The following is a 57,246-nucleotide window of genomic DNA, read 5'->3' as shown; positions in this document are numbered from 1 at the left end:
ATGAGCATTTGCATACAACAAGAGACTCTGTTTGTGGCGTGAGTGCAGAAAGGGCTTCTTTCTCATCACCCTGCCATACAGATGTTCTTTGTGCAAATTGCGCTGAATTGTAGAACGATGTACAGATACACCATCTGCAGCGAGATGTTCTTGCAGGTCTTTGGAGGTGATCTGTGGATTGTCGGTAACCACTCTCACAATCCTGCCTCTGCATATGCTGCTCCTGTATTTTTCTTGGCCTGCCAGACCTGCTGGGTTTAACAGCAACTGTGCCTGTGGCCTTCCATTTCCTGATTCAATTCCTTACAGTTGAAACTGACAGTTTAAACCTCTGAGATGACTTTTTGTAGCCTTCCCCTAAACCATGAGACTCCATAATCTTTGTTTTCAGATCTTTGGAGAGTTGCTTTGAGGATCCCATGCTGTCTATCACTCTTCAGAGGAGAGTCAAAGGGAAGCACAACTTGCTAATGACCACCTTAAATACCTTTTACCATTCGTGATTGGACACACCTGTCTATGAAGTTCAAGGCTTAGTGAGCTCATCCAACCAAGTAATCAGTATTGAGCAGTGACAGCCATTCAAATCAGCAAAATGACAAGGGGACCCACATTTGTGCACAACCAGTTTTTCACATTTGATTTAATTTCATACAACTAAATACTGCTTCACTAAAAAATCTTTGTTCAGAAAACACCCCAGTGCTCCTAGGAAATGAAAGACATACCATTGTTATCTTTTTTGTTGAAAGTAGAGTTTATTATTATGCAGGCTGAGAGGGGTTCCCAAACTTTTTCATACGACTGTAGATACTTTTAGTTCAGTAGATGCCCACTGTTATTTATAAAATTAGTTTTTCAACACGAACTTCCTGCTTTATCTGAGTAAAGTGATGCACAGATAACAAAGTTTGAATCTGCACATCTCTAAGGCTTTCACAGCCCTAACATTTGTGCTTAAAATTTCTTTTTGTTTTTGTGAGAGCAGAATTAGTTATTTCTGAGGAACAGTGCAAACATTTAATCATTACAAAAGCAAAAATGAAATGTGGATGCTGAATATCAAGATATTTACTGAAATGATACATAAAATTATATATATTAACATGTAAAATCGAAATATACACTGGATAGAATTAACCTTATGTTATGTAAATATGGTACTTTAATCATAACTTTCTGTTTTGTCTTCTGACAGAGCCAAAAATGACCTTTTCACATACCACTCTGCAGAAGGGCATAAAGGAAAATGTCACCTGTAAGGTGGAAGGCTGTAACTTCAGCAACGTTAGTGTGAGCTGGAAGAAAAACGAAAGAACAATAAGTACAAACAACTGCGAGGCCGTGAGAGAGTGTGTGTGCGAAGTGTCCCTCATGGTGAATAGCACAGAGTCGGGAGAGGCGAACTTCTCATGTGAGGCCGTGCAGGGGACTGACTTTGTACGCACTCGAAACACCACATTTCAGCCTGAAGGTAAGAAACGGTTCTTTACTAAACAAGAAAATAAAGATCAGGAAGAGTTATGTGCTTGAGAGAAATATAATCATTTTCCTCAAATGTAGGCCTGTACAATTTTATTTTTAAGTAGTTTTATGGATACATTTGTGCAGTTTAGAAATCCAGACTTTAACAGTTTAGGAAGAATTGAAATTACAGCTAAGGAGCAAAATGGATTTGGAATGCTTGTGATGAGAGCTCAGTGACAAACCAACTCTGCACCTTTCTGTGACGTAATGTTAGATGCAATTTCTAAATAATAAATCAAGCAAATGAATTTAATTCAGAGCCTAAACTGGCCATTTTGGATACGAAGCAGGAACATTCCCCAGTGTCCTGTACTATCACAAGCCATACTTAATCACACAGTCAATTGAGAGTTACCAGTTTACCTAACCCTTAATACAATTCTTTAATTTTGGACCATAACAATCATTCCTCTTTGTTCACCTTTTAATCTCGGTATTCTACTACTAGATGAATGATGCAGAAAAAAATATGTCTAGAGAAAATGAACTCTAATATTATCTGGCTTAACCATGTATTGAGCTGTGCTGTACAGTGTAATCGGCAATCTTTTGGAGCGGAGAGAATTGTCGGGGTGCCACCCCAGTATCCCCGTTTAATTGGAAAACAAAAGCAAAAGCAGCTAGCATGGGCACAACAAAAGAGATGCTGAATAAACAGTTCAACCACTACAATCATTTTGTTCGTCACCTTCCATGGTTCCTTTAGGCCTCAGGCCCAGATAAGAATGAAATGCGATCCTACCGAGGCCACCGCTTTTTATGGCTGATTGACCGGAAGGGGCACGCCTTGTTTCTGGCCGTCATGACTGGGTTTGAATGCCCTTACTGGGCATCATCTCTGGGCTGTGGAAACAGGAGAGGAAACTGCTATCATACAGTGCCCCCTCTCGCCCCAAGATGGCAGTGTTTAGCTCAGCTGAACTTGCTAGGGAACCCCTGAATGCACATGCATGACAAAAGTCTGTGTAATATGCAGGGAAAATGAAACCCTCATACAAATTATTATTAGTTCAAGTTTGGGTCAAACTGTCACAGACACTAGGAAAGTGAAATTCAATCAAAATTGTAAACACTAGGGGGAGACCTTAAGCCATACCAAACACTCTCAAAAAATAGAAGACAAATTATACAAAAAAAAATGCTTTATTAACAATAACAAGAAACATAAGGAAAGAAAAGATAATGAGTAACAAAGTAATAAATTAAAAATATGGAAAGCAAAAGCCTGGCCATCCCACCTGTAAATTACACAAGCCGTGATTATTAGTTCACATACCCACCTGACTCTGGTCTTTCTTTCTCTCATCCGCCAGAACTTTGTTATGTTCTCCACCCAACTACAAGTCCACTGATCAAGTGGCCAGAAAAGGGCTTTTGAGCCCTGACTTGGAACAACCTTCAAAAATGCCCAGGAATCATTTTCAGGGTCCTAGATGCTGGGTAGAAGACCTGTGGCTGTATACATAGGCCCACATCTCCCACAGAGGTGTCCAGATGACCTCCAGATTGGTTGTCTTCACAGGATATTTTTTGAGGAGCCCAAGACTAATGCACTGGACCTTCACTCTGCATTAAGTTGACTTGGGGACTCCAAGAATACTTATGGATGTTTCTTACTGTTGTTCTTCAAACAGTTGATGTATGATTGAGTTTCTATGTGGTAGAACCCCATTGGCTAAATCTGGCATTATTAAATTGATTACAATTACAATGTACTTTGAATAGCTGATTTAGTATAAGAGTATTGGTTCATTAAATGCTGGAAAGCATGGAAATAAGAAGATTCACTGCACTCTGTACATGTGACAGTACTGTTAATCTTTTTGACAGCAAGGTCTCTTTCTAGTTGATCATTTCCATCATGGCTACACATTGTGCCTCTGGCTTAGTGGTAAGCTTACAGGTAAATGAGTAGCTGGCTTCCTACAGAGCTGATGTCTGTTTTGCACCTTGTGCTGTAAGGATAGCTGCTGGAGGTCTGTGATCCTGCAGTGGGCTAAATTATGAAAATGGATGAGTGGTAATTGTGTATGTATAACTTAAGAAAAAGAAATAATAATGATAATAAAAACCTGAAATATAGGATGTTAATGAGCTGAAATGAAACAAAAAGGAAAATACTAAATTGCCATCTTGGTCTGGCAAAAGCCATTATCTAGGAAATTTATTCAACACCAATGGTCAGAAAGAAAATCTGAAGGACCAGAATTGCCCAATCCTATTCTAAGCTAACTTGCTTACTGTGTTAAAGTTCTGCTCAGCCCTTGAATGCTCACTCAGCTCTGTTGAACACCCTCCATAGGTCTGTCTGTGAGTTCCAGTTGATCATAAAGTTAAAACTGTGCTGGAAGTCATCTAAGGGATAATGGGGAGAACATGTAACCTCTAAATAGATAATGACCAATCCCAGAATCAAATCTACAGTCAGTGGAAATAAGGGACAGCTAACCATTGTGCTACAATACCATGCTTGTTTTTATAACTTGTCATTGTGATTCAAGTGTAGTGATTTAATATAAAGGATATGATGCCTGCTAAAGACTCTACAAGTTAGGCTAGCCCTACCCAGCTTGTCTAGAATTGGCCTCACCAGAAGCAGCCTGACCACCCAACTCCACAGGAAGGTTTGGTCTCTTTAGCCCAAATGGGACACTAGCTTTCACAGTCCAAAATATGTCATTAATTGGCTCAAAATATACCCTAACCCCAACACTACCCCTAACCGTAAATACCAAAAATGCATATAAATTTCCTTCTAGGCAACCTTCAAAACCTTTGGCTATGAAGGACAAAGCCACAAAGTAATCTTTGCAAATGTATAAAGGTATTTAGAAATGAAAAAGGGCAAAAAGAGCAAAAATGAGTCCAAAACTGTTTGCCTTAAAGGTCAAATATGCACTATGCAATCAAAATGACCCCAAACCCCAAGCAAATATATGAATACTTACAAATGCACTCCAAGAAATGATATTGACAACTGAAGCATCAGCTCTCAGCCTTTGAAAGATAAAGTATGAGGGTGGTCTATCAACAGTGACATCAGGGTGGCCCTGCTTCCTGCGGTTACCCTCACAAAGTACAAAGAACATACTGCAGGAGAACAAGTAATTAGACATAAATAATACGTAATAAACCACTCCAAAGGGACCATGCAGAATTATTGAAAGAAATATGGAAAATAATTTTCCATGTTACCAAAAATCAACAGAAATACACAAATAAATAGAAGCCAGGGAATAAACCATGGCTTTAATATGACCATCTATAGGTGTGCTTAGCACATCCACCCTATAATTCCTGAAACCTAGATTTGGATCTCAGTCTGGGTTCAGTCAAATGAGTTTTGCACATTCTCTGTTTGCCTTGGTTTCCTCTCAAAACTCTAAGATACGAAGTTTAGGTTAAATAATGATTAAATTGGCATGAAAGAGAGAGAGTCAGTGAATATGTCCAGTGATGAACTGAGTTGGTTTCTGCATTGTAGCCAGTGTTTCAGGAATGACTGATCCTCTAATACATTTAAGTGGGTTTAGAAAACTGATATACAGATTATGTACTTGCGATACTGAATATAAACACTTCTGTTATCCTTATTTTTACTATCAATTGACTTTTATATCCATTTATTCTGTTTATTTCTGAAGTTGCTCTGATTGCATTGGTAGAATCTATCAAGAACAAAAATCTTGATAAAGTGGTGAATCATAACAACATGACTCAGCAAAGAGTTTGGATCAAGGGGTACACATGTCATTGTCTAGGACCTCATGAACATCTAGACAACAATGTCTTCTCAAAATGTATATTAGTTTGCTTCTCAGCCTTTGGTCACATGTCTTAAAGACTCAAGTGTGTAAAATTGACTTTTTCTTCTGTGTTTTTCCAACAGATCCACCTCAGGGGCACTTGATACTGCTGCTGCTACCCGTTTTGGTAGTGTTTGTGATGTATAAAGCATGTAAGCCACATTATCTTAATTTCATAAGTCATTTTTGTTATCTGGGAACAATGTTTATTCTCCAAGGAAATGTTTAATATTGTAAATTTATTTAAGTCTTAATAATGTCAAACTACCTTGGCAAAGGTAAATATTTTTATTTGTTATTACATTTTTTGAAAGGATTCTGGGATCCATATTTATCTTTTACTAAATTTGTAACTCTGCTGCAGTGGTAATTGTCATTTTGATGTTTAAAGTAGCAAACAGTTTGAGTCAGGGGTGTCTTGAAACCAGGATCAGCTTAAATGGAGGGTACTTAAAAAAGAAAGAGGCAATTCTACAAAGAAAAGATCAAATATGCTGGTAAATAACCCTAATTGCTTATATCTTCTTTTTGTTCTTCCAACCAACTGTAATCAGCAGAGGGTGCGGTTACAATGTGTTGTTATAATGCAATTCATCATTTTCATCATCATCATCATCATCATCATCTGCTAGCTGCGCATTTTCACCGTCCATCAAGTGGTAGACTTTGTACAGTTGAGAATAAGTTTCCACCATTTCTCCCAGTCTTCAACATCTTATTCAATTAAGCTTGGGGACAATCAGTCTGTTTTGCTAACTGTGTCGGCGATGTATTGCCAATACCGTTTTATCTGGAATCATTGTTTAGGTATTTTGATTATTTCTGATGGATGGTAGAGGGTGTATTTTTCTGATGAGTTCTTTTGAGTCTTGGCATAGCATACGTCTAACCCATGTGAGATGTCTTTTAATGATGATTTTCTAGACTGCTTCTTAATTGCTTGTAGATTACATCATTTGAGTTATTCCAAGCATGATAGTACTTTGTCGAAATGCTGCTTAGCATTCTCTTAACTTGAACATTAAGTGTCTGTGTTTTGCTGCCGTATAGAAGGATGCACAGGCTCGAGGCTTTGAATATTTGGATCTTTTGATGTATGTATTTATTTTGTCAGATACTTCTGAGCTTCCAGAAGACTATCCAAGTTTGGGGTTTTCAAGTTCTAATATTACAGTATAAAGACTAATGGCAACCACTGATCCCAGTTATTTGAAGTTTTTTATAATCTCAATTTGTTCTCCTTTAATTGTTTAAGGGAGCAGTGATTGGGCTGAGTGGGCTGATTTTCATCAGCTTTGTACTGTTTGTGTTTATTTTGTACCCAACCTGTCCTGCTATTTGGCAAGTTTCCTCTAAGTGTTACTGCTCTCTCATTTGATCTTTTCCCAGAAGAGCTATGTCGCTTTGCTTGAACTTTCAGCTATTTCTTGGGTGAAATCTGAATTTGTCTGCTGAGTTGTGAATGATATAGTTGATTGTGGTGATGAATAGAAATCGAGCCAGTACATCATCTTGGAGAACTCCTGCTCTAGTGATGAACTCGTACTGCCCTTGAATGAGGATTTCACTTTTTGAATTCTGATATAGGGCTATTGTTGTTGGCATTAGTTTTCGTGGAATTCCATGGTGGTGTAGAGTTGCCAACATGATGTTGCACTTGACGAGCAGAATGACAAATAGAAGTCTATGAATGTGGCATAAAGACTTTTATGTTCTCTTAATGCTCCTTTGAATACTCATTGTAAAATGTGAATTAGTTAGATGAAAATGTGTCCTTTTCGAAAGCTTTCTTTATTCAGTCTACGTAGTTTGTCAACAACTGGATAGATTAGTTTGTCACTAATTAGTGTTCTTGGACACAGGAACAATGCAATTACAATTTATTATTCAAAATTTACATCCTGGATATATGAAACGTTTCCATTTTTTACAAGATCTAGTATTCATTTTGGAGGTTTCTTGAATTCCAGAATGTGAATCCAGCATTATTATTATTTTAATTAAACTTTATTTTCACTTTTTGTTATTTTTTAAGGGCCATTTTACCACCATTTGTGTATACTCATGACATTCCATCATTATAGCAGCCTCTTGTGTTAGGGGTGAGTCCTCAGTGTTTGTAACCTTCGGTTAACAAGGTGACATTTTAAATGGCTGTATTTGAAAGCCCTTCATTATCCATGTTTGTGGATTCAAAACAACTGTTTTTGTAGTTTTCAATGCTATTGCCTTATCTTCTCTGGTTTTTAACTCAAGACTTGGTCTTGGTTACAGTGTGGTTGATCTCTCGGTTTTTGACAATTTTTTTGGGATTTGATCTTGCCTTTTTCTCCTGGTTACTACTCAAATATTCTTGTTAGCTTGCTAGGCATAATCAGAGATTCTTATGGGTCATGACTGTAGTAGTCAATAATTTTGTGGCTAATTTTTCGGACCTCCCTATCTTTCCTCAGGGCCTTTACCAAGAAAACTGGAAATCACCAGATGGATGACGAGAAATACCACTGAGCCAAGTAAGTGGCATCTCAAGAGCTAAATTTTTGGCCTTCAAAATTTTTAAGGGGTTGGTGTTTATTTCACGCTCTCAAATGTAACCCTTTAAAAGAAAATAAACACACAGCTCCATATTATCCTGGCCACAATTTCCTTATAAAAAACTTTTTATTTGTACTAATTTTACATTCAATGGTTATCCACTTTTATATTGTGGCTTATTAGTTTGTGAAATACTCTCTGGTAATCAGGGTCTTGATATTGTTACGGAGTTTTCTGACCACTGAAACCTTACTCTGGTAAAGACAGTACCACACATTACGGAATAAATGAGATACGCAGAATGCTATCAGTTAAGATGTGCACAGTCAGGCAGTAATGGCAATGAATGGCTTCTATTTATACTTGTCTCTTAAAGTCTACTTCTCAAAGTTTTTTGAGGCTTATTAAGGATGTGTTCAATTCTCCTTCTATGCCAGAATAGTCAATGCTACACAAACATCAAACCCCAGGTAGTTGCCTGCCCACCCCACCAGTGAATTAAGTCCACCTTCCTGTTGCATCAAAACTTTCCGTCAATTCCAGTACTGGACAATGAGTTGTGTGTAACACCGTAGCATATGTTTACAATTTAATTCAAATTTTATTTAATCCCCATTTTAATTTTCAGGCATGCATAGGGTCCAAAAGATTAATTAGGGGGGTCCCAAACTTTCTGTGACTCCCCATATTTTGCACATTGCTTAAGAAATCACATAATCACTAACCTTGCAGTAAGTAGTGTGCTGAAATTATTCCATAGGTAGAAATCCATTAGTTGTAGTTGTAGTTCTTATGATTTGAGGTTCCTTTTGATTTTTCTTCAGGTTCCCTGAAGCCGGAAAATCTATCTTGGTGTCATTTTGGTGGTTTTCATACCCAAGGAATAGGAATTTTGTTTAGAGCCTCGGTTTAGAATTTTAATGTTTTTTACTTTCTTTTCCAGCACCATTTTGTTTTGGTGATGGCGCCACTATTTTATTTTTGCCTCATCCTTTTCCGTAAAGGCTTCCCATGATGCACCAGGGTCACACCGATTGTGACATCCTCAGCATGGCAATATAAAGATCACCTAAAACACTAGCAAGTATTTGAGATTGGATCAAACGTAGCCTACTACTTATTTTAAATTTCGATTACTGGCATTTTGACTTACAGGAGAGTTCCCAGAGTTTTTACTTTCCTGTGTAAACCTATCCTATCCTATCCTATCCTATCCTATCCTATCCTATCCACCTATCCTGTGTTTTCTAGATACTTCCTCATTCCCATAAAGTCTACCTTCCTCAAATTACAAGTCTTCATTTAGTATACATTGTGTGTTTTCAAAGATGATCTCAGATGATCACCTGCTTGTGATTTCTGTTGCTTGGAGCGTCAGTAACGTCTGTCTTTATTACAGTCCACCAGTCTACTGCACAATTACCAAATATAAGGCTGTAATGGACCACAGCAATTTAATTGTTTATTTAATTTTTAAATAAATGTCTTACTCTAGTTTGTTCTAAACAAATAGTATAGCTATAATTAAAGCTGAACACGTTAAACCCTACACAAAGAAAGTTAAAACATGTAAATAAAATGGCATTACAGATGTCAGTTTAATTGGCATAAAGTTAATTGTGCTGCTGTCCCATTTTTTCTGAATTAATGCTGTAATATTTTTCTACAAATACCTACACAGCAAAATGAAGTTGTACCTGCCTGGGAATACTAACACCCATCTTTATTTTCTCTCCATCAGGCCAAATAGATGTAAAACACAACTTCACCATGTCAGACATCGAAGTTCCCTCTGAAATCCGTGTGGGGCAAGAAGTCACCCTAAGCTGCCACATTACTGTCGACCAACAGGAAATTAAAGAGGTGACCTGGCAGATCAAAAAGAAAGGAGAAGAATGGCAAGAAATGGAATCTAACAAAGAATATGTGAATCAGAGTGGCATGCCCACCATGACCAAAAAAGGTTTTGATTCCACACAAGATTATGTGCCTTGTGTGTTAAGTGAGCAGATGATTAGCAGCGTAGCATTTGTGCCTGAGAAGGAGGAGGAAGCAGTGATCGTTCAATGCCAAGTTACCCTTGCGTTGATTCACTTGAGCAGAACCCTCCTTAAAAAGAAATCGGTTGAATTCAGTGTGCTGCTCAAGTGAAGTCTCCCGTAATTTTGCACTGGGGCTTCAGGCACTTCTGATGATTTTCTGCTCCTCATGATGGTTTGTGCTTCCTCAGTTAAGCCAATTATGTATTTTAAAGGGAGCTGGCCACCCTATCACATAAAGCATAAACTTATAGACAACTCGCCAGCTCACTGTTATGATTTGCCACTTATGGAGAGGGAAAGCAATGAAAAACCCTGGCCACCACAACACTTGATAATGAAAAAAAGTATTTTAATAAATCCAGGGAAAAAAAACTAAAATAATAGAGAATACAAAAGCAGAAATGAAATTCAAAATGCTAAGAAACATTAAGATGCAAAGCCTAAATTAAATATTATTAATTTTTTAATTTTATTTATTTAAATAAAAATTGCAAAGCTTCCCAAATCCAAAAACTGAAACTACAAAACAGCCGAGGTTGTGAAAGAGAGCAGCACAAAGTTCATGCCACCGCACTGTGGAAGTGACTCCAGGTGACATGAACGCTGTCCTGAAAATATTATCTTTATTATAGTATTTGCGTTCTTAATTACTTTTATTATTTTTCACAATACTGTTTTGTTTAGTTTTGGTTGTAGATTTTTTCGTAGCAGGATTTCATGGTCAGCGTGATGTTTTTTTTTTTAACAGTCGCTATGTCGAGTGCAGGTCATGTGACATAATGTTTATGCGATGACACCTGTTATTGTGCAGCCAGGGTTTAATTTCTGGCTTAAGTGTGTGTTTCTTTTTGTTTAATATTCTTGTTATTTTCTATGTTGTAGCAATTGACTTTTATTTATGATTTATGTAATGGAGAATATTTTGTTTATTAATTATTTTGTGTTTATATGCAGTGTTAGTTTTCTTGTGCCTAGTCCTTTACAATATTTTCCCTATTGTCTTTATGCTGAGCTAAAGAAGGTGGTGTCCACCCTATGACGCTGCAGCTAAGTGACTACCACCATGACTTCAAAAGCTTGCAAACAGAGCAGTGCGTCACTTTGACAATGAAGTTTGTTCCCGTCCTTTTCAGTTATGCTTTGTTTTTTTTTTTGGATTGTCTGGTTTTATTCCCCTGCTCTCGTAAGGTACGATTTCTGTTTTTTGTTTATAGGATTTGTTTGCTTTTATTTTTGTTACTTTCATTTGTTAAAGGAACTTTGTTTTGTTTTGGGGCCAGAGGCTTTTCAGTTTTCCACTCCCTGCCTTTGATATTTGCGACTTTTAAAGTGTTTGTTTGCCTTCCAAGTTTAGGCCTTGGCTATCTAGGGTGACAAGTCTGACATTTTTGATACAGAACAGCGGTTATTGCAGAGCTGGTTTTTCTGCTATCTTTTGGGACTTACATCTGTTTTGAAACTTTCTGGAGGATCATGACACTGCTTATAAAATCCTCACAGGTGGTGCAGTGGTTGTGCTGCTGCTTTGCAGTAAGGAGATTGTGGGTTCATTTCCCGGGTCCTCCCTGTGTGGAGAGCGCTTTGAGTAGTGAGAAAAACGCTATGTAAAGAATTATTATTAATATATTATATTAAAAGCTGACAGTGTACTCTCTAAAATAAAATCCACTAAACAAATCTTCACCATTCTGGCATAGTTATGGTACGGGTATTTAAGTGGCAGTTAGTGCTTTTGGCTCATTTGATATTTGGCTTTGATTTCTGTCTAGTGATTCTGGTTTGACGAATGATTCTTGTTCTTTCTGACTCTGACTATCAATACGTATTTCCCGACTATTCTTCGCTCTTCATTTTTGGATTGATTTCAAGCTCCTATTCTCTATTCCATTTTCATTTTATTCGGTACGAATCTCTTTACTCACAATTATTGAAATAGCCCACAGGTACCGCCATAAAGCCTAAAGACAGCATCTGAGGACAGATAACCAATTAAGGGTCTCGCCTCACACCTAAACAGAAAAAAGACACAATTAATTATAAACACACTAGAATTGACAAAACAGACAAAAGAATCTAGAATCTGAAAAAGCACGACTATGGAATAATTAGCAATAAAGTATACACAAAAAAGTGCAAACCTTCAGGGTGAAACTCTGAACAGAACATGACATTCACCCATTAAACGTCTGAAGTTCTCCTTCTTCTAGTATGTTACTTGGCTCTCACCATGGTGAATAGTTTTCTATCCATTTACCAAATCCATTATATCCTGAGTAAGGTTGCAAGGAAGCTGGAGCCTATCCCAGTAAGAGTAGGGCACAAGGCAGGAATAGATTTGGTATATTTCGTAATATCTGAGTGATTCTTATACAAGAAACAGATGCTGCATCTCAGGACATTTATCCAGTTACTGCAGCGGTGTGACAAGTAGTGCGTATTATTCAGGACCTATTAAGTGAATGAGTATGAGTTATGATTAGTGTATTAGTGAACCTAAACCTATGTCTCATTGGTGTAATAGTTAAACGGTAATGTCGTACCATAACAAATCTAACACATGTTTGTAGTCTGAGTACATTTTAAGGCTGTTAAATTATTTTTGTTGTCTTTCTGATACCAGTTTGTATTTTATGGACACTTTTTGTCATTTTGTGGATTCGTTGCTATGATGCGATGGCCTGCTGTTGAATGGCGTGGCCTCGGAAGTCGTGACCTGTGACTCACTAGTTCACTGTTATAAGGGTCATCCAAAATTGCAGGTAAAACCTAAGATTTATCGACTGCCTGTCTTTATTTGACTTTTAGTGTACTGATTTTGTTTTTCGATTGTTGACTATGATTTTTAGTTTCTGTTTTCGATTTAGGTGATAGATATAATAGGACGGATCTCAGATTTCGAATTTCAGCATAATTTTTTGAGTATGTATCGACTTCTGGTTCCACACGTTCCCACCTGCCACCTAGTGTTTTCTAGGCAGGGCAGTATTGACCTCTCTTTACGTGAAGTGTAAGCATGGATGTAGGGGTCTGCTTGCCCTTTACGGGATCTCGCTTTCAATTTAACATCAACAAGCACAAGCAAATCTATTCAAGGTCATTTTTACTGCCTGCTGTTCTGCAGTAATTTGTTAAACTGTGGAGGGCGGCACAGTCAGATGGTCTTTCGTTTTTTGGGTAACGCCTGACTAAAAAAGGCAAAGTAAAGAGATTTTAAATGTTTAGAGTTATGAGTTTAGGCATGAGAAGTTATCATTGCTGCAAAATGCAATTAACAAAAATTGAGAAAGATGGATAGGCGGAGAGAAAGATGCTTAAATCTAACTTCTAGTTTGCTCCAGTAGTCACAGCTTTTCCTGTTTCATAGAGTGGAACATCTCTACCCACTAGACCCACTTCATTCATTCCTGGGTTACAGGAGGCCTGAGCTTATTTCAGCAGCTTTGGGTACAAGACAGGAACCCACCCATGTCTATCACAGGGTACACACCTCTACAATCACTCACACCAGGCCAGTTTTTGAATTTGTGATGTGTACGTATGTACGAATGTAATTGTAGAGTCTAGGAGCTGTGGCACCATGAAATTAATATGAATTTTTAATTTGGAACCCACCGCTTCTCTGGTTTGGCCTACTGTTCATAAGTTTATATATGGAATTGTTAATCACGTAACTGGTGATGGTGCTATGTACAGAAAATAACAGTCGGTTAATTGATTAATTACTGATAGGATTTTACACACGTGACTTTGTCCGTTTCTCTGCAAATCTCACCGACCTGTGTACATCTTAAGACAAACTGCAGTTTATTTAGACATTCAATTTTTGCAGGTATAATACATAAGTAAAGTAGATAATAAAGGAAGTTGACATTCTGACTAAATACCTGAGAGATTATTGAGCAGTTTAATCTCTGCAGGGTCTTATCATTCCCTGAATTTCCATTTAACTGTTCACTGTGTTAGTATCATATGAGATGAATTGGTATCCACATTCTGATGTCAGGGTCCACTTTGCAATGCTGTACCAACCGGGATAGGTGCTGGTTCCTTACCAGGACGGGACACCTGCTCGGGAGAACAGAATGCGTGTGTAGACCGAGATTATATGTACACATGGTGGTATCCACCCACTGGGGGAACTACCATACGATTACCTGCAAGGCAGGTTTAGAATTGTAGTCACATGGGAGAGCCCTGTCATGGTTCCTGGGGGCCTCCAGGGGGAGCTGCTGGAGAGAGTTACCCCTTCTTTAAGGAACTTCTGTATGACTCAGAAGTGCATCCAAGGTTCATCTTTGTGGCACTGGAAGTACTCCTGGGTCCATAATTACAGAGAGCATCTTCTCCTATAAGGTACTAAGAGTCGGGATGAGGAAGATTAGGCTTTGAGGAACTGCAGAGCTTGTTATTTATTATATTTTATTACCTGGGAAGAGGATTCAGAAGTTTGTAGCGGTATTGTGTGCGATAAAACATTGTGTATTTGAACCTTAGGATTGTGCCGTCTAGTTGTGTCTCAGGGTTTGGGGGTTCAGTTACACCCCCTGGTGGTCACATCCAAATATTAATATCAGTATTTACACACTTTTAAGCAGTCAATCAGCTGACCTTCATGAATTGCCAGGTCTGACTGGACAGCTTCTTCTTTTGGATGTTTTCCATTATAAAAAGCAACTTGGACGAACACGAGGTCCTTTTTTATTCATCGGGTGCACATTTCAGAAACATCAGCGTCCACACAACTCTGTTATTCAGACATTCTTGCACTTACCTCCGCCATGACCTGATTTAAATGTGATTCAGAGGGACTTGTTTACAAAGTCTCCTGAATGTGACTGTATATTAGAAATAATAAATTATAGTTTTGATTTTAGTAAACATTTGGCTGAGCCATTTGTTTCACTTTTTTACACTAAACTGGAAACATGCCTGGGTTTACTGTCCGCTAAATGTCACGGGGCCTGTTTCTTCACACGTTTAAACATGATTTCTTCATTTTGTGTATTGATAATGGTCACGAATGACAAAATCAATGGGAGGAGATCAAAAGTATTTAGTAAAAGGTTTAAAAAAAGGTATCAATTGAATGTATGTTTTGTGACATTAATGTTATGTGTCTCATCTTTGTGTTCATTCAGTTGTGATATCCTTCTGAAATATCATTATTGTCATTATTGAAGTAAAGGTACCCTATGTTTACATCAACCCAATGCAGGTACTGTAATAACGTAGAATTGTTGTCTGTCTGCGTTATCCCATTTTGTTTAACTCCACCTGCTGAAAAGATGACTTGGAATTAAACTCCAGTGAGGAGCTGGACTCTAAACCACAGTCTTGCCAGTTGATTCACGTCCTCTGACTGTTTGTGTTAAATATAAATGCTCCATATGTAAAGAAAAAAAAATTGTGTAAACAGTTATATACTTTATCTGAAAATGTAAAGAACCATGTTATGGTGTTCACCATTAGAAAGGTGTTATATGAAATAAAGCCTTTTATTGAAATTCTGTGATCTGCATTTCTTTAAATAATAATTCTCATGCCATTACACTGCCACTAACAACAATTTATTTCTTGTATAGCCCAAAATCACACAAGGAATGTCTCAGTGGGCTTTAACAGGCCCTGTTTTATGATAGTCCCCGAGTCTTGATCCTCTATGAAGAAAAATACTGGAAGAAATCTCATGAAGGGCAATTCCAGGTAACGGGTGTCAAAAAATGGGGGTAAATACAACACACACAAGAGAAAACAAGTGATCCGCTTCACAGAGCTCAATGACCAATCTATCATGGCCACCCCAGAAATACAATACAATAATAGAATATAATCTGTTCATGCACAGCACTCCTCACCAAGTGACCAGGAGGCAACTCTCAAGACAAAAATATACTGCTCACTAAATACAGAACCATCACATACTGTATAAGGATGCAGATTTGCTCAAAAACAAAGTAAAAACAATAAACATAAAGAAAAACAACAGTATCTGCCCATCAGCTAATTTCAGAACCACAGCCAGATTGTAGAAGAGGAGTCGGACATGGCAGACACAGTCAGAGTCCTGGAGACCTCGGCCTGCAAGTTGTCTCCCCCTACTGGCCATTTTACAGATGAGTCAATGCTGGGTCGGCCACCACACATCCAGTCTTTAAGGGTTTCTTATTTCTAGAACTAAATACACCCCCTATAACCCTAAAAATTCCCCTTTTGACTTATGATGTGTGTCTCCAAAAATTCTGAGACCATTCCATTGTTTTTAGCACACCTGAGGTGATCATCAGTCTTCTCCTTAACTTGGAGATAAATTGTTCCTTACAATTTTCTCATAACTCATCCTTCATAAGCATCATTTTTTTTTATTTAGCTGGTGTAAAGTTTTGTGACTTTGAAACAAGGGTGTACTTTTTAAGACTTTATAGCCAGACTAGTTGGCTGTTAATAAATAGCACTCTGCTTTAAACGTCTGAACGTCTTGAGTGATTTAAATAATAATTAGCGGTCACCTGGCTCAGAGTGTTTCCCACAGGATTAGGCTGAGGAGGGACGCCTTCAATAGTGTGCAATACGAGAAGGACTAACATGCCTTACTTAGTGGTAATAAATCTGGTGCATCAGCCTCCAGTGTTGAGGAGGCACCTGTCAGGTCTGCTCAGCGCCAAGCTAGTGAGTCACTCTGTGGAGGACTGAGGAGTGATAAGCTGTGCAGGTGTCACTCTTAATTAGTAATGAAGTGTGTATGTGTGTGTGTGTGTGTGTGTTTAGCTTAGAGTACCTGACAGCTGGTCTACCCATAACAAATCTAGTGAGCCCCACAATAATAAAGCAGGACATGAATGGAAAATCTGTGTGATGAGAACTTCATACCTGATGATGAAAGACAGAGTTTAGGGATTTGTAGATGGGCACTAATTGTTTAGCAAGTACAGTACCAACATAGCTGGGCCGGGGAACTCTTAATTGGATTGATCAAAGTGAGGACACTCACCTATTGATGAAGGGATCATTGGACACTGGATTGAAGAGTATTTTATAATGTCTGTGAAAGACAGGAGTCACTATCGAGCTCCAAACCCCAGACACAACTGACACGCACACAGTCACACCTTCAAATAATAGACTTTAGTCTTCTACATGCCTACCTAACAACAGGGAATGTACATGAATGGTGAATCCTTCCTTTATCATCTTTTCCCGACTCTTCTTCCTCCTATAAGCTTTGTTCTCTGCCTCTTGACTCTGCTCAAGTAATGATGAGTGGTCCTCTTTAAATCAGATCCTGGGAGTACTCCTGGTGTCTGCCCAATATCCAATGGAATTACTTCTGGGCCAGGCAGAAGTTTCTAGAAGGCAAGGATAGTTTCTCCCTGCAGCTCCCCCTGGTGGTAAGCATGGTATACCACAAGACTTGCAGCATGGGACTACACTTCCCAGCATGCCTGTGGGTTGAAAAGCAGGTGCAGTGACATAAGAATGCTGCCCTCCAGTGTATCGGACCAACTCCTCCAATCTCTTCAACCTTCTGGCCTCACTTCCTTGGGAAGGGATCAGTTTTTGAACCTGGTCGGGATGCCAGATGATCCCTGATGACATTAACACACCATACATAACCTGAAACTTTCAGAAAGGTCACAAAGTAATCGGGCAGTACAGCTGACCTTCGTGCCTCTTTGTAATTAACTTTCCGACAGGTTTTAAAGTGCAATTTTATTTTCCAAAATTGACTTTTAACATAATCCATAAACAAGAAATGTATCAAAATTGAACTGATAAACCCTCCAATTTACAATTCCACAAGCTGATGGTCTTGTGCGGTTGTCATTTACACTGCAAAAAATGCACTGGCAAAAACTGGACAAAAAAAAACTTTAAATGGGAATTGTGCTTTTGTTTAGTAAAAAAAATCTGGCAATGGGATAAGCAAAATGTACTTGACAAGTAAGTTAAGTAATCATAAATTCAACTTTTATGATAAGTCAATAATTCTTACAATAAGGAAAACAAGATTTAATGTCATGATATAAATACTTTTCACTTGCTTAGATTTCATTTTTTGCTGTGTCGACTACAGCACTTTTATATAAGTAATCCTTCAATGTCTGCTGTCACATCATTTCTCTTGCAATTCAACAGGTCAGAGAAGTTGAATGTGACCTCTCATTTTTAACTGAAATCATTTTAGACGGGGCGGCACGGTGGCGCAGTGGTAGCGCTGCTGCCTCGCAGTTAGGAGACCCGTCTGGGTTCGCTTCCCGGGTCCTCCCTGCATGGAGTTTGCATGTTGTCTGCGTGGGTTTCCTCCCAAAAACATGCAGGCTAGGTGGATTGGCGATTCTAAATTATTGGCCCTAGTGTATGCTTGGTGTTTGTGTGTGTCCTGCGGTGGGTTGGCACCCTGCCTGGGATTGGTTCCTGCCCTGTGTTGGCTGGGATTGGCTCCAGCAGACCCCCATGACCCTGTGTTCAGATTCAGCAGGTTGGAAAATGGATGGATCATTTTAGACTCAGAAGTTACTGGTCAATGGCCATTCTTACCACCTGCTGTGGTGCCCTACAGTAGAAATCATAAATTCAAAAACCTGTGGTATTGCTGAATGCTTCAAGAATCTTCTTTAGATTGACCTTCCTCATGGGGTCCTTTTATTAAGGGATCAAATGTAAAAAACCGTAACTTTGCACATTACAGTCCTCCTTTCTTAAGACATCACTTCTGAGTATCTTCTGATGTTGATTTTTGAGAACAAAAGTCCAAAAGAGCCCAGGCCACTCTCCTTCTTTAAGATCGGGTCAGTAGTTTGCCACGGCCATCCTACAGATCCAGTGATGCTGACTGCTGCAGTTGAGACTTTCTATTGACTCTTGAGCCACACAGGCACAGTGCCCTCCAGCGGAGACACCCAAAGTCCACCTGAAAAGAAAAAAAAAAAAAGCGCTAACTCCATTTATGAACATAACAAGTTTGACAGATGAGTGGAGCCCGAATTAAGACCCCCACAGGCGCCTTAGTGGTTTAATGACCAGAGCTTCTTAACAAAGAGTTGATCATGTCTTTACTAACTCAGTGAACCGACAACCAGTCGTTTAATGCAGCGCGGTGATTCCCACTCTTGCTTTTGTCGTGTGCACAACTTTACTGTATCATCGTTGTGTTACACCTTGGTGATTTTCGTCATGTGGACATTCACTCGATTCATCAGGCTTGATTTGATTAAAAGGCCCCTCACCATCATGGACCCCTGGGTGTGCACCCAGAATGCCCTGATGATAGACCTACCCCTGAGCCCCTCCTGCGTATAAAGTTCATTCAGTTAGCTATAAGTTAGCTGTGATTATACCATTGATCTTTGTCTAGCATGCTAACTGATGTTTTTTGTATCATGTGGAATTGAATTATTTGTATTTGTAACACTTTTATTCATTTGACCATAGTTTGTGTTTTTGGCCTTTCTTTTAGTCATGCACTAAATGAAAGAAAAGACCATAAAGATACATCATGTGATCACGTTATAGCAAAACTCGCTTTGTTTTCAGGTAGGCCAAGTGAAAAGCTTCGTATTTGAACTCCTTGTGTTTCCTGAATTGGATTCTCGGTTTGATTTTGTGTTTTGTTTGACCTCGGTCTCCTCCTTAAAATTTTTTCTGCCTCATGTTATTTTAATTCAGCTGTCATGGAAAATAAAAAGTTATGTATTCATGTATTAGCATTAGTAGATATAAAACTTATAAGCATTAAACGTTGTGTGACCTTTAACACAAATCAGGTATGCCAAGCAAAGACTTAAATAAAGGCATATGCCATATTTCTTTTTTTAATTGAGCTCAGAGTGAAACCACCAAAATTTAATAACCCAAAAAGATGGAGAAGGGGGAGAATAATGAATGGAGACAGCAAGAGGTCTGAAAAGGGGGAACACCTGCCGGTTGAAGGCCGGCTAAGAAATAAGGGAAGCAAAAAAAGGTTAATGAATGGCAAAACATAAAACAATATTGGTGGTTTCTGTGAGGGTCTAAAAGATGCAAGTTGGAGTTGGGAGTCAGAATAAGCAGCAAATAAGCTGTTTTGAGCGAGGTCAGGATTATAAGAAATGATTACATCAACTGTTACTTTTGGCTTGTTGGGGGCTCGGCTCAGTTTGACTTAATTGGGTTGAGTGCACATTATTGATTATTGCAATAAAGCTAATTACTCTGTTTGCTATCCTTCAACTCCTAGGTGAGAACCTCTGGTGCATTTTACACCCTGACACTGACTGAGTATTTGACTTAATTAGACTAATTACAGATCTCAGATGGAAGGTTTGATTAATTATCTATATATTTTCCTACCACACTCCTTAATTGGAGGCTCTTTCACACTTCTTTTTGAAATGCTTAGGCCTCTCATATCCCTGTTTTTTCTGCGAGGTGGAGATAGTTCTCCTACATTTGCCAAAGATCTGCTATGAAATATTTATTATTGCACCAGGAGTTATATTACCAGTACAAAGATGCCTTTCTTATTTGTGTTGAAAATTGTTCTAGAATGTCAATCTGTCCATGTTATATGAAAAGGAGGACTACCATACACAATTTCTTATTACATCCAAAACTCAAAATGTCATTTAACGTGTTTGTATGTTGGAAACCGTCTTTCTTATTTTGAAAAAGAAATAGTGAAATATTCACCTTAGTAAAAGTTGCAGAGAGGTAAAACGTCAATCTGCTAAACTAAATATTTTCAAAGTCACTCACGTGAGCATGGGAAGTCTATCAATGGGCCGAGAACATCTGGAGAAGTGAACCAGTTATTCACTCTTTCTCCACTTTCCCCACTCTAGAATGGCGGAATTGACGTCACTTCATCCTCACTTTCAGATCCATCCCTTCAGCTCTGGATACACAAAAGCTCCGAGGTCACAAACAGATGTTGTCAGTTTGACCTTCGCTTTGAGCAAATGATGGTCGGAGACAAAGTTCAGTAGAGAACAGATGTGGTGATGCTTGGCTGAGTGTTGCTGTTTGTGCAACGCATTTCTATTGCTAAGTAAAAAAAGTAATGGAGCAGAGATTCCTGGCTGGAGGTCCAATTATTTTTGTCTCATTTACAAAAGATATAATTGAAGTTTTCTCTCCTCTGTCACCACAACTCATTTTTGTTAATAATGCTCAGGTCTACTTCATAAGATTATTACTTCATAGAATAAAGAATTGTATGGTGTAAATTACGTGTATAAAAGGCAACTGGGCTGTTTCTACCATAAAAGTAGAAAACATAAAGAGTCGAAAAGTAAAGCCACTCACCGACTGTGATTGAAGAGCTCATTGTTCACCCATCTCCACTCCTCCTGTGGACTCCTGTTCAGGCCAATCCAAAACGTTAGGAAGCGTCTGCACTGAAGAAACAGAAACTCCTACAGAGACAAAGGAACAGAAGGTGACTTTTCATGACCCAAACACAACTGTGTGTTACAGAGCACTGAGCCAGAGGCATCTCTGAATTACTGAAAGATGTCCGTGCGTTTTCGTCTTTGCAAAAGACAAACGAGGTACGAGTATGTGTACTGACTGCACAGGGTGGTGGCAATTTTGAAAAGAAAGACAATCAGAAGATGTTGCAAAGCTGAAAATAACAAGCAAAGGGTTATAACCAGGAAGGCAGGTATCAAATGAACAAAGCTCGGGACATGAAACAAGAACTATTGAAAGTTCACACCTTAAGTTCATTGCCAGACTAAGGCAATGCCGATAAGAAAAACAAAATGGTATTGTGACATAATGGTAAAAAACAAGGGACTTTTTGGGAAGACATGGATTGCAAAATCGGTGCAAAAAATGAATTCATTGGGTACTAAAACCCCATAAATAATGTGTTAATTGACCCAAACATTTCAATGAAAATTAAATAGAAACAAATCACAGCAATTCTGTTTAATTGTCTGTCTGCTCTGCTGACTCACCAACCCCTCTTGGTCCTCAATCACAACAAGCTGAGCCCCGTGAGAGGAGCAGTGCTTATTACTCTCTGCCCAGGTTGATCTTCTCACGGATATGTAGTAGCAATTGGATTTCACTTGCATCCATGTCTCTGGACAGATGTTTACCTTTGTTCCTGCAAAAAGAAGCAAAAAAAGTAATTTTTTTGCAGACGTGCTGTTCACAGTCTTAGGTGGATGCTCATTTATTCGTATCTTCTTATAGTCTCTTAATTAAGATGACTAGATCTGGTGACATTGCAATTCATTGCAGAAACATTGCCAGCAAAAGGAGTGTTATAACATTTGTCCACTAGAGGGAACTGTATGTAAAAGAACGTAGAGTGTGAAGACAACACAGTACAAATGAAAATTCTGGCTTTAGATATACAACTGTCCTCAAATAACGTCTTAGTTTGAGCATAAAGTCTGTACCAAAAATTTTGAAATTATGGATTTCAATCAAAATTGCCTTTCCATATTTCATATGCTAAGGAATGGATGGCTAGGGTGTCCAGAGAGCAGCATCATCAAGTTCCTTCACTTAGAGGAAAAGGAAATCCAAGGACCACTTCATCCATCCCACATAAGCATGTTCTTACTCGTGAGTTATTTTGATGCCAATACAGAAGATTTTATTCATCCAAAGTTTTGTTGGGGAAGCTGCAAATTGTCCATGCACTTGTGCTGCAAATATCATGACAGGCACATGTCATATGCCCCCAAATAGAAAAACATATATCACACCCTCAAAGATGTAGCATGAAGAGACAGTACCTCCTCCAGACCGCGAGGGGGCATCCGCCCTGGTTGTATTGGGGGCCTCGGGTAAAGGGCTTGGAAGCCCAGCCCTATAGGGACCCGTGGCCACCGCCAGGCGGCGCCCCGGTGCCTGATTTTACCTGGAGCCCAGCACTTCCGCCACACCAGGAAGTGCTGGGGGGAAAACGACAGGGGACACCCGGACGGCTTCCAGGTGCGCAGCCGGTACTTCCGCCACACTGGGGCGTGTCTACGAAGGAGTGCCGGGAAGCAGCTGGAGCCCATCTGGGTTCCTATTTAAGGGGCTGCCTCCCTTCAGTCGAAAGCGGAAGTCAGGTGGAAGAGAGACGGAGCTGGAAAGAAGACTGGAGGTGGACTGAAAGGCACAAAGACTGTGAGGCCTGGACTTTGGGGAAACGGTGCAAGAGGCACTGGGGTTTGTGGTGCATGTAGTATTAACTTGTAAATAGTGTAAATAAACAGTGTGTGGTGGAACTTACGATGTCCGTCTGTGTGTGTCCGGGTTCGAGTCCACACCATGTAGGCTCATGTCCACTGAGGTATGTGGATGCTCGTATCTTCTAAACGTTTAATGTCTCTTGCTTCCCTCTAGTCATAATTAGGTCAGTTCCATCCTGAACGACAACTACGATTACAGGTTTTTGTTACCTCTCAGTTGCTTAATTAGAAGCTAATCCTTGCTGATAACAAACCTCATTTAATTTTACGGGTTGTTAGTGTGTTTAGATTGCCATGTCACATTGTTGTTATATTATAGAGTTTTACTCTGTGAGGATATCATTCAAGGAACTTGCAGTCAGGCACAGATGACTTATTCTGAGCCCCTCACTTGTTTCTCTTCCACGTCTTTCTAAATATTTTATCAAAACAGATGCTTCATGATGAACATACATGGATGTAAAAAGGACCAAGTTAGATGTTGATCTGTGGGTTCCTATGTCTTTCAAACCTCATTGTTAATTGCCATCTAGCTAAGAATACAAGAAGCAATTAAAAACAGTCAATTCAGCCGTTTATGACTACTAAAGAAGCTGTTAAAGCTTAAGAACTTGAAAAGCAAGTTAGGCCAACATCACACTACGTGACTTCATGTCAATGTAGCGACTACTGGATTGAGGTGACCTAATGAAGTCAGATTGCATGAGTAGGAATTGCAGATGATGATAAATTATATGACTGCCTCAAGAGTTCTCTGTACAGTTTCCAAAGTACTACAAGTTCACCATATTTCGATGTGCTGCCTGGCAGCACCTGCGGCTGTAGGAATGATGGGGTCAGCCTCAGTATCGGTCCAACTTTTTCTCTTTTCCATTCTGTTGTGGTATGACAATCATGGGACGTCGGATAGATGATCTTCTCTTTGAAACACCCACTTATCTTCTTTCCTTGTTTTTGTGTGTTTTGCACTTCTGGTTGGCTTTCAACTCTCTCACACACCCAAGACCCCACTCCTCGGACTAAAGACAACAATCATCATGGCTACTCACAGAGTCCTATGGCCAAGGTGTCAAGTGGGCTGCTATGCAAAGGTAGACCATAATGGCACTTCCCTGATTCCGCAGTGGAGGTAAGGGAGTTAATGGATGCTTACAGATACATTTTACTCTGACCAACAAGGGGGACCACGCCAAACCCATTCCACAATGTTGCATGTATTTCAGCATGTTAGAATCACCATGGGGCCTTTCTGTAGTAATTTTATGAAATTTATAATGCATTATGAGAAGTAAGAAAAAGCAGACACCTGCTGTTATTTAGTTCAACGTCAAGCTCTGCCCTTAATTGATTTGCTAAGGGTGTCACATTACACTTCTGCCACCCACCAGAGCCACTGACTCCACTCTAAGGCTATGTAAACACAAGCTATGACTGGAAATTGATGGAGAACGTGGGTAGTGTGATGCTACCCTGAATAGGAAACACAGAAATGTTACTTGAGCGGTGATCGCTTCAGCAGCAATAATTGCTGTCTGATGAAGAATTGAGCCATAACTAAAACCTGTACAGCAAATGAGTGAAGAGTGTATTACAACTTCACATAATCTGTTTAATTTTAGTTGCAAGACAAATATGTTTGAGATATCTTTCAAATCGTGGTTTCACATTTTTACCACATTTAACCCACCCCGTGTTCTTATGTGTATTTTGCTTTACGCATTTAAAGAGGCCCAAAAGTTTGAAAAACCACCAAGAAGCCAAAATATTCTAGTATTTGCTTATTTGTGAAAGGATAAAAATCAGCCACTTCATGCCTTTGTAACGGTCCGGTGCCACTCAGATTCACACCATCGATAGGACGGTGATTTATTTTATTGGTGGGGATTCGAGGAATGAACCCAGCCTTGGCCCAACCCGCACACATTCACAGACATTGACATGAATCAAACAAATGTGTGAAATATTTTATGTGGAAAATCAATTATCAACGACGAAAATCAGACAAACCTCCTCTTCCCCTTCGGTAATACAAATATTACACACAACAATCAACCCCGATAATAAACTCTGACGACAATGTCCTTATCACAGTTCCAATGAGGCAGAAACAGATGAAATGGTACGGAGTAAAGTTGAAGATGACGTTACCGGGAAAAGCTTCCTTATGAAATGATTTAAACAGTCCTACCAGTGAGATTTGGGGTGAGATTTGTGGGAGCGCTCCCTCCGAAGACGCACAACAACTAATCCACCACTATTCACACGACAGGCAGGCACGAGGCAGGCCATTCATCCTTACAAGAAACAATCCAGGGTATAAATGACTTTACAGAGGTTACATTGGACGGGATACCGGGATACACAGAAACACAGACCTCCTTTTTGCTGTTTCACCAGCCCTTTTTTAAATCTCCCGCTGGCCCTTCTTGTCCCCAGCAGCCCCTGCACCCATTTCAGACATCCTATAATGACAAAACCCTTCACAGCTGCTGGGAAATGGAGTCCTTCCAATGATAGCACTGCTACACCTTGTCATGCCCTTTTAATTGTTAAGTAGTCAGATATGTTTAGTGAATCTTGGAACACTGTCATCCCCAAAAATCACAAAGAGGAAATTCTGAAAAATGGAATGAAGATAACCAGAGCACTCTTCACAAGTTTTTACCTGTATTAAATATCTAGAATATCCAGTCCATTTCTGAAGGGCAAGCTCCTTTATATATTCACTCCTGAACATGCAAGATTTAAATTATATCTTTATAATAATTTTAATTATATTTTAAAAATGTATGTTTCCCAGCGAATATGTCCTTTATTTATTCAAGAGTCTGCATCTTTTTGTTCATGACCTGTACAGGAACTTCAGTAGCAACTACTGTGTATAGATCATTATATTAGTGTGAACCCAGTGAGAGTTTCTCACCACAACAATCATTTCAGTGTTACAATATCTGTGGTTGAGCTTCACCCAACAACAAATATAACCACAGAAGGCAAATCAAAATGCAGTGTAAGAAAGTGTTTAGTAAATCATAAAATGAGCTCACAACATACTGTATTGTGAAAAAGCAAAGACTACCAAGTGCCCTCGTATACGTCTGATCTCTACAACCTGCATTTACTGTGAAGTCCTGCTGCGTGATGATGTGCAGGATTGAGTTCTGTTTGTATTGATCTGTTTCTTGTGCACACTCCAGATATATTCCTTGATAATGGAAAATAATATGGGCTTTATTTGGATTGTAATCACTCCTATTAAGTTTGTTCTGGTGCCGACCTTGCTGTAAGATTCCAGTATTGCTGTTATCATAGCCAACAGTAGATGAAATATAGATGTCAAGAGTCCCGTTTACATTTTTAAGTAATTATTACTTTAATTTAAATTCTGATACTTTTTGACATAGTTTCAACACTGCAAAAACGAAATCTAAGCAAGTGAAAAGTACTTATATCATGACGTTAAATCTTTTTTTCCTTATTGTAAGAATTATTGACTTGTCAAAAAACTTGTATTTACAATTATTTAGCATGTTTTGAGAAATCTTGTCAAGTAAATTTTTGCTTACCCCATTGGCAGATTTTTTTGCTAAATAAAAGCAAAACAACTCTCATTTAAAGTTTTTTTGTCTAGTTTTTGCATATGCATTTTTTGCAGTGAAATACTGAAGTTTTTAAATGACATAGTATCTTGTAAATGCACAAATTCGGTGCTGAAACTACTGAAAACATATTAGCATTTTTATATATATATATATATATATATATATATATATATATATTTTTTTTATTGTTTAAAATTAGACATTTGATGTATAAAGTTATCTTTTATGTTGTCTACTGACTTAACATTAGGCGCTAGGGTTACAGTTGCTACCTCATCCTATGATGTTAAGTTTAGAATTGGGATCGGGTTAGGGATAGGGTTAGGGTTAATATATATATATATATATATATATATATATATATATATATATATATATTTATTTCATGGAGAATCCACTGCATCCACTGAACAGTGTCTTCTCCAGGCAGAGGAGTAGCTCCACTAACAGACTGAGGGGATTGTTCCTCCCCCACACTATGCGACTTTTCAATTCCACCCGGGGGAATAAACGCTAACATTATTCATTCTATTTCTTCATATCTATTTTTACATGGATTTTTATTACTCTTTAATTTAATATTGTTTTTTGTATCAGTATACTGCTACTGGATTATGTGAATTTCCCCTTGGGATTAATAAAGTATCTATCTATCTATCTGTCATGTATGTATAATGGCCAGAAGAGGGTGCCAGAGAGCCCCAACCCACAGACACAGTGATACAGCACACAATATATGAATAAACTGAATTGAACTGACCCCTATTATGTCGGACGCAGGAATGTTTCCAGCGTCATGCCATGTTTTCCGGGTAGCAATCCCAAGCCTTAGAAACTGTAGGGAGGTCCTCCCCGAATAGAGCCCTTTGACAGTAGCCAGGGACCCTGACAAGGCTGCGCTTCTGGACTCCAAGCCCCAAGCATTCCAATGGTGTTCCCATATGAGGACCACTGCCACCTAGCATATGGGGGTTGGAACAACTCTTGATTCTCATCTTCTGCTGCTCCATCCATTATTTTATACAGGCCAGGTACAGAGTTATTTTCTCGTCCTGTTAGTCCATCCATACATCGTTCTGTTCTGGTTTCCCACCCAGGAAACCAATAAACCATGTTCCTCCCCCTCTGGAATTCTTATCCTACTATATTTATAAATATATATATAAAATCCAATGTCTGTCTGTCTGTGTTTCGGATTTAACGGATTTAGATCTGGTTTTTTGCTATAATTTGGTTGAACATTCTGGTTGATTTTGTGACTTCTCTCATCGCGCTATGAATCGTAGTTCGCTTGCAGGAGTGAAATGTTTGTTCTGTTCTGACACAGAGGCTGCAGGCCGAGGGGAGGGGGAAGCGTGATGTCAGAAGTGGGGAGCCAGGCAGGGTCTTCCTCACTCATGCTCCAGCCTCCATTCGAGTTGCTCTACCTCTGTGTTTTGGAGCACACCTGGCCTCGGCTTAGCTAGTGTTACCTGTTTGTTTATTTTTTGTTAAAGTTTGTCCTGTTTCACTGCTACGCAGGGAGAGCCATGGGGGACAGCTAGTATATGTACTTTATACAGTATGTATGTAACAGCAATAATTTAAATAAACAACACTTATAAAGAGATAGGAATATGATAGAATACATGTTAATATCACTGAATAATATGTGTTCTGATGCTGAGCTGATGTTGTCTCCACCACCACCTCATAGTGGAGTAGGCAGGTTCATTTTTAACAAACTCATTTGTATGCTTTCATTTACCTGTGTAAGCTGTAAAATGATTCCATTGACACTTACTGTTTAGTTCCAGAACTCTTACTGTTATTATCACCAGAAGGCCAAAAATCCCCAGTCCCAAAAGAGTAAAGTAAGCTCTTCTCCTTTGCTTATCTGTGGAATAAAAATAAACATAAAAATAAACATACAAGTCTCGGTGGTCCTGTTTCTCTCTTAGCTCAAAGATTAGCAGGTGAGTGGATTGTGACTCTATTTTGGCCCGTGTGTGAGTGCTGTGTGGGTGAATTTGTCTTGTCATGGACCGTCCCAAGAGTTAGCCCTGTGTTACCCCTCTATGTGTATAAATATCTAAGCGTGTAAACGTATTCTCATGAAAAACTCCAGTCTCCTATCTCTTCAAAAAGGGCATCTTTCAAAATTACAGATCGAATGAATGATTTCTCATTCTTTAATGCTGTTATACTCATCCAAATCACTCAGATACAACCAAGTTTCTGCTATAGAATCAGAATTAAGGAGTACATCAGGTAATTTTCACAAAATGGAACAGCCACAATATTCTGTCTTTTAATAGTAAAAAGTTCTCTTTCATGTAGTAACTTTGAAAATTCATGGCATGAAATGATGAAACTGTTGTCAAATAAATCACCAGATAAGATCCTTCACGTAAGAAAAATTTACGTCATCTTCTAGTGTTGAGCTGGGAGAAGAACTCAAATCCAGAGAGTCAGTAGGCTTTGCATGGTATCGACCACATCATCGCATTGATTATTGGGATATGAGTTTTTCTCCCAGCTCATTATTAGTCCATGACGTCAATCATTCATATTTTCCGCTGATAAAAACAGGTGGAACAGCACAATAATAGTGGACAAAACACCACTGGTGTGTTCTTTATGCAAGCTGGAAAATATACTTGCAAACTTCTAAGACAGTGGTCATGAACTGAGAGTCCAAAAAGTACATAAGCCACATAAATGCTTCCAAAGTTATCCTCGGAGGTTATCATCAAACCTTGACTAGAAACAAAAGCGGTTGTGAATAATCTTTATAATATAAAAGGTCTATTTTTAACAAAAATGCACAAGAAGCTCCTCATACCAAAAAAGGAATGGCTTGAGAGGGTGAGGCAGTCCACCGCAAACACAGTCCCAATCCCAAGGCAAAGATGAAAACAGAGCACTGGATGAAAAATCCAGGAAATTACAAAAAAACACAAAGCACCAGAAAACACTCCACTCGCTGGCGCATACGAACCACCAGGAACTGTGGGAGACCTCTGGATTTATAGGGAGCTGCAGGTGGTGATTGGCAGATGGCCCCACCTCTTGGGGGACCACCCACACATGGACATGGAATATAATTAAAGCAGAGAAAAACAAAGAACAACGCACATAATAAACAAAAGAAACATTAATATAAACAAATGGCACAAAAATGAACAAAACAGACAAGAAACACGACTTTGGACCACAGGCAGTGGAGAAACGCTGCTTGAAAAATGACAGTAGTATTAAGTGAATGTCACTGTAGAAATAAGTAAACTGATCTGAACTGAATTGACTCATTTATTGTCCCTTTCAGGCCACCTCCTGGCAGACTCTTTGTTTCTGCGCTACCCCGAGAAGAACTCTGCTTGCTGAGCGTCTCTCTTTTGCTTTCTCTTTCTGTTTCTCTTTCTCGAGAAGAGTGGAACAGATAAACACAACTGTAATTTGTGTTTTCATTCTAAAATGCATATGTTTTGACTTGGAAGAAAGCTCTTCACTCTTTTTATCATTATAAATTAAACTAGAATATATGTAGGTATCGATCTATCTATCTATGAAGAACAGTGAAGGAGAAAAAGCACAGGCAGTACCAGGATGGTTTGTGGTGCCACCTCAACAGCAGTAGATTTATATCAAACTATCAAGGAAAATTATAAAGTACATATAGAATTGTGTATATTTAAGCCCTCTCTTAATGTTCTTTTTATTAATATACAGTATATCCAAATCAGTCTGATTTAATTTAATGTAACACACATCCACTTACAAACTCATGATGTTGTAAACATTTACACATAATAATAAATCAGAAAATAACATTTCAGTGGAAAACCTCAAATCTCATGGAATACAATACAGCACTCATTCGTTATTAGGTTATTAAAGGTTCTTTTATTAGTAATATGAATAAATAGAAAAATACACAACTGTAGGCCAGATTTATGACTATCATTCATATCATTACTTTTTTTAATATCAGAAGATGCATAACAACATGGACAGCCCACCCAAAGCACCAGATCCTGCGTCCGCAATTCAAAACACGTTGCGTGGTCACGTATGTAACACTCGGATGAAATGCCTGTCCACCTGTAGTATCCACAGTGGGTAAAAGAGTCCACATCTTTGATGGAGTCTACTTATCATTCATTGTGTGATTGTGCTGGAGATGCGGCCTGCGCCATTGTGGAAGGCACTTCTTCATACATTACAACAATGATTGGAGCCAGCACTGAAACTTAAATGAAAGGTAACAAAGCTAAACTGATCTGATTAGAAAGGTTTGATGTACTAATGATAGTCTGAAATCATCAGACCCTAAAAGTAGAACAAAACATATAACCTTTGTGTCATTTATTTAATTTTACACTTATATTCCTAAAGTTTTATAGACAAATGTCATTGTTTCTTTCAGAGTTGCATGTTAAATATACAGTATAAATGAATAATACATATATATACTGTATACTGTATATATATATATATACACAAAAAATGATATAAAGATATACAGTATATACGTATATATATATATATATATATATATATATATATATATATATATATATATATATTGCACATGTATGCATGCATGTATAAGTGTACAGGTTGTAGTTATTCAAAACTAAGACTGGACTTCTCTGGATCAAATCACATCGTGCCGGCCAGAACCAGGTGAGAGGACATTGTCCTTGGACAAGCATAAAGAAGCCCTGCAAGTTTCAATCACGTTGCATTATAAGTTCAGAGCCTTGCATTGTTTTAAGATAATGTGCTCTCACTGTACTTCAGAAAAATAATCACTTCGAAAAATCGAGCAATGTATTAATTTGATCACCGTGAAGCGGTTTTTGGCCGAGTAACACATTTCAGTGCCTGAACGTCCTTCCTACTCGCCACTATCCCTAAAGTCAAGAAAACGAGTTAGCTTCTGCGACAACTGACAGAAGATAACCAGTTTGCCATGCACCAATTTCACTTTTTTCTCCTAGCTTTTTCTGCATTAACTACAACAACATGCATTCAACTTCAGTGCCACACATATTTGTAGGCAAGCACCCCTAATTATTAAGTCTCTTTTCCCAGAATAATTTCAAGCAATTCAAAAGCAATACTATATCTGAATTAAAGGGGATGGAGCTACCCAGGTGACATTGGGCACAAGGCAGGAACTCTGGGGGTGCACCACAAGACATATAAAGACTTTTGTCTTTTAAGTGAAGTAATTTTTATCTGTCTGTCTATCTATCCATCATCCCACCAACTATACCAAAATTAATATCTATCTATCTATCTATTATATATTGCCTTTCACCACAACTATCCATCTATCTATCTATCTAGCTGCACTAGTGCAGATTAGATACCAAAAAGGACATTTCAAAATTATTCTGCATGAGTTAAGACAAAGTAAGATGCACAAAGCCATACTGTAACTTACATGGAATGCATTTTAAACTAATTCACTGGTGTAGACCATTATGGCATTCGTCTTTGTCTAAGACATCACTGTAATGATTACAGATCAAGTTTCTCAAGAGAATATTCAGTACGAAATTTGCCTCATTTTCTAGTTGTTCACCAATACAATGCACGTTGTCCCTGTCATGGTCAGCTTTGACCGCACACCACTGATACCACCATTAGCTGTTAATGACTGTTAAAATGGCTGTAATGGAGACGGACTAATAAAAAACAAAACACATAGACAATAAAAGTATTAGCCTTAGAACGAGACAAACAATCTGCTAACACTCACATTGTAAAAATTACAGAAATAAATATATTCTTAAAGTGAGAAACACTTCTAGATTATAACAAAATACAAATAAATATATCGATATATACTTATACACACTTATATTTAGTGTGTAATTAATAGAAGCAATCAAGTTATCTGAAAAGCTTAATAATCTAACACTGATGTGCTGTTAATTTTACCAGAAAATTAAGACAGCTCTGTTTAGTTAATTTAGAGAATTAAGAATCATAATAAAAAAATCAATTGCTGTAAATTTAAAACATGCTCATCATAATAAAGAAATTAATTAAACACAAAGCATTTTAGTATTTTGGTATTTGGTACACAAAACCTGCTCACTTTTTAATTTTGGTTTTGTATTATTTGGCTTTATTTGGTCCTTTATTCCCATTGTGTAATTTACAAATATTCAAAATATTTACCTGAGCACTGGTGCTTGCCAGAGGACGCTCTTCTGTGTTGAAATGTTGTTTCACAATTTATTTTTTCCGCAGCCATAGCTCATGAAAACTGACAGCGACGTGAGTAACCCGCCGCTGTGTGTGTGAAACAGGTCTGATCGCACAGCTCAGGAAATGGGGTCAGTTGTTTGCGAAGACAGTCATGTATTGAAATGCCAAAAATGCCTAAGTTGTAGTCGTGTGAAAATGTAAGTGCACCTCATGGAAATTGTTGACTTTTTCAAAATATTTGAACAAGCAAAAAATGGTTACAGATAGTGATAATAAACTTTCATAAAAATAGGGAAAATGTGCCTTTTTAATTATTTATTCAACAAAAATATCAATAGATATAATGGTCGACTGTTAAAAAAAAGTAACTCCACCCTTTGGCCTCAGAAGCTGGTGTTGCTTCCTTTTAGAAATTATTTCTCATAGACATTTTGAATAACTGTCCCCCAGTCTCTGACACCAACTTGTTGACATTTTTGACCACTCAGTCCTCCAATTGTAAGGTGTGGAGGGTTTTCTTACACATTCTGCTCATTTCAAAATCCCCTCTCAATATTTCAAATCAGGGCTTTGACTAGGCCAGTCCATAACTCACCATTTCTTCTTTTTTAGCCATTCCTTCATGGAATTGCTAGTGTGCTTCAGATCATCGTTGTCTGAAAGTACCCATTTATGGTACAACTTCAACTTTTGGAGAGCTGAACTGACATTCTCCTCAAGCACTCTTTGATATGATGCAGAATTCATAGTTGACTCAATAACTGCAAGGTGCGCAGGGCCTGAGACAGCAAATCAACACACAAACATTACATTTCCACCACCCACCTTCAAAACTGGTATGAGGTTTTTCTCCTGAAATATTTTCTTTGCTTTGCACCAAACATGTCTACTGTTACTTTGATTCATCCTTCGAGAGCACATTATTTCAAAAAGCCTGCATGGGTCTTTGCCTAGATCGGGGTCCTCAATCACAGTCCTGGAGGGCCGCAGTGGCTGCAGGTTTTTGTTCTAACCCAGTTGCTTAATTAGAAAGCCATTTTAACAATAATTAGAAATTATTTTTGCCAATAATTTAATTTCATGGCTTGTTAGTGCTTTAACTCTGCTATGTCAGGCCATTCTCACTTCCTAGATTTTCTTCCCCATCCTAAGGATATCATCCAAATGATTTGACGGCTAAAATGAAGGAGGAATTCTCAGTCCTTTACTTTTTTCTCTTTACTTTCCTTCCAAGTATTTAATTAAACCCAATAGTTAATGATAAATACACACAGGTGGAAATTGAAAAATGCTGGTCTCTTTTGTAATTTCTTTGTTATTGCTAATTAGGAGCAATTAAAAACCAAGAATACATCTGTTTAAGACTAAAATAAGCAATAAGGGTTCAAAATATTAAAGAGCGAGATAACTAAAGTGAAGTAAAAGTGTTACTTGAGCAATACGTGCTTCTTATTAAGCAATTGGATTGGAGCAAAATCTGCCGCCACTGTGGCCTTCCAGGACCGTGATTGAAGACCCCTGGCCTAGATGTTCAATGACAAACTGTCGTCTTGCTCTGATGTTCTTTTGGATAGCAAAGACTTTTTCCTTTCATAAAACGTTCTGGTTGTTGATGCATTCGCTTTGACACCAACCTTTGCAAAAATCACCTGCAGATGCTGCAATAAAAGTTTTGGGGCTCATCTATATAATGAAGGGCGGCATGGTGGCGCTGCTGCCTCGCAGTTAGGAGACCCGAGTTCGCTTCCCGGGTCCTCCCTGCGTGGAGTTTGCATGTTCTCCCCGTGTCTGCATGGGTTTCCTCTGGTACTCCGGTTTCCTCCCACAGTCCAAAGACATGCAAGTTAGGTACATTGGCGATCTGAAATTGTCCCTAGTGTGTGCTTGGTGTGTGTGTGTGTGTGCGCCCTGTGGTGGGCTGGCACCCTGCCTGGGGTTTGTTTCCTGCCTTGTGCCCTGTGTTGGCTGGGATTGGCTCCAGCAGACCCCCGTGACCCTCTGTTCGGATATAGCAGGTTGGATAATGGATGGATCTATATAATGAGTACAGCTCATCTATATAAAAATACAGCAGAGGTGTCAAAACCTTACAAAAAATTAAAGGTCTCTTGGTAATGAAATAATGCAGTGGCTCACAAAGTCGAGGAAAGTTTCTATTGAGACATCACATTCTGAATTTACTGTGTTCATAGTGGTGCAAACAAATATGTATATATATTTCAAGTTACTTTGGATATCCTCATATTCATGGGGCATAGCCTGCTAATTGATCATAATAACCAAAGTGTTACCATTACATAGTGGAATTATGGCCAAAACTATGGGTTTGTTTTGTCTGCAGCCATGCCACCAGCACTTTAGATGAGGTAGGCATGTTTGAGCTCAGCCATTACTTGGATGAGAAACCATCATGGAAAAGCTCGGGTTGCTGCTAGAAGAGGTGCTGATGAGGCCAGCAGGGCTTACTCAGAGATATGAATGTAGATGCCAGTGCCCCAGTACAGTGATGGGGACACTGCGCTATAAACATGGCACCGACCCTCAGATGAGATGTAAAACCAAGGTCCTGACTCTCATAAAAGATTCCTGGGCATCCTTCATAAAGAGAGTTTGCATGTTGTTTCATCCAGGTGCTCTGGTTTCCTCCCACAGTCCAAAGATATGCAGGTTAGGTGCATTGGCGATCCTAAATTGTCCCTAGTGTGTGCTTGGTGTGTGTGTGTGTGCCCTGCGATAGGCTGGCACCCTGCCTGGGGTTTGTTTGCTGCCTTGTGCCCTGTGTTAGCTGGGATTGGCTCCAGCAGACCTCCGTGACCCTCTAGTTAGGATATAGTGGGCTGGATAATGGATGGATAGATTATTATTATTAGTTGTAGTAGTATTACTATTATTATTATTTCATTTTTGCTCACCAGTGCTCCTGCAACATTCCAGTTTTGCTAAAATTGCATTTTTGCAGTCTCCTGGATAATTGCAGTACAAAATGATGACATTTTGTTTTATTTCCCCCAGAATTATAAAGAGAAGTTTCGTTGTGCTTTGCTAAGCTGAAGTAATAAAGATGTCCTAAAATGTCTGTTGTTTTTCTTTATTCGTTCTTTGTGTCTTCTTATTCGAATGAGGAGCTGTGACGGAGTATCTTGGCAGCACCAGATACAAGGCGTTAATAAGCAGGGCACCAGTTAGTTAGTTCTACAGAAACCACTTAACTGCCCATCCTTTTTTTCTGAAGAACAAGCATTAAAGACAAAATATAATGGCTATCACTAGAGAGGAAGTGTTTACAGGAAATGTTTAACAGAGTGACCTGAGAAAATAAGCTCAGACCAAAGTATAAAACGATTACCACAAAAGGCTACACTGCAAAGATGCTCACCACAACATACAAGCAGCACAATGCACTCCTGTAAAGCTAATAACAAAGAAGCTTCTCCTAATACACTTTTATACATTTATATGCACTACCTCTGATGATACTATTAAACAGTTTTAAAGACTCTACCAAAACATTTAGCTTTATTTAACTTTCTCGTTCATATGTATATACAGTCCACAGGACAACATGGCTGTCTGTCTTCAGTAACATGGAGGCATTTTCTGAAACACAGCAGAGCAATGTCTTCAGACCGTCCATAGGCCAGTTTCAAGCTCCAATAGTTGTCATAAACTGTATTAATTCTCTGAGCACAGTTCCTTTTACTCCAAAAGAAGCCAATCAAATAATAATATTTTCTTCTGCTCGTTACTAAACTGTGATGAGACAAAGTCTCTAGATTTATGGTGAGTGACGAAGAACCCGGACATAATAACAAGCAGCAAATTTGTAGTCTGGGTCAGACAAAGGTCAAAACCACAAGATCAAAAAATAATTAGCAACCAAAAATCAGAGTCAAAAATCAAAGAAAGATCTAAACCAAACCTAGCACTTTGTAGGCTACTTAATTCATGAGGTCTTAGACACATCAACAGATGTTCGAAGCACAGAAGTCAGCAGGCATGGTGATAGCATCAGTGTGAACAATTCGTTTCCCTGGACATTCTTCATCATCTGTGCTGAATTGTCCTGTCCTAAATCAAGCAACCCAGCTTTTGACTGTAGAGTAGGAAGGACACATTTTCATCTGATGTACTTGACATATCATTATAAATTTGTTTGGCCAACTTCCCTATTAAGAACAAATTCATCATCACCATTAAAGATTTTTTCACATGAAATCTCCGTTGTTTTGTGACATCTTCATTTCAATCCTGCACAGGAAAAAAAACAAAAGGTTACAAAGATGACATTTTAGTCAGAGACATTTAAAACAATAATCTTTGATATAATATTGGTTAGGTTATTCATAAAATTAGTCAGATAGGGAAAGCCAAAAACTTTTCAGCATCTCCTTGAACTGATTCCCATCCACATGAAAAAAGGATTCAAAAAAACAACAATGAGGCAGTTGGTACGACTCAAAAACCAAACAGCATCCGACTTTCAGATTGATAGCAAACTCCACCGTGTATATAGTTCATGTCTGGCTAATTATTGACTTGGCTTGGAGGAAGATTAGAAAACATTCTTGGTGGACACACAGTTGGATATAAAGGATTATGCATGAAGACAAAGGGTGAAGGCATGTTCAGATTTCTACCTTCTAATCATATAAATCTTATAAATTTGAGTTTTGTGTCAAATACACTTGGCTTAAGTTTTCTGTGACTCAAAATAGATTTTCTGTCATTAAGAACATTTATTAAAATGGCTTGTTTTGTCATTTGTGGTAACCAAGATCAAAGAGCCTTTCATTATTATTCCAATAGGCGATCCCAGTATCTGAATCTCTGACTGACTTGACACACACACCAGTCAGCCCCAACATTTAAACCACTGTCAGGTGAAGTGAACACCATTGATTATCTTGTTACAATGCCACTTGTCGAGTAGAGGGATATCTCCAGCAGCAAGTGAACAGTCAGTTCTTGAAGGTGATTTGTTGGAAGCAGAGGAATGGGTCGCCTCCATCTGTAGCCCCTTTCATTTATGTGGTATACTGTCCTTTATAGCTGCCCACTGACAATATGACGTGCATTGTCACTGCCAGCCCATTTCCTTTTTTCTACCAAAGGATGCTGGCCACAGCCTGGTGCCACTGTTTCCTGTCCTCAATTTGTTGTCTTTCAGGCCACCCATAATGCAAGTTGTGTCAAAAATAATTAGAATACTTCATCTCCTTACACCAGACAATGAATATTTTAATTCTTCCTGAGGTCCTCCCTTTCTGCTCTCATATTTTAGATCTGCTGTATATTGAATTTAACTTTTGAAGTCCATTTACTGTAGTTACTCTCAGTTTTAATTAACTTTAAGTTAAGAAGTTATATTAAAGGCACTGTGTTAAACATTACATTTTACTTATTAAACGTGACTTCTCGTAGGCAATCCTTCAGTTGACCATCCATCCATCCTTCTTCCAAACCTGCTTATCCAGAGACGGGCCGCAGGGGGAAGCTGCAGTCTATCCCAGCATGCACTGAGCACAAGGCAGTAATAATCCGTAGAGAAGGGTGTACACTGAGGCCCTGAGTATTATGGTTTGGCTATTTTACCTTCCTGACTTTAGTTTCAACTTTTTTTTTTGTTCATTTATGTTGTTTTTGAGATTCCTGTTGTGATTTATGCTATTAAACACATTTTTGTTTCTGCTCTTTTTGCATCTTATTATCTCTTAATGAGTTTTGTCTTATATTGTATGGTTTTCTTATATTGACTGCTTTCTTGATGATTCTTTGTACCGGTCTTAGAATTGGCACAATTATAATATGCGCTGCCCTGCTAGAGTGGCAGCAAAAAGAAAAGAAAAGAAATAATCCGGGGCACGAGTGACCAACACTACTTTCCTACTACACCACCCCGAGTACAGAGACATACCTGTGAAAGCAGGGTTAAGTAAAAAATATTTATTGGAAGACAATAAACACACTTGCTCTGTGCAAAAAAAACCCTATATACATTATAGAGCGCTGCAGCGCTTTCCACCCAACAAAAATCACGGCACAAAACACTTAAACACATAAGCTACTAATACAGTAATCTGAGAAAGAGAAAAAACAATAATGTATTTGTAGTCCTTTAAATATTATCTTTATGGAATGTCGAGCTCAGTCTGCAGTGGGGAACCATACCTCCTATCTGGAAAAAGTACAGATTATCAGTTCCTTGTGTTGGCCCGAATACCTTTCACCAGAAAGTAAATATAATTCGTCTTGAAATGAACCCGGGTTCACCTTACAGTCTGTTGGCTTTTCCCTGCACAGTCTATTGGCCCTCCAAGCCAGGTACTCGACCCCCGTACTATTGGCCGGCCTTACAAATTAAGCCATTCCACTAATAACAGGAATGGGAAAAATACAAACGGACAGTGACGCACACATATTCCAGACGACTGTTAAATGTTGTCTTTTGAATTTAAGGGGGTTGGCAGTTTTTGGACCACCTTTAGCCCTATATAAGATTTTTGATGTCTTGGAGTTATTCTGTTATTGTTGCTTGTCTTATTTTTGGACTCTTGTTTTTTTCTAAGTGCTCATCTTTACTTCTTCAGGTTTAGAACTCTTTTTTTTTTTTTTTTTTTGTATTTTGGTTTGATATTTGCATTTTGGACTTGGTTGCTGTTCTATTTTGGTTTGCATCTTCTGGCCAACGTATTGCTAATCTTTTTATTCCTTTTGATTTTTTTTTTTTTTTGTTGCTGCTCTTACTTTGTTGAATCTTAGTTTATAAATTTATTTCATTTTAAGGAAATTGCTTTGTTATTTTGGCCTTTCAAAATTTGTAATCTTTGGCCTGTTTTTGTTACTGTAAAGCCCATTTCCAAAGTTTATTTGTGTTTATGAAGCTTAACTGACATGGTCAGGTCTGTAGGAAGTGCAGACTCAATTCTACATTTCAGGTCTCTTTTTGAGTTTTGGGAGCCTTGCATCACAATAAAATGCCTCAGTCATATTAAACAAAAAACCGCTGTGGCTGTAGGTATGCCAAATAATGCAATAGTGAAAGAAAAGTGTGAAAATATATTTCATAGGTAATGCAAAGACGGAAAGAGTAGGAAAGAGGGGTCTCACTGTTTCAAGTGGTCAAATATGTGAGGTTTGGTGTTTTACCAGATCCTGGCCAGAGGGAGGGACAATGTTTTTTGAACCAACCTTAAAAGGTGACATATCAGAAGGTTTAGAACTGTTCCCTGCCCTAGTGGATATACCAATAGGCACCTCAAAAACTGTAAAAATCCCAGTCCACAACTCTACCAAACATGACATTTTTCTGCCTCCAAGAACATTATTGGGCTGCATAGAGACAATTATTGACAGCAGGCCAGTAAATTGGAGTTCACCTTCTCATCAACCAGTTAAGTCAAACAGTAATACCAACCTGTGCGCCATGCATGCCAACCAAGCCAGCACAACTAGTGAGAGTATAAATAGCTGCACAGAGACACACACAAAAGAAAGATGGCATCCTCCTGTGGATTTAGAACTTCTTGACCAGCAGCAGCAGGAATATCGTTTGTCAGATGCTTTTTGAGGAGTCAGATGTGTTTTCAAAAGGGGAGGGGGACATAGGTTGTATCCCCAACTTACAACTTAAGATCAATGTAGTGGATAACAACCCTGTCCAAAAGTGCTATAATTCTGTCCCCAGGCCTCTGTATAGGGAGGTCAAAGAGTATGTACAGAACCTCCTGGACAGAGGCTGGATCTGCCAGTCTGTGTCTCCATATTCCTCACCAGTTGTGTGTGTCCGCAAAAAGGACCAGACTCTACGACTGTGCATGGATTTCCGAGGGCTGAATAGAAAGACCATCCCAGATCGTCATCCCCTACCACGAATCCAAGACCTTCTTGACAGTTTGGGGGGCAGTACATGGTTCTCCATACTGGACCAAGGAAGTGCGTACCATCAAGGATTTGTGAGCAAGGAATCCAGACACCTCACAGCCTTCAGCACACCGTGGGGACTATATGAATGGATACGGATTCCTTTTGGTTTGACAAATGCACCCGCAGCATTTCAGAGGTGCATGGAGAGCGTGCTGGAAGGTATTAGAAACGAGTGCTGCGCTCCATATCTTGATGACGTACTGTGTTACTCAATATACTTTGAGGATCATGTAAACCATCTCAGACTAGTCCTCAGTCGCATGAGGAAACACGGCATTAAACTAAGACCCACCAGGTGTGAGTTGTTCAAAAGAGAGGTTCGTTACCTCGGCCGACTGGTGTCTGGAGAGGGAGTGTAAATCGACCTCCAGGACCTGGAAGCGGTGTTGGCACTGAAAGCCAAACAGCCTCGTACAGTTGGAGATGTCAAGTCCTTGCTGGGGTTTCTTGGATATTATTGCTTCTTTATTCAAGACTTCTCTCGGGTGGCACGGCCACTGTTTAAACTGCTGCAAACACCTGTTGACATGGGAAAAGGTAACACTCACCACCAGCCATGCAAAAGAAAAGGCAGAATTAGGAAGGGAGATAAAGGCCAATTGCCATCAAAGACATCCATTACGTGGACAGCTGAGCACAGGGGTGCAGTAGCCCAGCTAGTAGACATGCTGATTAATCCCCCTATTCTAGCCTATCCAAACTTTGACCTTCCATTTGTACTGCACACAGATGCATCCAACGATGGGTTGGGAGCAGTGTTATACCAACATCAGGACAACAAATTACGCGTGATTGGGTATGGCTCAAGAACTTTGACACCTGCTGAGAAAAATTACCACCTTCATTCTAGTAAACTCGAGTTCTTGGCACTCAAATGGGCTATCTGTGATAAGTTTCGGGACTATTTGTACTATGCTCCAACATTTACAGTATACACAGATAACAACCCATTGACTTATGTCCTGAGTACTGCACGCCTAAATGCTGTTGGACACAGGTGGGTTGGTGAACTGGCCGACTTTCACTTTGATATCAAATACCGGCCAGGGAAGATGAACACAGACGCTGATACACTGTCAAGGTGCCCTGTGAAACTTCAGGACAGAATCAAAGAACACACAGAAAGTGTACCATCAGAGGTTGTGTCCGCAGTATGGCAAGGGAGCAAAGCAGCTCAAGAGAATGATGTACCTTGGGTGGCAGCTTTGCAGCTGGATGGTGAGAATGCAGATGCTGTGCCACTTGATAGCATTTCCAGTGTCACACCTGAAAACATCAGAGCCGCACAACAAGAAGATCCAGCCATCAAAGAAGTTGTCCAATTGAAACTTCAAAACTGGATTTCTAATGGAAAAGAAAAGAGAAACATGAGGAAAGAGACAAAGAGACTGCTATATATGAATGGAAAAAACTAGAGGTGGATGATGGGATGATGGGATCCTCAGACTGAACAACACAGGTAGCTTGTCCTTCCTGAGAAACTGAAACCCATGGTGCTCAAATCCCTGCACAATGACATGGGCCATGTTGGCTCAGAGAAAGTAGTTCATCTTGCACGAGAGACGTTCTATTGGCCCAACCTGCAGCAGGAGATAGAGGACTATGTTAATAAAAGATGTGCCTGTATTAAACAGAAATATCCCAATCTTCCACAGAGAGCTCCCTTGGGACACATCTCCACCAGCAGTCCATTTGAGCTGATATACATTGACTACCTCCACCTTGAGCAAAGTCAAGGTTATGAGTACATCCTTGTTCTTATCGACCACTTCACACGCTTTGCTGAAGCGTACCCAACAAGGAACAAATCAGGGAAGACAACTGCAGATAAGATCTTCCAGGATTTCATCCCTCGTTTTGGATATCCTCAGAAACTCCACCATGACCAGGGAAAGGAGTTTGAGAACAGTTTGTTCAGCAGATTGGAGCAGCTGGCTGGTATTATACACTACCTGCATACTTGACAATGTGGTCTTCAAGACTCTAAAGGCAGGCAGCAGGATGCTGTAGTCTCCTTGCTTTTTACAAAGAGGACACTTGGATTGATTCAATGTAATTAAAGTTGGTTTTAGATTCTCTGCCTTTATGGAGAAATGTGACTGTAGAAATCAAGACAAAAATAATATGTAATACTTATTTGGCAGAAAGCGCTAATGTGCTTTTATAAATAGCTAACTTAACTAAGTTAAGATATTTAACAAACGTTTATGACAACGATAAACATAAATACCTCTCATATTGTACACTAACATTGCAGATTCTCTACATAACACCTCATAAATAAGTGAAAAAGTCAATATAGATGAAATAATATGGCAAATAGTAAAAAGAAATAATACAAGAGGTAAAAAATAATTAAAACGATATGCTTGAAATAGGATATGTCAGTAATGACGATAAACAGAGAACACGTGGATTCGCTATACAGTATATAATCGTACATCTCATTAGTTTTGTTTAATGGATCTAAAGTTTCTTCAAATGTACTGAGCTTTTTATTCTGTGAGTCCATACCTGGCTCTGTTGTGACATTGTTCCGTGTCGGAAAACGTTTTCAGCTCCTTTTCTTTTTCGAATTGGAAAAACTGTACAGCAGCTCATTTCCTTCTCTTTCTACGGACTGTGGGCGGTTGTGGGGCGGACTGTGGAAGGCAGGAGGCATGGAAGCCGGGGGCGTGGAAGGCCAATCTTTACAAGGGCGTTCCGTGTCTAACTTTCAGGTATTGCAGTCTGGAGCTTTACTCTGTTGGGGTCTGTGGCCAGACCCTTCTCCTTTCTATTTTCATCTCGTCCCTTCTGGCAACATGTGGTGACATTTTGAGCACACATTATAGAATTTACAGTAAAAATTTGGCAACAGTGAGGAGGACTGAATTATACGGGCCGCAGATATCTTCGTAACACCTTAGCCCGATCGTTGCAATATTTTGATCTGCAGATCACTTATGGATGTACCTTTTGTTTACATAGCAAATAAGGAATCTGACTACTGGAATGCTTACGAACGCGCTTCTTATACACATATGTCGACGCTTTTTCGTTCTGGAGTTATCAGAAACGAGCTAGAAATGGATTTTATAATTGATTCAGGTTACTGTAAGAGAAAGCTATTCGACATTAACGTCACCACTAAATAAACTTGAGAAACGAAAACAACCCGCTAAAATGGGTGTATTCTCGCACTTTGAACCTACTAAATATGCCTTACGTTGTGAAATTATGCTTACAATGTTGACAGGTATGTATACGTTCTACTCTGAGACTGTATTAGGTGGTAAAGTACGCAGCCTGTGATCAGTAATGTTATAAAGATCATTAAAATATATATGCTTGTAAGTTTGAATGTCCGACAGCAGTCTTTTTAAGCTCGTATCTGTTCAATATGGTATGACTTTTTTATGAATTAATTATTTTCTCCCGTAGATACATTTAATTACGTTTTCGAACGTTTTTACCGTTGAAATTGGCGGCTTTCAGGCAGTAGTGTGAAGGTGGAAATGAAGGGCACCTTATTTCCTTCTTGTTCTTTGTTAAAATATTTGTATTATAATAATATGTATTTGTTTGCTTATTTGTATATTTGTATGAGTTGTTTGCTTATTACTCTTCTATGAAAAGCCACGGAGGGTAATTAAGTGCTATCTATCTATCTATCTATCTATCTATCTATCTATCTATCTATCTATCTATCTATCTATCTATCTATCTATCTATCTATCTCCCGAAGTAACAAAAAAGAGGGCGCGAAGATGTGAAAAAAAAAGAAAACATCGGTACGTGCTTCAGAAACTGGCACTGAGGAATTGTGCCCCCACATGTTTAATACATGTTTCATCATGAAAATGATATCATGTTTTATCTTTGCGCTCTGATTGTTCAGAGAGCAGGAATATCATGAAGTGCAGGAGGAATTAGCACGTAACGATTAACAACTGGATCGGGGAACACTTAATAAGAAGCATTTAATGTGCTACATTACTAATGATGGGGTTTGAGAAAATCCAGTAAATTAAACATTGATTCTACTTTAATGACAAAATAAATTAAACGAGAATAAAGTCAACATGTCGACTTTAATTTCGACATAAACACCAAGAATAACGCGAAAATGTCGTGAATGAAGTCGGCATGTCGACTTTATTCTTGACATATACTTTTTTTCTTCACTGAGTCCGTATTTTTTATTTATTTGTTTATTTTTTTGTTCTTCTTCGTGGCCCTACCCGATTCCGTACCCCTTGCGTCTGATACGTATTGGGATAGGATTCAACTCCCTGAAACCCTGCTGCGGATTAAGCAGTCTTAGAAAATTGGCTTAGTCTGTTACTTAAGGATGCGCTGACTGTGTAAGCATGCTTTGTGTAACAAGAAGACAAGGGGTCGAGTATGCATGATCTGTAGCAACAACATTTATTTATATAGCACATTTTCATACAAAAATGTAGCTCAAAGTGCTTTACATAATGAAGAATAGAAAAATACACGACACAGTAAGAAAATAAAATAAGTCAACATTAATTAACATAGAGTAAGGTCCAATGGCCAGGGTGGACAGAAAAAACAAAAAAAAAAAAACTCCAGACGGCTGGAGAAAAAAATAAAATCTGCAAGGATTCCAAACCATGAGACCACCCAGACCCCTCTAGGCATTCTACCTAACATAAATGAAACAGTCCTCTTTGTATTTAGGGTTTTCATGGAAGGACCTGATGATGATGGTCACGTAGACTTCTGGCTTTTAGTCCATCAATGTTAGAGCATCATGATGCTTTTAGTAGGTGGTGGTGGCGCAGGCCGTCACCACAAAGAAACCGGAAAAAGAAACAGAAGAGAGAGTAGGGGTCAGTATGGATTTTAGAGCCACTATGAATAGTTATTGTGATGAATTGAACATACAGAGTATCAGGATTAAATTAAAGTGAAGTTATGAAAAGACAATGTTAAAGTAATGTGTTTTCAGCAGTGTTTTAAAGTGCTCTACTGTATTAGCCTGGTGAATTCCTATTGGCAGGCTATTCCAGATTTTAGGTGCATAACAGCAGAAGGCCGCCTCACCACTTCTGAGTTCCAAATACTAAATGTATTTTTCATTGCTAATCTGTATGTGTAAAAGTGGCATTGAATAAACCTTCTTCGCTTGACGGTTCTTTTATCGGGATTATGTTGCAAATCTTTGTGCCAGCCAATGTCTCCATAAGGGAATAAAAGTGGTTAAACCATAGGATCGCAATTCATATTGAGCGTGGAAATCTGTTTACAGGAGTTGCATATGGGACAGATGCAAATGTCCCTTTCGACAGGCGGTTCGCCATCTTCTCCGACGAAAATCGCTGCAATGTCGGGGCGTTGTATTGTCGTAAATCCTGCCTAGGGTTTTCCTTGAAAACCATTCGTACAGCTGCTGTTGGATTGGACTGAGCAATTTCATGCATGTGTTTGTATGATTTAGCGAAGGGGTTGATGGTTCTGAGCATGGAATCTACTGTAGATGGAGAAGTACATTTTCGCTGTAGGCAGAGTTTGTTTTATTTTGTAAGCGTACTGCAGTAGCTTGCACTTTGTCAAAAACATACAACTGTCCATATCCTGGAGAGGTAGAAGTGTTAGTTTATAGTGGAGAGATTTGGCGATAAATTTGCCCGTGTATTTTAAAACAGTATGGTCCGTGGCCAGGAGGTTGAGTTATCTATGCACCCATGGAAGGAAACGCTAGAGAAGAGTTGTATTCTCGAATGTGTTCACGATAATTTTTAGCTTCTGATGTTTGCTGTGTAAGAAACTGTTGTAAAGACACAGGTGGTAAAGCTACTTTAACATTTTTACACCTCGAGTACTTGTTGGATGTATTACGCTCAGCAGGCCAGTATAGTACATGACATTGAAGACGACGAATAGTAATCAAGAAATGCCGTGTCAGCTGGGTGTGGATGGGACCGGTTTTGAAATGGAAGCAGAACGAACCAGAAGAGAAATATATATAAGATTACCTTAGTCCAATACTTCAGCTTTGTACTGATGCTTACAGTGGAACTGACAGTTTGCCAGTCAACATAGCCAATATGTCTTTAGGAACGTGGAGTGAAAACCTTTAAAAATACATGGAGAACATGCACACTCCATGCAGAGAATATCTAAGTGAAGGATTTGTACCCAGGACACAGAATCTGTGGAGCAGCAGAGCTGCACAGGGATGCCGTGTTACAAAGTGCCACCTGTGGCACTATTAGGCGTGCTAATTGACAATATTCTGGACATAGTAAATACGTCATTAAATACGGGGGTCTTCCCAGACTATCTTAAGACTGCTGTAGTTAAACCCCTGCTCAAGAAAAATAATCTTGACCCCTCTGCCTTTGAAAATTTTAGACCCATTTCTAACCTGCCCTTCTTAAGTAAAATTCTAGAGAAGGCAGTCATTATGCAGTTAAATGACCACCTCAATAAACCTGCTATTCTTGATAAATTTCAGTCAGGCTTCAGAACAAATCACAGCACAGAAACTGCACTCGTTAAAGTAGTAAATGACTTGCGAGTGAATGCAGACAGAGGCCATTTATCTGTTCTCATCCTCTTAGATCTGAGTGCTGCATTTGACACCATTGATCACAACATTCTTAGAAATCGCCTTAGTCAATGGGTGGGCCTCTCTGGCAGGGTCTTAAATTGGTTTGAATCCTACCTGGCAGGGAGAAAATTCTTTGTTATTTGTGGTAATCAAATCTCAAAGACACATGATATCCGATATGGTGTTCCACAAGGCTCTATCCTGGGTCCGCTGTTATTCTCAATCTACATGCTTCCGTTAGGTCAGATTATCTCAGGGCACAACGTGAGCTACCACAGCTATGCTGATGACATACAGCTGTACTTATCAATAGCGCCTGATGACCCCGATTCTCTTGATTCACTAACACAATGTCTTACTGGTATTTCTGAATGGATGAATAGTAATTTTCTCAAACTAAATAAAGAGAAAACTGAAATTTTAGTGATTGGCAATAATGGATTCAATGAGGTTATCAGAAATAAACTTGATGCATTAGGATTAAAAGTTAAGACGGAAGTAAAAAACTTAGGGGTAACTGTTGACTGTAATCTGACTTTTAAATCGCATATTAATCAGATCATTAGGACAGCATTTTTTCACTTAAGAAATATAGCAAAAGTTAGATCTCTTATATCATTGAAAGATGCTGAGAAATTAATTCACGCTTTTGTTTTCAGTCGACTAGATTACTGTAACGCACTCCTCTCAGGACTACCCAAAAAAGATATAAATCACTTGCAACGAGTGCAGAATGCAGCTGCTAGAATCCTAACTAGGAAAAGAAAATCCGAACACATTTCTCCAGTCTTGATGTCACTACACTGGTTACCTGTGTCATTCAGGATTGACTATAAAATTCTGCTTATGGTTTACAAAGCCTTAAATAATCTCGCGCCATCTTATATATCGGAATATCTGACACCTTATATCCCAAATCGTAACCTTAGATCATCAAATGAGTGTCTCCTTAGAATTCCAAAAGCTAAACTTAAAAGAAGTGGTGAGGCGGCCTTCTGCTGTTTTGCACCTAAAATCTGGAATAGCCTGCCGATAGGAATTCACCAGGCTGATACAGTAGAGCACTTTAAAACACTGCTGAAAACATATTACTTTAACATGGCCTTCTCATAACTTTGCTTTAACTTAAACCGGATACTCTGCATGTTCAAATTCATCATAATAACTATTCATAGTGGCTCTAAAAATCCATACTAACTCCTACTCTCTCTTCTGTTTCTTTTTCCGGTTTTTTTCATCTACTCAAAGCTTCATGATGCACCAACATTGATGGATGGATTAAAAACCAGAAGTCTACGTGACCATCATCATCAAGTCCTTCCGTGAGAACCCTGAATACAAAGAGGACTGTTTGATTTATGTTAGGTAGAATGCCCAGAGGGGACTGGGCGGTCTCATGGTCTGGAATCCCTGCAGATTTTTTTTTTTCTCCAGCCGTCTGGAGTTTTTTTTTGTTTGTTTTTTCTGTCCACCCTGGCCATCGGACCTTACTTATTCTATGTTAATTAATGTTGACTTATTTTGTTTTCTTACTGTGTCTTTTATTTTTCTATTCTTCATTTTTGTAAAGCACTTTGAGCTACATTTTTGTATGAAAATGTGCTATATAAATAAATGTTGTTGTTGTTGTTGTGTAGGGAATCGAGGTTAAACCAACAAAGATATGTAACTTTCCAAACTAAAACATAAGGATGAGTTTTGTTCTGTTTACAGCCAATTACTGTCCTCTACTCCTGAATTTTCACAAAAGTCAACATTAGCCCTGAAAGAGTTAATAACAGACTGGACTGGTCTCATAACATAGAGGAACTACATAAAAATGGATAGATCAGCCTGTTTTATTCTTTGCACTATTTCAATGTGAAAAGTGACATCCTTCACATCTCCTATTAACTTTGTGATAGCCAGTGCAGTTTTATACGCTGTTCTGTTCTAGGCTGGTAACATCAGTTCAAAAGAGGCCCACTGAATAAACAAATTAATTAAAAGGAATGGTTCAGTTATGGGATGCACACTGAACTCCCTGGAGGTAGTAGAGGAGGATAAAACTGAGTGCCATTATGAACAATGTTGCACATCCTCTACATGACACACTAACACTGAGGACTTTCAGCCAACAAATCATTCAGCAGATGAGTGTCAAGTAACACGACTGGAGCTCCCTAATACCAACAGTAATACTTCTATATAATAACTCGCTGTGACTGCCAAGTCAAAAGTTTTCTTTCTTTTTAGTCATTCTGGTGTGTGTTTGAATGGGAGTTTGTTGTTTGTCTTAACATAATAGTATTTGTTTATTTATCTATTGAGCTTCTCTAAAAGGTACATTTCCCCCTAGTGCCTTCTACGAGTATATAAAAATAGCTTTAAACATTTTTTTATTGGAATTACCCAAAATTATCTTGAAATTCTCTAATCCAACAGTACAGATATAGTAACATTTGAATTATTATTTTTAGTGTTGATTTTAAGCAGTATTTTTGAGTTAATGGAGAAAAAATGTCAAAAGAATAAATTTGTAATGTACATATTGTAAGATAAATCATGTGCTCTATGATGATGACATGCTTTATGAAGCCTATACTGAAATATCTCCAAGATTATAAAATCTCCCCCATTTGTAGTTACACTTTGGGAATGACCATGCCCATTACACACTGAAGTTCAAGCCCTGCATTGTATTTTGATACTCATTAACACTAATATTTGTTTATTACTTGATGGATATACACTACTTCAAATAAATTTTACATTGTATTACAGAAAAGGGTGTAATAATATTCACTTTCCATAAAAAAACACTTGAAGTTTATTTCTGTTTTTGATGTGTGTGTCGAGCATTGTAAAAATTTCACCGGTATTGGTAATGAACATAAAAAGCCTAGTATCTTGACATGCCTACTTCCAGCCTTCAAAGCATAGCTGAATTTTATGCAATATGTGCATTTTTCCAACTAGTTTTAAGTAAGGTGATGTAGAAGAAAGTGAAACAGATAAAAAAGAATAGTACCTAAAATCTATTTTCAAGTAAGACCGACTTTTGTAATCTGTGAAAATTAGGTTGTTTAAGTACTTCCAGCTAGTTCTGTCACCTCTAGGCTATCGTAATTGCCAGAAGTTCCTAAGAACAAAACTCCCTGACATGTCATACATGACATTTCTGAATATTTCCATTTAGGACTCTCCCTTATGTGGTTTAAATGTACCTCCAGGGTCCAGTTTAAATAAAAGGGCTAAACTACAATGTCTGATACATAATAATAATAATAATAATAATAATAATAATAATAATAATAATAATAATAATAATAATTTTGCACATGTACAAATTCCAATAGCACATAAAGTAATAACTTCTGCAATCTGGATAATTTTGTTTTTTTTACTGTCAATATTTCTGAATATTGCCTAGAAGTGACTTATGCTTAGTTTTTTTTTTTTTTTTTGTGTGTGTGTGATTTACTTAAAACTTTTATTTCTGCTTTAAGGTGCACTGGCTGTCTTCACAGTTTCTTCTTCACAAAGAGAGATCACAGCATCTTTTCACTCAGATGTGGTGTTGCCATGCTTCTTCACTCTATCGAGAATGGACTATGGACTGAAATATGTTATAATATCTTGGAAGCACAATAATACTCAGATTGAATACTACAAATTGCAACAACGCAAGAGTACAGGAAAGTATTCAATGTTTGGAGAAGAACTGGAGAAAGGAAATGCCTCCCTGCTAATAAGAAATGTCACCCTTCAAGATGAAGGCAGCTATGAATGTGAAGTGTATGAGGTTCCATTCAGATCAAGCATACATATTCTTCTTGCAGTTATGGGTATGATCAATGTGCATTCTGGATTTTTTTGCTGAAGGGTTAGAATTATTTCTCTTTTAAGTTCACTAAATTCACCAATACATATATGAAAGTATTGGTTTAATGTTCAAATTAGTGATTCTCTATCTTTATACTAAGTTTGTTATAGAAGAGTTCCCATGGATCAATGTTATAAATGCATAAATATTATGATATTGAACAAAGAGACAGTTGTTCTATAATGGTGCAGTGGGGCAGTTAAGTGTTGGGTCAGTGCGAGTGTCAGGTGAATCTGGAAGGCAGTTAGATCAGGAGTTAACATAGTCCATAACTGAGAGTAAAATATCTTGGAATTGTGGAAAACATGCAAGATTTAATGCCTGTCTTACCTTATAGGTAATATGTTATGCATTGAAATGACAGATGGAAGTATGGTGGCCAACACTATTACAGACTCTTCCAGAGAACTATAAAATTGGATATTCCATTATATTCATTCAAGGAAATGCATACATGGACAACATTAATACATCTTGTTAGATTCTAAAAAAGGACAGTTCCATAGAGCAGGGGTGTCAAACTCCAGTCCTGAAGGGCCGCAGTGGCTGCAGGTTTTCATTCTAACCATCTTCTTAATTAGTGACCAGTTTTTGCTGCTAATTACTTCTTTTAATTAATTTGACTCAGGTCCTTTAGTTGTTTCTTTTTCCTTAATTAGCAGCCAAACAATAATGAGACACAAAACAAGCCGCCACATCACACAATATAAAGAAAGGTGAAGGTCTCAGTAAGGTTGATCTCTTAACTCACCAAAACACTTTGACGATGTTCTTATGACAAACAGAAAATCAACAGTTTTGGAAATGTCAGCTGTGGCAGAACAAGAGCAACAACAAGCCATGGAATTAAATAATAAATTTAATTAACAGCAAGAACTGGCTTCTCATTAAGAAACTGGTTGCCTCGTTTCACATCTCATTTCTGTTTGGCTCCATTTTAATGAGGAAACGAATCAATTCAGAGGACTGAATCCTTCTAACAGGGCTATTAAAATGTGAATTAACAGTGAAAACAGGTCACTGATTAAGAAAAGGGTTAGAATGAAAACCTGTAGCCGCTGCAGCCCTCCAGGCCTGGAGTTCGACACCTGTGCCATAGACTGAATCTTTTTTCTCTCTCTCTTTTTAAGTAGAAATCCTTTTCCCAGTGTCTTATATTGGTTGGGTTGTAAATTGTGTAATCAAATAAGATTAGATTGTAGCAGCACTAATTAAAATTGCTTACAACTTCCAGTAGCAGTATTACGCCATTGAACAGATTCAGAGAGTCCAGGGGTGGTTTGGAAGAAGGATAATTAAGTGATCTCTTCAAAAAGTAGCCAAAAAGCAGCTGAATGGATCTTGAGCAAATAACTGTCTGTATTTGGTATGAGGCATTATATACACTATTAACACTTAAACTGCCACATACTTGGGGGTTAATGCACACCTGGATGCCAAATACTTTTTTGCTGCACTTTTTAAGTAAACGTCACAATTCACCAAGAACACGTTTTTTCATGCAAAGAACATCACTATTTCTGCAACACATCGTTTTACACACATCCAATGAACTGTAAAAACTATAACAAATAACTACTGCAACAATATGTACAAGGTGCAACTGACACCATTGATGAAATTCAGTAAATCACCAAGCCAACTGCGCTTGAACTGGCTGCACGCGAGCACACAGCGGTAAGTGCTGACACCTGCAGGCTAGTCTAGTGCAGTGGCTGAATCCCAGGGACAGAGATGCGGCAGTGGTCATGAGCTGGCTGTTCAACAAATGTACGGCACTGACTGATCAGCTCTGGCATGCTGGCAAATTGCACTGGGAACCGATTATAACCAGTTCTGGCAGTTTAATGGTTAAATTATCACCGCAACCACAGCAGATTACAATTTCTACACTTTATATGTGCTGTCCTGTGACTGCTTGTGTGATTTAATTTTGGTTGGATACACCTTTGTCTGAAAAGCACTCCCAATCATGGTGTATTTTCATGCTTCAGCTGAAATCTGGCAGGACAAAACCTTAGATTTAATTCTGAGGGCTGATCACAGGGGATTTCATACCACACACCATCTTCGTCTGCACATGCACCACTGAACTGTATTAGATGTTATTGTTAGTGTTAATTGTTTGAGTGGTGTCTGTTATTTCTCCCAGTTTCGTGAGTGTAAGTAATTATTTTTGGTAGGGAATCGGGGAGGACTTTTGCATATGACTTGTTTGTTTAATAATAGTTTTTTTTTTCTTCTTTACTTGTTGAAGATATACTTTGTTATCTTTATTATATCTTTAATCGTTTCTCTGTGTGTGCTGGGTCAAGGCTGGTTGTGTTCCTATGGTCCCTGTAATAAAATATACAAATCACCATCTTCGGACTGTGTGAATCGTAGCATCCTAATGACTGCTCCAAATTAAAATAAAGTAATTTAGAGTAAGATATCAACACATTTTTTATTATGCAGTATTGTCCCACCAATTAATACTGTAAGTAATGCTATAAATGGATTAGGAGTAATAGTAAATCCAATCTGTATACAGGTAGACAGATTTTTCCCTATTATTGTTGCACATTTTTATAATTTTTTAAGTGAGTTAAAGAAATCATGAAACCGCTCAGCAACATCAGTGTTCACTTATAAAAAGAAAACACAACTTCTATAGAAAAAATGAAAACTGGAAAAAAATACCACTAGATGAGCTCTTCTTTAACCCCGTCCGTCCATCCATCCATCCATCCATCCATCCATCCATCCTCTTCTGCTCATCTGAGGTCGGGTCGCGGGGGCAGCAGCTTGAGCAGAGATGCCCAGACTTCCCTCACCCCGGCCACTTCTTCTAGCTCTTCCGGGAGAATCCCAAGGCGTTCCCAGGCCAGCCAGGAGACATAGTCCCTCCAGCATGTCCTGGGTGTTTCCCAGGGCCTTCTCCCGGTTGGACGTGCCTGGAACACCTCACCAGGGAGGCGTCCAGGAGGACCCCCTTTAACCCCTCATCCAATTATCCTAACCCACCCAATGGTTCATAATCAACTTAAATGGATATATTTATTAGTAACACAGATTCATTGTTAAAGTGTGTTCTTTGATAAGCTACCCTCTGTTTTGCTATTAAATTTCATCTTGTTTTTAATATTTTATTGAGAATTTCGTTCCTTTCTCACCTTGAGTCATTACAGACTTTTTAGATTTGCAAACTTACTTAAAGCCATGTCACATTATATGACTTTTCCAGCGATTTTCAGTCGTAGCTTTCATTTACGTAATCTTAGTGAATTGGAGGCAGTTTGTGGTGCACTCCCATGAAGCCGATTGCCTGATGCAACATACCCAATGACTGAAATCAACCAGCCTACGACTCACTCCAAAAAAATCAAACAAGTCGGATTTTATTTTTAGTAGTTTGGTGGATTTTAGACCTCATCATCAGTCTGATGTGTTGAATTTTATGTACCACAACAGAATGAAGAAAAGAAAGAAAAGGGCCAAGATTGCAACTGAACTCGTCATGTTTTTTAAACCCTTTGCATGAGAACCACCTCTTTGGGGCAGCATATTCTAGGCTGTCAGAAAAAGGGGCGAACGTGCAGTAGTTTGGAAATTTGAAATTGTTAGTTTGACATCCTCTGGTGGTTTCTAATCGTGTAATGTGGCAGGCTTCTGCAATGGGATCAGCAAAAGCATTCTGTTGTCAAGGTTGAAATTCCATCTGAGCAGAAGTTGAGTAATGTGACATTGGCATTAGACAGACACTGGGAGACTTCTTAAAGGTTTCTCCACAGATTGTCCCTCTTGTTTCATGGTCCTGGCAGTTGTCGGAGCATCTGTTCTGCACAGTTGACTGAAGGGTCTCATGTGTCCCAAGTGTGAACACTTTGCTAATACACCCCAAGATACCTTTTATTGCATGTTTATAAATTAATTATACCAAAGAAATCCACACACAAAATAACTCTTTGCACATTAATTTGTCAGAATGAAGACATTGAAATAAGTAAGGCTCACATGAAGCTTTATAGCTTTAACAATGTAAGCAAATTATAATCCCAGAGGTAGTGAAAATGTCCCAAACTGTTCAAAAATCGTTTTGCGTTAAAAGCAAAAACTTTTCATAGAGTCAATAGCTTTCAGACTTTTCAGCAACCTATTAAAAATGTATAATTGTTTTTAATGACACATTAGGATTAATTAAGTAAAACAATTTCAAAGATTGAAATACTAAACAAGCAACTACTGAAAAACTGTATTAATTTTCACATAAATTATACCTTTACAGTGACATTAAAATCTGGTTTGAATGGAACTTTGTACGTTGGTTTGAATCTAAAACCTTTTTTTCATATGCTTTTTCTTAGCATCACCTGTAGTGTCTCTAACGCCAAACCTGGTCGTGATGAATCAGTCTGCATTGCTGGAATGCCATGCAGATGGCTTCTACCCAAATGTCTTGTCCTTTGAATGGAAAAGAAACTCACAGCCTCTCTACTCCCAAGAACCTGTAAACCTCACGAGCAATTCCAATGGCACATTTAGTGCTGTAAGTTTTTACAACTACACGCCTGGTGCTGGTTATGACGCTGGAAACATTTCCTGTCTGGTGAAGCATGAATCTCTGGGTCGACAGTATGTGGAGAATTCAGTGCAGATCTGCAGTAAGTAATACTTCCTATTTAAGTTAACATGGGAAGGTTTGTAGACATGAATTCAATGAATTAGCTCAATTTAAATAACCTGCCACAATTTTCTTTCTTTTATAGGCACAGCAGTGTATGAAAGTAGGCTATTTGACTGTGAAAATACCCTCTTATGTGAAACAATTACAGTTATATAAAAGCAGGTGATTTTATCTAAAGTAACTTACAAAAAAGAGTTCAACATATTCCATTACAGGTAGGATCAGATGAACACTTAAACTTTTTATCAATGGTTGAAAAATTCTGGAGAAAAATTCTTCACCTGGAGAAGTGTAAAGAGAAAATAAACTGTTCTATGTTTGAAAATAAAGAAGGCATTTAAATAAATAGCTTTAATTATTACATACTTGGCTGACACCTGTAACAAGGGCAACTTACCACACTTAAGATACAATTCATTCCAGGCGCAGGATGTTACTTGCTCGTTTATGATCACATAGTTTGAGTGGTGGGAATTGAACTCCCAACCTCATGATCTGAAGTCCAAATCCTTAACCACCGTACCACAATACCTGCCAACTTGAGCTCTTCCACAGTGAAATTAAACCTACAAAAAAAAGCATTAAAAACTGTGATGCATCATGACAATTTAATAATTTTACATAACATAAAATCTCTAAATATGCTTTACCAAATTCAGGGTCGCTAGCGGCCAGAGCACTGGGCACAAAGCCTTGGACAGGGCATCAGTCCATCACAGGAATTATTTGTGAACAACCACACACACACACAGAGACACACACTCACACAGGAGCCAATTTAGAATTACCAATTAACTTGGCAAGGGCATCTTCTTTGGTGATGTGGAAGAAGTACCCAGAGAAAATTCTTACACTTATATAGGGCAGCAGTAGCTCAGTCGGTAGAGCGGGTGGTCCAGCAATCGGAGGGTCGCAGGTTCGATCCTGGCTCCCGGCATGAGAATGCAGCTGTTGTGTCCTTGGGCAAGACACTTAACCTACCTTGCCTGCTGGTGGTGGTCGGAAGGATTGGTGGCGCCAGTGTTAGGCAGCTTCACTTCTGTCAGTGTGCCCCAGGGCAGCTGTGGCTACATAGTAGCTTATCATCACGTGTGTGTGAATGGGTGAATGACTGTTGTGTTGTAAAGCGCCTAGGGGGGTTCTTGAACTCTAGTTAGGCGCTATATCAAATACAGGCCATTTACCATTTATTTATATAGACACTTCTGAATGAATTTATATCTCTCTATTATATAAAAAAAATTCTGCGACGAGACAAGACTTTTTGGAAGATTGTTTTAAGTCCCGTGAGATGAGACTTTCGCCATGAGGTTTTTTCCAAGTCCCGCCCTCCTCT

The 57,246-nt window shown here is 38.6% G+C and overlaps 2 protein-coding genes and 1 long non-coding RNA gene across 3 annotated transcripts in view; 1 reads left to right on the top strand and 2 right to left on the bottom strand.

Moving 5' to 3' along the window:
- LOC120536674 (signal-regulatory protein gamma-like) overlaps positions 1 to 11,478 on the top strand; it is a 23,531-nt gene extending 12,053 nt beyond the window's left edge. The window contains exons 4-7 of the mRNA XM_039765106.1: positions 1,199 to 1,474; positions 5,417 to 5,485; positions 7,787 to 7,846; positions 9,610 to 11,478. Of these exons, the coding sequence (XP_039621040.1) occupies positions 1,199 to 1,474; positions 5,417 to 5,485; positions 7,787 to 7,846; positions 9,610 to 10,019 (815 nt within the window). The 3' untranslated portion in view covers positions 10,020 to 11,478. The remainder of the gene's footprint in view (positions 1 to 1,198; positions 1,475 to 5,416; positions 5,486 to 7,786; positions 7,847 to 9,609) is intronic.
- A 6,861-nt stretch (positions 11,479 to 18,339) lies between these two features.
- On the bottom strand, positions 18,340 to 29,553 carry LOC120536181 (killer cell lectin-like receptor subfamily B member 1B allele B). The gene is made up of 5 exons (XM_039764510.1): positions 29,509 to 29,553; positions 28,468 to 28,560; positions 21,847 to 21,998; positions 21,191 to 21,300; positions 18,340 to 18,818 (listed from the first exon to the last, which is right to left on the bottom strand). The coding sequence occupies exons 3-5, from the start codon at positions 21,964 to 21,966 to the stop codon at positions 18,698 to 18,700; spliced, it is 351 nt and encodes a 116-aa protein (XP_039620444.1). The 5' UTR covers positions 21,967 to 21,998; positions 28,468 to 28,560; positions 29,509 to 29,553; the 3' UTR covers positions 18,340 to 18,697.
- A 6,839-nt stretch (positions 29,554 to 36,392) lies between these two features.
- Positions 36,393 to 43,438, bottom strand: LOC120536673. Its single transcript, XR_005635167.1, has 4 exons — positions 43,329 to 43,438; positions 42,006 to 42,913; positions 41,141 to 41,333; positions 36,393 to 37,139 (listed from the first exon to the last, which is right to left on the bottom strand). It is a non-coding gene; the product is annotated as an uncharacterized LOC120536673 (long non-coding RNA).
- Positions 43,439 to 57,246: the final 13,808 nt, after the last annotated feature.

This window comes from Polypterus senegalus, chromosome 10 (genome assembly GCF_016835505.1).
Source record: "Polypterus senegalus isolate Bchr_013 chromosome 10, ASM1683550v1, whole genome shotgun sequence".
Classification (NCBI taxonomy): Eukaryota; Metazoa; Chordata; class Cladistia; order Polypteriformes; family Polypteridae; genus Polypterus; species Polypterus senegalus.
The sequence above is the reverse complement of the archived record's forward strand: the minus strand, read 5'-3'. Positions and strand labels throughout refer to the sequence as shown.

Coding starts and splice junctions, on each gene's coding strand:
- LOC120536181 (XM_039764510.1), bottom strand. CDS start 21,966: ATGCAAGTGAAATCCAATTGCTACTACATATCCGTGAGAAGATCAACC. Junction 21,301..21,846: donor TTGAGGACCAAGAGGGGTTG/GTGAGTCAGCAG, acceptor TTGTCTCTGTAG/GAGTTTCTGTTTCTTCAGTG. Junction 18,819..21,190: donor GAGCTCTTCAATCACAGTCG/GTGAGTGGCTTT, acceptor TTTTCTTTTCAG/GTGGACTTTGGGTGTCTCCG.